This window comes from Abramis brama, assembly GCF_963993115.1.
Source record: "Abramis brama genome assembly, chromosome: 25".
Lineage (NCBI taxonomy): Eukaryota > Metazoa > Chordata > Actinopteri > Cypriniformes > Leuciscidae > Abramis > Abramis brama.
The window spans coordinates 11,504,445-11,559,477 of NC_139987.1; the positions used below are offsets into that span (position 1 = coordinate 11,504,445).

The 55,033-nt window shown below is 39.1% G+C and overlaps 1 protein-coding gene across 2 annotated transcripts; it reads right to left on the reverse strand.

Annotated features, from left to right (window-relative positions):
* Positions 1-653: 653 nt before the first annotated feature.
* fgf11b (fibroblast growth factor 11b) lies at positions 654-54,370 on the reverse strand. Of its 2 annotated transcripts, none has more exons than XM_084104144.1 (5): positions 53,375-54,370; positions 25,748-25,858; positions 19,266-19,369; positions 6,560-6,758; positions 654-5,290 (listed from the first exon to the last, which is right to left on the reverse strand). In XM_084104144.1, exons 1-5 carry the CDS (start codon positions 53,565-53,567, stop codon positions 5,157-5,159), a joined length of 741 nt encoding a protein of 246 aa, XP_083960270.1. In that variant the 5' UTR covers positions 53,568-54,370; the 3' UTR covers positions 654-5,156. The 2 variants fall into 2 exon arrangements, with proteins under 2 accessions (XP_083960270.1, XP_083960271.1); XM_084104145.1 differs by having other exon boundaries at positions 6,560-6,755; positions 53,375-54,340.
* Between the last annotated feature and the right edge of the window lie 663 nt (positions 54,371-55,033).

Here is a 55,033-nt window from a genome sequence, read left to right on the forward strand (position 1 = left end):
CAGGAGTCCTGATCTAGAATTAGTTTCTTGGATTACTTTTAGTTAAACAGCAGAGGGATCTGAATTACGTTTCGTCCTCCCACGCTGAAATGCAGACCCTGTTCTGCATGTAATTTCCTCATATTAATCCATCAACTGCCAGCTAATCCTCAAATGAAGAAGCTTGTTTTAAGAGTTTGTTGGGTCTGTAAAGGCGTACAAGACAATTATCTCAGCTTGCTTGAAGGGTCTGGAAGATTGAATAACGAGTCTGCATGCAAGAGCAAGAGTGGGCTGTGGTTTATATATCACCCTGCGGTATTAATTCTGTTCCTCATCTGATTAGCGAGATTCCTGTAATGCAGTGACATAATGCAGATGTTCGTGGGTGGTTAGTGAGACGATTAGTCAAGGTCTGGTGACATAGAAAAGGGGAAAGTTTAAAAAAATACTGCGCAGAGCGAGTGTTTCATGTGAGTTTTGTCCGTGTGCAGTGTGCCAATTCTAAGTGAAGGGAGCAGAGGTTGTCTGTCACCTGTCACCTGACTGCTCACCTGTGAGTACCTGCAGCTGTCTGTGCCATCTGTTTCCGACATGCCTGAGATGTTATGCATGGTAATGTTCTAAAACCAGGGGCACATATTTTACACAACATCACAAGTCCATCACACATCTTACAATAATACAAATATAACTGTTTATTCAATAATATGTAGTAATAAGACACACCTCTCCCTCCTCCCAGCCCAGAGATGTATAATTGCTCTAGAAACGTACACAGGATGGCAAGTTGGAGGTCAGGAGAGGGTGCTAAGGAGATCCTGTGCTCTGTAACAGGGAGTCCTTTCCTAGTATTTCCGAAGTGGGATGCATGCAATAGAGTCTTAGTTCTCTCCCAGGTGTGTCGGCTTTCAAGAGCAGCACGTCCGCCATGCTGGTTAGGGACGCAGGGGATGGCCAGCTGACCCCGGCTGTTAGTCTATGGTCAGCTTTCTTCGAGTCTCCGCGTAGCTCTCCATGCTGTTTCATAGGGCAGGTGTGTGTAGCTCCGCCTCCATTGGCTGACAGCCAATCAGCCTGTTCCTGCATTCACTGCGTAAGATCGAGGGCGGGGCTTATGCAGGAAGCCATGTTCCGTTTGGCAGTTACTGCCACACTCAGGCAAACCCTGGCTAGTGGAAGACTTTGCTTTTTGGAAGACGAGAAGATAGGGGAGAAAAGGATTGGCTTGTTTTCTTCTGCATTTCATTTGGAAGACCTGATTAGAAAAGGTGCGTTGGCTTTCAGGTTTCAGGTTTTTTTTTTTTTTTTTTTTTTTGCTTATGTGTGGGTGAAGAGGTCTCGAAAAGTCCAATTAATTAGTCTGTTAACAACACAGCTTTAAAATTAAAAAGGAGAAAATAATAAATAAAAACAAGTTTGCACAAGGGAAAATATGTCAGAAAAAGCAAAACAAGGTTCATACATAGTTTCCACTAAATTTAAAAGCAAATTTCAAGGAAGTACCCATCAGTTCTTCAAAATTACATTTTTCACTGTGGGTGAAATGACCGTTAGTTGCTTCAGTCAATATCACAATTTAATAAAAAACAAATACAAAAAGAAACTCAAATCTGTACATGTCCACAGTCCATATGGCTCAGCAATTTTGGCAAGACCAGGCAGTCCATCTTCCCAAAAGCACCCATTTTACAGTACTGTCATTATTTTTTGATTGCATTTAATATTACTTTTTAATCACTCTTTGATTTATATACACATATTTTTCTCCTTTACTCCCTCTGAGATAGATAGTATGAAATCAATTATTCGTCACAAAAATACAGCATGAAAACTTTAGAAGTGTTCCCTTGATCGTCTCACTGTCTTTGCATGCTTTAATTGAGGGCAAATGAAACAGAGGGTGGACTCAATGCGTCCTTGAGAACTTGCCCTGATTTAAAAGAGAGAGCGAGAGTCAGGAGAGATCCGAGACCATAATACTAGCTGCTTCACAGCAAAACCAGGTCTGGACAGAAGAACGAGAGTGAGATCAAGCGGGCAAGGCCCATTTGACAAAACCAAAATTGGGTTTACGATCTGAATGTCACTTTATCTCCATGTTGTATCCTCCTCCGCTGCTTTCTCGCCAACTGGAAGTCCCAAACACAAGCGCAAAAAAACCCCTCTCAGTTCATCATCTGCTAATGTCCTCGGGTTCCTCGGTTGCACAGGGAAATTATTGCTCACAGCTCTGGGCTATTGCTCTCCAGTTTGGGTTTTATTGAGTCAATCGATCGTTACTTTGCTCTATCTCTCTCTCTCTCTCTCTCTCTCTCACACACACACAGAGCTGGAGGGAAGGTTAATAGCCACTGGACACACAGGAGAGGGTTTGGGGAGATTGCTCAGGAAATGGAGCATGACTTTGGAGCACACATGAGGGGGCGTGTGTGCGCCGCATTCGTCCTTGTGTTCTCAACATCTCCGTCGGGCCAGGTAACTACATCACACGCGCGAGCATAAATGTTCCCTTCCCCCAATCCTCAAAGGACCCTGTTCCTCACCTTCTGCTCAATCAGCAAGAATTCATTCAGTGTCTAATTCACAGAACAGGAATTGCCCTCATCATTAGCACCAAAGCACAAGCTCTCCTCCAAGAATCCAACTTAATAATCTTCTGGTTTTTCTCCTCATAATCTAATGCCTCTAAAGTGTCTTCCTCTTCCTCTCTAACTTCAATCACTGATCCGCCCTCAGGACTTTCACTCTCTCGTAGCCAGCGAATCGTCTTCATCCCAAACCTCATCTCGCATAACCAAACTTTCTTCAGACTTTCTCATGCTACACATTACAATTCCTTTTAAAGGAATGTTCCAGGTTCAATACAAGTTAAACACAATCTACTGTACTTGTGGCATAATGTTGATCAACACAAACATTTATTTTCTTTTGTCCCTCCTTGGGACAAACTGGGTTACAGCGAGGCACTTACAATGAAAGTGAACGAACGTAAATGCTAACATGCTCACTGATTTAATAGAATGGCCACAAGACATAAAAATTTGCATGTTAACATGATTTCATCATCATAAAAAAATGCCACTTAAATGCTTTTGATATAAAAGTATATGACAATAAAACAGATATAAATCCTTTAAAAATTAGCCCTATTCACTTCCAGTAAGTGCATCATTGTAACCCAATTTTATGCCTTTTTTTTTTTTTTTAAGAAAATTAGTTTAAATACACTTTGGTTGTAATCAACACAATGTCCAAATGCTGTTAATTAAGCTTAACTTGTATTGAACCTGGAATATTCCTTTAACTTGGCCAACTTTTATTGAGACACATACGCGTACCATGCTTCAACATGCTAAAACGTTCTGCAACATGCACAAACCCTCACTGACATCCGCTATACATTCTTCTGACTTCCTGTTTCATTTCCCTAAATATTTTATCTTCGATTTAATATTATTACTCATAGTTTCATTCATTGTATTTTAACTACTTTCTTTGCTGGCCAGTTGTTCAGGACACAGCTCATTTGTGTTTGAATGGTCATCTCAATTCAAACACAAATACGAATCAACAAATTACCTTTTTTTTCACATGGAACAACAGCAAAACCAAACTTGTGAACCTGTCACATCTGTAGCCACTCAGGTCGCACATTCGCACCAGTTACTGTTGGCCCACAAATGATTGATGTCATAATCACAGAGCTGGTCTCTTCCCTTCTGAAGGACAAAAGGGCACCATCTGTAAGATGGTTGACCAACTCTTTATTCAAACACACACATTGCAAACAATTTACGGAGTGTGGTGTGTGTGGACTGGGAAGATGCCTGTGGAATTACAAAGAGGTCCTGGATGTCGCAGCACTTCCTCTTGGTTATGTGTCAATTATGAAACCTGGAGAAGGTCATCAGTCAACATCTCCAGGCAGATTAAAATTCCCAGACACGACCGAACCATTAAAATGATCAACTGTGTGAGCCAATGTGTTTACACATGTGTGCCCAGACTGCCACACACACAAATAAACAATGGAAGCAGATGTTCATTTCGCATCATTCTGTCTCTTTCACACTCTAATAGACACGTCTAACCGCACACAATCACTGCGTCAGTGATCAGCTCGCCACAATTTAAATTTGCATATTACAATTTCTCATCCGAACTGCTTGAACGAGCCGAACGTTCTCAGAAAAAGGAGTAAATAATTCAAGCAATCATGGCTGGACTCCATGTAATCCCCCGTACGAATCCCATCAAAGAGCTATCAAACAACTGCCCCGAATAATCTGCACTCGTTTGCCAATGATATGGATGCTGATCCGAGCTCACTGGCCATTAAACATTAATAGAGTCGTCACAAGAGAATTTACTTGTTTTTTCTTTTTTTGGATCTTACAAGGTGTAGCCACAATTAAACCAAAAACACATGCGTTTGGGTTGTGGATTCAATATTAGCTCATTATCATCGGCATCAGGTTGTGTTTGAGAATATCAGTGGAAGGAATTGGAACTACAGGGTTGTGTTTCATTTTAAAAGCTGCCCGATCACATATTCCAGACGATACCATTGGTTTCCCTGGCAGCGGCCCATAAGAAATCAATCTACACCTGCAGACCAATAGAACTGGATCCTCCTTGAATGGTCCAATAAAACAAATTTTACTGCATTCCTTCCTATAGTTCTGATTGGCACAGAGCAGCCGTTGGCAAAGTGATGGGAGGAAAAAATTAACCAGCGAGGGTCTCATCTGCTGGAATCATTATGATGATATTACATAATAACCTCTCTCCCTCGCGCTCTCGTTCTCACACCCAAACTCTTCGTTCAAACAAAAAGAAACCGCAGGGAAAGAAGTCAATTGAATTCTTCAGTTAGAATATGTATTGTTAGCATTTTTTTGTCAGCATGTGGGGGCACAGAAACATGTTTTTCAGGGGATTATAGAATCATATGGTGGGTCAGGTGTCATGCCGGGTCAGTGGAAATATATACGAGCTGGTTCGACCGAGAGAGGCAAGGATTCTCCTCTCATTGCCAGGGACTGCTGTCTGATCTCGCCCCATTCAAAATCAAGCAGCCGCTCATACAGCTCTTCCTGCCCCTATTGCATGAAGGAAAATGGAGTTCTCAGTGTCACTGAAGTCCTTCACCCTCCCTGTGTGCGCCCCCTGTGCTATGAAGCATCAGCTCTGGGCGCCTCTTTCCTGCCGTTCTTGTGGGAGGGGGAGTCTGAAGTCTTTACGGTTTTGCGAGGAGGACTCTGCTCTGCTACAAGCTCATGCAGTGAAGGTTCCTTGTACATGGCCACTGAGGGAACGAGAAGAACAAAGACACACTGATGTTATTTAAAGCAACAACAGAGGAACTAAAATAACTGTCATAAATAGTTGCACTATTCATGAAACTGTGGAAAATGTAAAGCTTCAAGAGTCTGCAACTGAAAAACCCATACTGATTGACCAATAATCTGAATATTGGGAGGGCCGTTAGCTGGTGCAAGCTAGTAATTATCTGGTCTAAACTAGTACAAAATGGATATTAGCTGGTCTATGCTGATGCAAGCTGGTTATTAACTGGTCCAAGCAGGTTATTAACTGATTTAAGATGGTTATTGGCTGGTTTAATCTGGTGCAAATTGGTTATTAAATGGCGTAAGGTGGATATTATCTGGTCTAAACATGCAAGCTGGTTATTATCTGGTCTAAGCTAGTATAAACTGGATATAAGCTGCTATGCTGGTGTAAACTATTAGATGGTCCAAACAGGTTATTAACTCATCTAAACTGGTTGTTAATCTGGTGCAAGATGGCTATTAGCTGATCTAAGATATCCATTAACTGTTGCAAGCTGCTTACTAGTTGGTCTGTGCTGGTTATTATCTGGTCTAAGCTAGTGCAAACTGATTATTAGCTGATCTACGCTAGTGAAAGCTGGTTATTAGCTGGTCCAAGCAGGTTATTGGCTGGTTTAAGATGGTGCAAGCTGGTTATAAGCTCATCCAAAATGGTCATTAGCTGGTGCATTCTGGGAAAGTGGTCTATTTGGTCTAAGCTGGTGTAAGCTGGTGTATCTGTATTAGCTGGTCGTAGCTGGTTATTAGCTGGTTCAATCAGGTTACTGCTGTAAAATTGTTAGTGGCTGGTTTAATCTGATGCAAGCTGGTTATAACCTGCATTTATGCTAGTGCAAACTTGTCCAAGCAGGTCATTAAGTGCTCTAAGATGTTTACTTGCTGGTTTAATCTGGTGCAAGATGGTTATTAGCTGGTGTAAAGTGTTTTTTAGCTAGTCCAAGGTGGTCATTATCTGATAGAGCAAGCTGGATATTAGTGTCAGTGCAAGCAGGTTATTAGCTTGTCCAGGTTGATTATTGGCTGTTTGAACAGCCACCATGTTTAACCACCTTAGCTGGTTAAGCCACCTTGCTGGTCCAAAATGGTCTAAAATGGTCTACTAGCATATAAACCCGCTTGGACCAAGTTTAAACCCCTAGTAGAATGTTCTAAAACACAGTTACCACTTTAGGCTAGATTTACCATCATAAAATGTCTCAAGTTTATTTAAAACCTGATCTGACCTTCAATGACTTTAGGTAGGAAGTGCGCAGCCGCTTTGGTCTTCTTCACGCGGTTGCCCTTCATTACTTGGCCGTCCCGGTTGATGCCGATGTACCACGAGCGTCCCGACTGGCTTTGGCGGTACAGCATGGAGGAGTACGTCACATAGTAGTTCTCAAACACACTTTCTTTGAATTTGCACTCTGGGTTGAAATGCTCCTGCCAAAGAATGAAAAACACAAATATGCTAATAAGCACATAGTTCTGAAATGCATGCACAGATGTGTGTGAACACAAAAAGATGACAAAGTTAGCATGTTGAGAACAGAAATAACAATGCCATATTTTTGTTTGGTCAGGCTGCATCTATATAGGGGTAGGGGAAATCTCATCATGGTGTTTTTCTGAAAGCAATGTTCTCCAGAGAGTAGGACGTAGATTATACTACTCAACAACTGCATTCATTTGCATGACTGATGAACTTTACACTGTCCCCAAAGGTACTCTGAGAGTGGAAAAGCGGTGAGCTCCACTCAACATACGTACCGGAATGCTAATGTAAACATACAAACTTGAAAGCAGAACCCACAAATCTACAGATACTCAAAATGTCACGGCCTGAGATGAAGAAAAACACACTCCGCTTTCAACCTAAAACTTTAATTTAGCACGTTCCGAGCATAACCTTGCTGTTCCCATTCATCTCCCTTTCGCTAAGAGCCCTTCCCACCAATACAAGCTGCTGTAGCCGGGTGAATGTAACTAGGAGCGACATGTATACATCTCTCTTAGTCTTCGTCAGGGTCCTTGCCCTGTCAGAGAGCAGACCCAATCAGCAGGATTGATTTACTGAGGGTAGCCAAGCAGAAACAGCTGACTGAAGACTTTCGGCAAGCCACTGGAGACTGAGAGATTTGGACCGGGTGAGGGAAAGAGAAACAGAGAAGATGCTGGGGTCTGGAAGGGGATGAAATGGTTACAGGGAGTTTTTCTTCCCCAATATTAAGCAGCCTGAGTGAAAACTAGCGAATACAACCAAATTTCTGCCTGTCTGCTTTTAGTCTATGCAACGCTCAGGATTTTTTTTCTTAGACTTGTCTTCATCAGCTCTCTCGTTCTTTTTCTTTCACTCATTTTATCCAACCCACCCTCCCTCCCTCCCTTCCTCCTGGCCAATGCATCAAACTAAGCAGCTTTTGCCTCACGTATTTGTTGTCCTCCGAATCTCACAGACGGAGGAGATCAATAGATGATCAGCCTTATGGAATACTAATTACAATCTAATCGTGTGAATCGAGTTACCATGGCCACCGTGAAGGACATCAACACCCCCCACCTCACATTTCAAGTTCAGGCTTCCAATATATGACCCTGAAAGTTGACCTTTGACCTATTACACAACATGAATCACAGCATAGCTTGTGGTGGAACAATCTTAAGACATTAAGAACTTGATCTCTATCCTCCGACTCCATCTACCAGGAGTTGACCTAAAGTCAACCTAAGTTAGTTTTAGTTAAAAAATATTTATAAAATATAAATTCAGCTCCACATTTTCACAAATAAACATTCATTAACACAGTATGAGAAATGAATTGTGATATTATAAAGACAACTAAATTTTCATTTTATATTTTCATTGATTAAGCAAAATGTTATTATTAATATTCTCTAAAAATAGTTACTTTTTATTTAGCATATCTGAGATGAACATTATACGCACAGTATATAAATATAATAATTCTATAATAAAAAATAATTAAAATCTATATGAAATCTAAATGATTACAAATATGACTAAAATCTAACTACTAAAAACTAGTGCTGTCAATGCATATTCATCACGACTAATCTCATGATTTCTGAGCACTCTTTGGAAAGGAATGGCATTAAATCGTAATATTATCAGATTTAGAATAGAAATAATTTATTCAATGTTTCATTGATATCTTAAGTGCACATTTTGTCATAGACAACCCTAGATCCATTTTGTAAAATCTTATTTTCTCAAACTTTTCATAGTCTCCCTAGCACCCCTTGCGCCCCCTGGACCCCAGGTTTAAATCCCCTGACCTAGATGACCAGCTCCTATCTGTGCGTGGGAGAGTTTTCATTGAGTAGCCATGATTACGGGATTAAATAAAAAGCTAATCCTTTCGCTCTGACTCTTGAACGAGTTAGACATGCTCCTTCAGCTTGCGTGTCCTGGTGGAATGGGTTGGAATGACATGTGGAGAAAAAGGTAATATCCAGCGTGCGTGTGGAGAATCCCGATGACGATGGCGAGATCTTTATTATGCAGAGCAGCACTCTGACCTTCCCCTCGCCCCACCCTCTCTCCTCACCCTCTCTCCTCCCCTTCTCCTCCTCCTTTGCTGCCTCCCCCCATTTCTCTCCTTTTGTATGCAAGTGTCTGATTGAATCTGTTCTACTTGGTCATAATAAAAAAAGATTCAACATCTGAAAGTATGCTTCCCCCTCTGTAAATTCTCTGATGCCGTCAGTTTGACAGCTTGGGCGGAACATCCTTAACCACTTCAAGCTAGAGATTGTGAGGCGGTGCCCTAAAAATCAAGCTCCACCCTTAATTTTTTCCTCATTTTACTATTCTATTTTACAATAAGTCACAATACTAAAGTAAAGTCGGTCACAACTTCCAGTTCACACGGACTTTAACAATGAGAAGTTTGTACCACTCTTGGCTACAAAGAAATTAATATGATATGGAATTTTCTAGGCATACACAGACACTGTCATATGTTGTGACAATTTATTCTATTATGAAAATATGAAATCGCATTTATAAATCTCTGAAGAATTTCTTAACTTTTCAAATACGTGTACTTTAAGCTTATGACAAAGCAAACTATAAAAAATGAAATGCTGATGGTGACAGATTTGTAATACAAATATGTAATTTACATTTTTTTTGTCCAAAATATATTTAAATAATATTATAAATTATTATGAATGTCAAACAAAAGGATTTTGCATCACACCATTGGATCATAATAAAACCAATAGCATCCTTGATATATGTATTAAATGCCTAATATCTAAAATGACAAATATATTAAAGTCCCCGTGAACCGAAAGTTGCAAACGACTTTCCATTGTGACGTATTTCCAAGTGAAACAGAATACTGAACAGAGGGCAGGGTTTTACTTTAGCACTCCTCCTCTCCATCTCTGTTCATAGCAGACTAACGGTTTGAGGGGAGTGGTTAAGCATCTTTTCGAATTAAGATTGGTAAATCTATGGACAATTTTATGCTGACACATGGCAAAGTATTTGTGTATGAATGACAATTAAACGGGCTTAAATCAAGAAGGCTTTGTATGACTTACACCATATGACATCAAAATTGACCATGAGCTTGTAAAAAAAAAAAAAAAAAAAAAAAAAAATCACCTTATAATGTCCTTCAGACTCAGCAATATTGTGTGTGTGTGTGTGTGTGTGTGTGTGTGTAAAATGCACCAATATGAAGCATTTGGCCGATACTGATAATTCTTTATGTTTGGAAGCCAATAACCGATATAATGGCTGATAAATCTAAATCCAATCATTTTTGAGAGCCTGGTTACAAAAACAAAAAAGTTTCACCATTTAAAGCTGTCCCAAGCACACAATTATAATGTTCTCATTATAATTTTCATGTGACAGACTTGCGCTGCACATGTTGCACTTATCTGTATTTTTCTATTTGAAATGATTCCAATCATATTTCAAAGAATTCAAAGCCATGGTGAACGGTGCGCATCTGTGTCTCAGCTGAAGGAAATAATCTATTATTTATCGGATTTAATGGTGGGGTATGTGATTCTCTTTTTTGTCCATTTTTTCAAAATCACTTGAAATCCTATTCCTAACCGACTTACAGCCACTGAGTTAGAAGCACTGAAATGAAAATTAAGCAATTTAATCATCTGTGGAACGGGACTCGAAAAACTCCAGCCAATCATTTACAAAACCACCTAGAATCATTGAACAGAAAGTTCGGCAATCAAACGGTCATACCATACCCCCCTCCCCCCATCCCCCTCACGCGCGTGACCCCTTCGTGCGCATGCGTCAGGCAAAAACTCCAACCTACGCTAGCCTGGCTCGCTCTCGCGCATCTGAGTTTTCGCTCGTGCATGATTGCGCGTCCATGTTCTTCGAATGGGTGGAGTCAGGGCCAGTGTTGGAGGAAAGAAGGTAGGACCATTTGAGTTGTGTATTTTCAAAATCTGCCGGCCGTTTTGCAAATCACATACCCTACCTTTAATATATCGGCCAAATTTTCTTATCAGGTCGATAACATTAAAAATGAACATATATCGGCTGATACGTGCATATATTTGACTACAGATTGCTATGGTACTGACTTAGAAATGTACTGCAGGCCTATAATGTTGCTTGAATTTTTTATTTATTATTATGAATAATTAAAATTTTAAAGTGTGAACTACCCATACTAGCAAACATGCAGACTCAACAAAACATGCACCCACACACTCCGCCACACAGCCACCACGGGACCTGAGCTAAGACGTCCCAATCCAAGACGTTCTGCAAGCTTCTTCTCACAGCTCTTGGTTCAGAGAGCATGAAATTGACAGACGGAGGATGTGGGATCCGACTGCTGTGCTGTTATCTCTCATCGAAGTGGAGTTAATGACCTTGTTACTGCCACATGGCAAACTCAGAAACGCTTTACTTGGAGGGCAGTTTACAGCGCCCGCTCAAGTGCTACAAAGAGCAATCTGCAATGTTCCACAAGGCCTGTTGCACCTTTAACGCCAAACACAACAATAACTAAATGAAAAATTTAACAGTGACGTAAAACTGCCAATGACAAGAAACACATACATTACAGCACTTTTTAAAATCACTTTAATGCCCGTAAGAGACAATCTTACAAGCTTTAAAAGTTTTGCAACAGAGCAGCCTTGAAATTTTCTTGGATTTTTGAGACCAACGTGACCTCTGTGTCCATTAGATTCTCGGCAGGAAGTTCTGGAAACGTAACACAATGCTGGAGACATGGTTGAATAATTGATATCAATTATGCTATTTCAAAGACACATGCATTATTCAGTGAAACTTTGTATTAGTCCCAAATCCATGACTACAGCTAAAGGCGTTACACTGAGACAGGAAGTAGACAGAGAAATATGCCCTTCATCTCAAGATCATGCGAAACACACAAAACAAGCGTCTCGGCCACAAAGGAACACTGGGAAACCAAAGTTACAACTCAAGCTATAAATGAGCGCTATACTTCCTGAGAGTGGAGAAGGCCTATGGCACTGGCAGAACGGAAAAAGAAAGAGAGGAACTGGATGAATTGTATGCACGCTGTGAAAAAAAAAAAGTGTTGTATTTGCAAAATATTTGCTTTTAGTCTTATTTAGTCTGAAAATACAGGAACTCTTAAATGGCCTTCAATAGAGTGCTGCAGTGATGATGTAATTTTGTAGGCCAACCCGTAAGTTAGCATCACCCCGATTCCCTTGAGAAAAAGCCAATAGGATTTTTCCATCGGCTTTTGGAATATTGCATAAAATAAGCTCTCTGACCAACAAAAAGTTAATGATCCTTACACATTTTGTTTACTTTTATGAACAAAAGTAAAAAGCTAATTGTAGGCTATAAACTACACCACTGTCGCAACTATTTCAGTTTTTATTTTAAAACATTTTCCCTGAAAGTTGTAGTTATGGTAGCTTGCTAGAGCATGATTATAAACACAACGAGGCTGTGAAAGCGGACTAGTGAGTAGATGAGTTTACCTGTTCAGCTGATGACGTTTAATGTCCACGACAATCTCTGTAGTCCCATTTAGCCACTTGTTAGCAACCGCCTTTTACAAGACGAGTAAACGCTTTAAAAAACAAAATCACAATTAAGGGGGGTATTACTATGTATATTATGTTGTAGAATAAAACACGAAAATATCTTGAGCTTGTGTTAACAACGGACCTAATTTCAAGCATTTAACCAAAAACCCATTGACTGGGATGGTGGAACCGGAAGTGCTCAAATGAAAACCCATTTCCAGGTTTTGGTTAACAAAACTACATCATCCCTGCAGCACTCTATAGAGAAAGATGTAGGCTGCGTCTCAATCAGCGCCCTAATTCAGGAGTCAGGGCACTGATCAGGGAGTCGGCCATTTTAAGGGTTGTCGCAAAATCCTTCCAGTTCACCGAAACGTTCATTCCCTAAAAGTCCCACAATGCACCGTGGAAACCAGGGAGCATCGATGTGCACTATGTTCTCTTAACGGAAGTTGTTCTTAAAAATACAAAACATGTTTTAATCATAATGTAAAACAGGTAATGAACATAATCTAGCTAACATTTATAATTTATTTACGGTTGAAATGTTGCACGTATATGTAACATGCAAAGTATTTATCATAATGTAAAAAATAATGAAATAAAGATATCAGTTCTGTTGTTATTCATAAATACCCGTAGGGATGTTGGGTTAGGGTGGGTTAAGGTTAGGGTGAGCCAGGGTCCAGTGTCTGAGTTTATATACACGATTTACTGGTTCATGGCCTAGGAAGTGTGGGAGTTGATTGAGACGCACCCGTAGATAGGTGTAGTAACGGTATTCACCAGCAGGGGCTACGGCAGACACTTTAGTTTCCACACCGGATATGATGATGCTGTCTGACCGAAAGTGGCCCCTACAGTGCAGTAATCTCTGTCTGTATGTCATTTGGGGCCAGTCTCGTCCGTGATCATCTCTCAACATAAATCTCCTTAATGGGGCTTACATTTCATGAGCGAGTGTGTGTTTTTTTCTTCTACCCAGTATGTTTATGCATCAGTTGATCCTTGCGCTTGAATGCATGTGTGTACATATGTGTAATGTGTCTTCCCACAGCATTCACTGTAGTTAGTTTGTGTGTTCGGCAGATGTTCAGTGACATACAACATTACATAAGTCTATAAAGCATGCAGAGCTACATTAGGAAACATCAATGGATGGGTGAAACGAATGCAGGCGAGGCCACAATCAATTTACGCTCTTGGCATTTATCTTTGTTTTGTGTGATGAATTGAGGGTCCCTGTCAATAAGAATTATGTTATGGAATGCAAGATGGCATCTCCTGTTTTAATGAACGATCTGGAACAGTGCTGTCGTTGGGGGGACAACCAGGAAGTATTACTAATGAGCATGTGGCAAAGAAAATGGATCTCTTTTTTTATTCGTATGCAAAGTGTGGAGCACACGTACGTTTACAATATCAGAGTACAGACAGCATCTAAAATATAAACACTTCAAATGTTTACAAATCTATTAAGGTTCAACGATTAATCGAATAGGTTGTTTATATTGTATTTGTGATAAATTAGGTTAATTAAATATGTTTAACACCACCACATTGACTTGTTAACCCATTTGCCTAATTTGACTTTGAGTTTTCATTTTGTTGTGTGACGTCGAAAGATCAATCAGAACTGTTGTGACACCAATGACATACGTGAATATGTAATGAGTGAAACGCATTCGCTTTCCTGAATATTTAGAATAGAAATACTATTCTTTCTGCAGTATGCATGCACATATTGCTAGGATGAACTATATTTTCCAAAATGTGCAGTATAAAACACAGCATGAGATTGCAGTGCACTCGACTTGACCCTTTAATTTCCAGTGTGATGAATGAACTTTTAGACAAATCAGCTGTTAGTGACTCATTATTTGACTGCCACGAGTACAGGCTGAGTAAAAATACAAAATATGCATTTTTAACACAGGACATGTTTTGAACTACAGTTGATTACTATGGATTGAAAGTGTTCATGCTCAGCATTTTGAAGTCTTTAAGTGGCCTCCTCAGTCCCCTGACCTTAAAGCCATTGAAACCCTTTGGGAAATTATAAACCTGATTTGTGATAAGTCAAGCAGGTCTTCCAATGAAGCTCAACTTTTAAGGACGATTTTAAATAAGTTTAGCATGGCGCATACGCAATGAGTCAATACCCAGAAGAATGTCTGCTGTAATAAATAAATAAAGGGAGAACCAACAAAATATTAATAAGGGATTACATTGTAGTCAATGTATGCTTTAATTCCACATTCACTCAGCTTCAGCTCCAACCAGTTGTCAGAGGATATGGAAAGCTTAGTGTGTCTCTATGTACATACATGAAATATAGTATATTAGTGTCTATCAACACATTCTAATATACCTACGAATACTGAGATCACCTTGTGCAAAGACAAAGGCCACAGAGTAATAAGATACTCAATTGAAGCTAGGGTTCATAAGGGGGCTTATGGGAAATGGAGGCAGCTTAAAATGCCGCAGAGGGTTTATGGGGATGAACAGCTACAATCTGCAGTTCATTACCTGCAAGGGGGAAGGAGAAGATTACTGAATCACTTACACTTCTGTCTCTCTCTCTCTTTCTCCGTCCCTCGTCAACTTGTGAGGGAACGCTGGGAATGAGGTGTGTTTGAAAGCAATTGCATGTGTTCTAGTTTGGATTCATATCGGTATGTCTCTGGCTTTTCATTTACCTTTACAAACCACATGTCTCTCTTTTGAGTCTGCGGTGTGATGGGTGTGATTGCATCGCAGTGACGGAAGCATTCAGAATCTCAATACCATCTGTAGAGGAGAGAGTCTATAGAAACCATTTATCAAACCTGAGATGAAGGCACCACAACAGACACTATACACATCTTGTCTGAGGTCACACAAATCACACACCCACCCACACATGCACCTATTGTGCTCAGACAATGCCATTATACTGCAAGTTATCTGGTAGAAACTTAGTTTGAAGCAAGTAGTTTTAAATCGAAGCCCGTGTCGTCTGAATAATGGCTGATCGTGGCAACAGGCCCATAACTATTTCTGTCAGGAACCTTACAACTGTGTCAGCGCCTCCCACTCCTCATATCTTTCTCATGTTCTCTTTCTCACCCTCTCTCGCTCAGCCCAGGAGGGTTTTTCCAGAGCATACTGTCTATAAAATGGGTCAGGACGGGACAAGGCTCTATTTTTATCAGAAAATCATTTTCGTAACTCCACAACAGGTATCTCACAGACCTTGATGCCCATATAACCGTAGACCAATAGCGCGGAGGTTCCCTCAGTAGTCCATTCCCCATCGCTCTCCAGGGCTACACAGCTGCTGCCTGCATAGTTAAAGACGCAGAACAATGAAGGCTGCTGGAAAGCTTTCAGCTCAGTGTTGGAAGTTGATGAAATAGTTTAACCAGAAATGCATATTCGGTCATATTTTACTCATCCTCATGTTATTCCAATATAGATTAATATATCATCATATGGGTTGGATTATGCTTCTTTTTCTTTTTGGAGGTTGACAGTTACCATCCACATTAGTCTATAAGAGAAGCTCACATTCTGTAAAATATCCTCTTTTGTGTTCAGTGGAAGAAAGAAAATATAATATGTGTAATGATGATGACAGAATATTGGGGTTCCCTGTGCTTGACCAATGAATTTCCACTCTTAAAATGAAAGGTTGGGATCTATGGTTCCAGAAAGACCTTTATCATCCATGGAAACTTTTCATTGCACAAGTTCTTTAAAATGGAAAAAGACTGTTTAGATAATTTATTGAAATGTTCTTCACACTAAGAAAAAACGATTCTTTAAGAACTTTTGAAAGGTTCTTTGGGGAATGCAAAATGGTTCTTCTTTGGCAGCTTTGCGAAAACTCACTTTTGCAACCTTTATTCACTTTATGAGTGTAGGATTCTAAAAAGAATTTTTATTTAGACTGTTATGGCTAATTAATTATTAATACTATTTTTAAATTTTTGCTCAGCACAAAGCCGGAATGTTTCTTTTTCATTAAACAGAACAAATTGAACAAATTAAAGTTAAATCTATTCTAATTACATCAGGGGAAGAAAATAACCATCATAGACAATTTTCATCAGTCTTCCAAAATGTTTTTTTGCCAGTTAAGAGTAGAATTAATTTAAAGTAAGGTTACATTATTTACCATAAAACATCTGTTCCTTACATATGCCGTCAAAAGACAACTGTAAAAGGAGAGTACTTTGAGATAGCCATGAAAAATCATTTTAAACCTTAATGGTCATTACAGGCTTTGCACCAAATGCTGCATGAGTACATGAAGAATGTCTGCCCAAATGGATGTATGAAATCCATTATGTGGCAGAAGAGCACAATCCCTGAGGCAGCTCGTCTAATTTACGTGGGCTTATTACAATGAGATACTTATAGAGCTTGACAATATAGTGGCATATTATGAATGACCTTCTCTTTAGCTGCAGTGAGGAGAGGAGGGGAGGGGAGGGGAGGGGAGGGGAGGGGAATGGGAGCATGCGGAAGAGAAAAATGCTCCGGGGACTGAGGTGTTTCCCCATTGGCTGTGTCCTCCGAGTTTCTGTGCCTCTCTCACACATTTGTCTGTTCCGTTACACGCGCTTTCTCCAAGTCAATGGTTATCAAACACACACTTGCACTCGCATTTAAACCCTCACATATGCTTAAAAAGAATCTTATGCACACACAGACGCAATGGTGATATAACAAAACCCAGTATGATTTCCTGCATCCAGATGCCATTTAAGCAGCATGCATTGTAAACATTCCCAAATTAATCTGCTTACGTAACCCCTTTGACACTGATTAAAATACACAGAATTCAATGTAATGATCTCTGATTCGACTGCAAGCAAAAATAAGGTTTGTTTGACTGCCAAAGACTGGAATAGGGCAACTACAGGACAAATTCAGATGGTTACAGTAGCACGGAAAGGACAAATCTGTTAAGGATGAGTCCAAATGAAAGGAGTCGGTGAAAAGGACAGTGACAGCATAGACAGACCAGACCTAAGACATAAAAAAGGGGAGGAGGGACAGTCTTAGGATAGCAACACAGGGCAGAATGTCCCAAGGCTTGCAGCGCATCGGTAAGCTACACAGGCTCTGAATTAGAGTCAGTTGCCTTTGAACCAAATGCAGCTCTCCACTTCTGAGAAGAAAATCCCCTCATTTCTCAGTTCACAGAGAGGCAGGAGACAAAAGCTCTCTCATCCCCGCATTCTAATCGGCAGCTCTGGGATGCACACTCACACACTCATATACACAGCTTAACAAACACACACTCAATGTCTCTCTCTCTCTCTGAGAGCCGTCTCATCACGCTCTCTGTTCTCTTTATCCTGCTCTGGCCGTGACAGTCTAAATATCTGCTCCACCTTGCTGCTAATGCTGCTGCTTTCCATTCTACTCCACCTCAAGCACAATTTGGGTAATTGGACACACTGCATGGGCTAATCCTTTGTTATTGTTTTTATTTTTATGGGAAAGATTGACCTTTGAGAGCAGTGACAGCACATATCCAATCTGACTATAGGGTATCTTTAAAACAGGATTTGAAATGTTTCCAGAACCACAAGAGATTTCAGATATCCTGTTGTTGCTTTTCAAGTGAGATTAATCTTTTTAAAATGTATTGTGGCTAAATGCACTACCGTTCAAAAAAAATTTGGGCTAAGTTTTTTTTTTTTGAAAGCAAATTAACCATTTAATTCAGCAAAGATGCGTTAATAAACGTTTAAAAAGTGACGGTAAAGACATTTATAATGTTACAAAAGATGTCCATTATAAATATATGCTGTTCTTTTTATTTACCTTCTAATTTGTGAATTTTAGATTTATCAAAGAACCCTGAAATATTTTATTTTATATTGATATCATTTTAAATTGATTTTATATTATATTTAATATAAAAATATTCATATTTTATCATGTTTTCCACAGAAATACTTAGCAGCAGCTGTTTTTTCAACATTGATAATAATAAGAAATGCTTCTTGAGCCCCAAATCAGCATTTTATAATGATTTCTGAAGGGTCATGTGACACTGAAGACTGGAGTAATGATGCTGAAAATTCAACTTTGCCATCACAACAATTAATTATAAAATATATTAAATATTAATATATATTATTAATATATTTCACAATATTTTTGTTTTTACTGTTGGTGTGCATAAGAGACTTCTTTTAAAAACATTTAAAAAAACAATACAGACCTTAGGCTTTTGAACGGTAGTCTATCTATACAGAACTGCATATTGAACCATTTTATTTGGTGTTGTGACATTAGAGCTCCTAAATAAAAAAAATAAAAAATTAAAATAATTGGTTCAGTCATAAAGATTCTGGTGCCCTGGGGTGCCCAATTCGGCCACTGGAAGGCTGCCTCAAACCTAATCCAACACACCAACCTGACCCTTCTAGTCTTCCTGAAGACCTTGATTACCTTAGGTGTGTTTCATTAGTATTAGATGTATACTCTGTAGGATGGTGGTCCTGGAGGAACAGGATTGGACCCCAATGATATAACCAGAGAAGTTCAGCACCACGGAGAGCAACATGGAAATTCAGCACCATGGAGAGAGTCCAAAATCTTCAACACAAGGCCCAGAATTTATACTTTCACGCCATAAACTAAGCCTGACGTTTTCAGCACCAAGAAAAGTGTCCACATCATCCTAATTACGCCATCTTTCACATCAGTTTATTTGGCCAAACTCTTTAATATGAGGAGAGTAATTAAAATGTCTGCATAATTATTTACCTCTCTAAAAAGCTGCATGTCGTCAATTATCTGTGAATCATTATTGTGGAGACACACGGAGGGCACCTGCATAATTATTCTAATTATGATAATCATCAATCCTTAAAAGAGCATTCAGTCACTTACAGAGGTGTAGAGATATCCCTCGCTGTTCATGCCCAGGTAGAAACCAGTCTTCGCTCCCTGAATCGCCACTATCCGCAGACCCACAGGAATCAAGTTGAACTGTGCTGTGGGACGAAATAAAGAAGAATTCATACTCCGAAAAATAGATAAAATACTTGATGAAGAATAGCAAACAGTGTCAGAGAGAATGGAATACTCAGGTTGAAAACTGTATGGTTGTCAATCAAACTGTCTTTTCCTGTCTAAGTGGGCTGTTCTTGGGAAGAATAAGCTGCAATGACAACCAGACCTTTTCCTTGAGTCAAATGTCTGGCTTTGCAAGACTAGAGACAACGTAACATAGGATGAAACAGGATAACAGAGATGAAGACGAGAAAGACACAGAAGAGAGGATGTAAAACTGTCAGGGATGGCAAAGATAATGGCATGAAGTGGGGGAAGGTATCCAGTAGGGACTATCTGTCCTGCGTCTGTTGTCCTTGATAGAAAGATGGATTGTATTTGATATGGATGATTCAAGGAACATCACTGCTTCTGAGAGATATAGCAGAAGATAAAAAACATGCTAAATAAATGGCAATGAGAGGGAGGGAAAGACAGAGAGATATTCCCTCACAGACTAAGGTCAATATTTCTGCAATTAGTCTTCAGTGAGATTTTCCTGCCAGAGTTTGACATATGTATGACAGTATGTAATTGCTGTCGGACATTATTGTAACGATTTAGCACCATCAAATTCACCTCATAGGGCGTGAAGTCTTTAGGATTCATGTCAGACCGCCCTGTCACAACGTTCATGGGATGCTGCAGTAGTATGGTTATTTAATATGTGCGACAGTCATTTCAATAGACAAGCGTGACATGTAAGCTAGTCCTTGACAACCCAGACAGGAATGTGCTACACTAGCGCACCCTGACAACTGCCATCCCAATAAAATACTTCTCAATCCGTTACACACACACACACACACAAAACTCACATAGAGCTACATAAGGCACAAGAGCTCATGACACATCACATTCTCTCTCCTTACTGTCTATTTCCCTTCTAGAACAGCATGTTATGATGACTCAACATAAAAAAAAAAGATTGTGCCATTGAGACCTCAGGTTGAACCTGTACAGAAGAATTAAAAGGATAGTTTACCAAAAACCAGAAAATTCTGTCATTTATTACTCACCCTCATGCCGTTCCAAACCCATAAGTCTTTCGTTCTTCTTCGGAACACAAATGAAGTTCTTTTTGATGAAATCTGAGAGCTTTCTTTCCCTCCATTGACAGCTACGCAACTACCACTTTGACGCTTCAAAAAGTTCATAAAGAGATCGTAAAAATAATCCATATAAATTGAGCAGACTTAATTTAGGCTTTTATTCACATTTAAACTAACATCTGCATCCGCCATCCATTCCTCCAACCGCCAGAGGGAGCCTGAGTACTGACTACTGCCTGTTCTTCTTGCATCACTTCCTTTTCTTATCTGTTATAAGCCATGATGTTTGTTCATCATGTTGTGAAGTATTGCCAGGTTACCCTGGCTTTACTGAGCATTTCTGTTATCTTGTTTTTTTGTCACGTGTATGTTTCTCTGCCTGTTCTTGACTACGGTTTTTGGATTATGGACTTTGATCAGTTTACTGTTTGGACTGCCGCTACTGTTAATCGAATCTGTGCATGCTCACTGACCACGCTTCCGGTCTTGAACCTTGTATTGTTTGTGTCACGGTGTTTAATAAACACAGCATATGGATTCAACTACTCAACCGAGTCAGACATCGTAACATAAACATTGATCAGTGGACATAAACAGAAGCTCAACCGAACCTTCTTGACACACAAGAACAAACCTCTTTGGTTCCTGCTGAAGCTCAAACATGATGTGTAAGACACGAGAATGAACCTCATTGGTACTTGTGGAAGCTCAAACTTGCTGCGTAACTCTCGAGAATGAGCCTTATTGTTCTTGCGGAAGCTCAAACGTGCAGCGTAACACAAGAATGAACCTCATTAGTTCTTGCTGAAGCTCAAATGTGCTGCGTAACACGAGAATGAACCTCATTGGTTCTTGCAGAAGCTCAGACGTGCAGCGTAACACGAGAATGAACCTCATTGGTTCTTGCTGAAGCTCAAACGTGCTGCGTAACGAGAATGAACCCCATTGGTTCTCGCACATCAAGCAAACATGCTTGAGTTTCTGTTTATCATAACTGATGTATGAGTTGATGAATGTTTATATGTCAATAAAAGCCTAAATTCAATCTGTTCATCATATAAAGCGACCGTGTCTCTTCAGAAAATTTGGACTAAACCCCTCAATTCATATGGATGACTTTTCGATCTCTTTATGAACTTTTTTGCAGCATCAAAGTGGTAGTTGCGAAGCTGTCTATGGAGAATACAGAGAGCTCTCAGATTTCATCAAAAAGATTCATTTGTGTTCTGAAGATGAACAAAAGACTTACGGGTATGGAACGACATGAGGGTGAGTACTTAATTACAGAATAATTTTGGGTGAACTATCCCTTTAACTTCCAGAAATGTAATACTAAGATCTTAGGTTAATAAATATTATTTAGTGGTTCTATGCAAAAAACTTAAGGTGTTTCCGCGTCCATACTGAATTAATTGCTGGAGTTGCTGAACTACAGGGTAAATCACCTGACTTCCTCTGTCTGCACTCCCACTGGTAGCCATTGCATTGCATAACTGCTCATTTACATAAAATAAAACTCAGCTCAACTTGCACAAGCCAATACTTGTGAGCCTCAAAAAGGCAACACTAATTAAAAATGAACGACTTCTGAGCAACCATTTAACCATTAATTTAAACCAAAATTAAAATTCTATTTTACTTTATTCTAAATTAATGACAAATAAAACATTAAAAACTAAATCTAATTTTTAAAATGCTACAAGTAAATGTGGGCATCCCAAAGTGTACAGTATGAAAAATAGGTATTCATTTTGAAATTTTCTAAAGATTATACACGCTTGGGAAAAATAAGTTCTACAACAGGGGTGTCCAAATGGGCCACTGTCCTGCAGAGTTTAGCTCCAACTTGCCTCAACACACCAACCTGGAAGTTTCTAGTATGCCTAGTAAGACCTTGATTAGCTGGTTCAGGTGTGTTTAATTGGGGTTAGAGCTCAACTCTGCAGGACAGTGGCCCTCCAGGAGCAGGATTGGACACCCCTGTTCTAGAACCTTAGAGGGTTCTGTCAGACCCTTCATATATAGAACCTTTCCCATCATGGGATCATTTTAAGACTATGAATTAAACAGCTCATAAACATACTGTATCGCTAGAAAATATGGAAATAACCTGTTAAAAATTGAAGTGTAGTGTAATCATTTATGGGAATAACCTGTTAAAAATTTAAGTATTGTGTAATCATTTAAGGCATTTCTTCTTATATAGAACACTTTGGCATAATGGATTCTTTAAAAGTGAAACAACAACCCTACCGTTGTATATATAGAACCCCATTGAACCTTTTTTTTCTAAGATTGCATTCAACAATGTTATTTAATTATTAGTGTTTATAAAGAATAAGTGAGCATTAGACAGGTGAAGGTATAGCCAATATAAGCGGATTCTGATAAATGGGGAAAAAAAATTATATTAGCTGATAATCAATATGAGATATATATATTGTACATCCCTAGACAGAACATATACACTGTTATGTTTAAGGTGTGTGATATTGACAAAAATTATAAATTGTTTTATTTTTATTTTGTTAATAATCATAATTAGACAATATATTGCTGCATGTTTTTGTGAAGTTGCATCTGATGGTATTTAGATGTATTTACACAGACTTTAATGCAGAGGTGGCATAAGCCTATTTACACTGAAATTACAATTGCATTAATAGTACTATGATATATATATTTTTTTTTTTACAAATATTGAATATTACATATTGAAATATGTAAAAAAGAAAAAGAAAAATAACTTTTTCCCTGGCATTGACGGAAATTTCCATAATTTGTAACGCTTGCACACCATTGATGGAATTTTCTGGCTTTCCGTGTTTTCACTGTTAAATGGTAGGGGGTGCTATTACACATCTTCTGATATGCGAAGAAGATGCAGAAACGAGCGATATATGTAATCATATGCATATGTAAAATAACGCGATCACCAGCATTAAACAGCAAATAAATCAAAACTGCCTAATGTTACCGAATAAAATGTCGACCCAGGATGAGCTATAGGAATGTGCAAGCATTAGGGGTATTGATGGACTCGATCTGCTCCATCCATTTTTTGATCATTGTTCTGAATCCAGTCTGGATGTAGTCTTTGACAAAAATGTGATTTTCTCAGCTTTTTGTTCAAAATGTTGCTTTTTTTTATGAAACCTACCCACATTCAAGTGTTGGGGAAAAGAGAATGCACGAAGCTAGAATAAAATGTTTTTGTTGTTGTTGTTTAAAAGCAGAGCGTCTGTTCTTTCTTTTGATATATTGCATGTTCAGATATTCATACAACAAAATATTCTGGGGGCCATGACATTTTTGTGAAAATTGTCAACAACAAAAAAACCCCGCTGGCAGTGGCTGGCAAGTACCTGTCTTAATGAGTCATTGAATAATTTTTTCAAACGATTAGTTCAAAACAGCTTATTCATTCAGAAAGGAAGCAAGTGACTTGCTGCATCCGAATTCGATTACTTTAGTAAGGAAAAAGAGTAGCATGTCTGAATACATAATATTTGAAAAACAGTAGGCGAAAAAAACCTGGATGACCTACTTGAGATTCTGAATTTGATGTAAACTACTTTACTATCCTGTGAGGCCATGGGAGAGGATTTATAGCTGTGTCCTAATTCAGAGGCTGCATCCTTCAAAGGCCGAATGCATCACAGCGGTGCGAAGAAGCGGCCAACAAATGCGTCCTTTTCCTGTGCCGCGAAGGATAGTGGATCCTTCGCACTCAAGCCTATCCCAAGATTCATAGTGGCCAATGACTGGATTTTTTTTGAGAAAATGCCAGATTACACTTTTAAATGTAAGTAAGTATTGCTGGGATTCAACTTGAATATTCAAAACACACTTTAAATCTGTTCAAATATTGACACATCTTACCAATTATGTGATTTTATAGATAGTTTATACTCTTTATTATGTACATAAATGGACCATAAATGGAAAATATTTAGACAGGTTGTGAACCCTCTTTTCTTTTCAGGCAGTTGAATATAACTTTCAAAAAAGTCAATGGCATCTGTCACAGTTGTTAGGACACAAGAACAATCCTATAGGCTAAACCGTCCCATTTAACAGTTAGCTCGGTCCGACCTTCGTGGACTTCAAAGGCGTGGCCTTCGACGTCCGCATCCTTCGAAGGATGCAGCCTCTGAATAGCTTATGAATGGCAGTGAAGCGACGCAACTGACACTGGTAGGTCACGTGACAGTAACAACATGGCGATGTAGTACATCCAAATTTCATTCATACTATCCATATTCACACTATATACACAACATACTTTTTTTAACGGTCACAAAGTAAATGCAAATTCAAATGTAGTACCTGCTCAGACATGTACTGAATGTGATTTTGGACGCAGCCCATGTTTTTATGAATGGGTTATTGAATCAATCACTCGATTAGTTCAAAATGCAGATCCATTTAGTACCGAAGCACCGCTGTGTGTTGCACAGAGGTGCGCAATGGTTTTGTTGCGGTTTTGTTTAGAACAATTTGCATTGGCATTCTAACTGAGTTCTTAGAGGCCATACACACAGAACTAGTTTTTGTGCGTAACAACACAAGAAGCAGGGCAGTGGAACGGAAAAAAACGGCAAAGTATAGAAATGTGTTTTCCAAAAGTTTAACTTATTTTAACTTAAGCGCTGTGTCAATCATGACACGCTTCAAATGATGCAAGCACAACGGTCAAACATGTCCGTCTAATGCATAGAAAAACAATGGAAAAGTAGCACAGTGGAATTTTGCAATGTGAGTGACATACTAACTAATTAATGTCAACTCAGACATTGTTAAAACAACAATTACCATATTATCATAAAAACTGAATCAATTACAGACATCTGATTAAAATACACAACAAGGCCAAGGATAAGTGAAAATCCTCTTCTAATTATCAGGTTTGGCCTTAATTCCAGACAAGACAAATATTCATACCACGGCATGTGATCTTCATTTCAGCTGAGTGTGAATCCCCAGAGTTGTACCAGTGACCATGGGTTATACACCTTAGGCCTAACATAAGGGACATATGCCAACACAGGCTTTCAAATTAATTACAACAGACAGAACATGTACGTGAGGAGACTGTAAGACAGAGGAAATGAATGACATGAACAACAAAAGTTCATTTTATGTCTGTCTAGAAGTCGCAGGAACGGACACACACAGACACAACTCAATAGTTTCCACAACTGACCAACCAAAGTCACACTGCGCTTGTCAGGTGTGAATTACAAGAAAGAAAGAACACGTGCTTACAGAAGCAGCTGTTCTCGTCCCTTGTGCCGTCCATGGTGCCATCCGGCAGCATCTGCAGGTAGTAGCCGTGCTGGCTGTACAGACGGGTGACGATGCCTTTTAGCTGTGGCTCTGCAGAGAAAAAACACAATCACAGACATACAATATTAGTGAGAAAACGCTTACACACCATTGATGGAATTTTCTGGCTTTCCGTGTTTTCACTGTTAAATGGTAGGGGGTGCTATTACACATCTTCTGATGGAGTACTGAATCTCCTGATCAAAAGATATGCGAAGAAGATGCAGAAACGAGCGATATATGCATATGTAAAATAACGCGATCACCAGCATTAAACAGCAAATAAATCAAAACTGCCTAATGTTACCGAATAAAATGTCGACCCAGGATGAGCTATAGGAATGTGCAAGCATTAGGGGTATTTATGGACTCGATCTGCTCCATCCATTTTTTGATCATTGTTCTGAATCCAATCTGGATGTAGTCTTTGACAAAAACGTGATTTTCTCAGCTTTTTGTTCAAAATGTTGCTTTTTTTTATGAAACCTACCCACATTCAAGTGTTGGGGAAAAAAGAATGCATGAAGCTAGAATAAAATGTTTTTGTTGTTGTTGTTTAAAAGCAGAGCGTCTGTTCTTTCTTTTGATATATTGCATGTTCAGATATTCATACAACAAAATATTCTGGGGGCCATGACATTTTTCTGAAAATTATCAAGAGAAAAAACACAATCACAGACACACAATATTAGTCCGGGGAGAAAACATCACAGTTTGCGGATTGCGACTTCATTAACGCTTCATTAAATCTTACACAGAGTATATTCATTAACAGTGCCTCAAGATGTACTTATACTGCAATGCTGTGCACATATTTAGTATGACACTCTCTCAGAAAAAAAAAAGGTACAAAAGCCGTCACTGGGGCGGTACTGTCACGTTGTGTTTCAGGCAGGAAGACGAAGACAGATCCAGTTAAGAACACTCAAAGTTTAATCTTAATACCTCAGGCAGGCAGAGAGATGGGCGATAGCAAACACAACTTAGCGTAACGGGGATCAGACAGGGAATGAAGGCAAGGGCACAACTTAAGTAACAAACACAAATGAGATCATTAACAGAACACAGCATGTACAAATTAACTAATAATGACGGTGACCAGTAAACAGTGGTTACTTGTACTTAGTAAACAGTAAAAATCCTGTATTTCTATTTCAAATAAATGCTGTTCTTTTGAACCTTATATTCATCAAAGAATCCTGAAAAACAATGTACTGTATCATGGTTGAGAAAAAAATATTAAGCAGCACAACTGTTTTCAACACTGATTATAATATCAAATGTTTAGTGAGGACCAAATCAGCATATTAAAATGATTTCTGAAGGATCGTGAGACACTGAAGACTGGAGACAGTGTTTTGAACAGTTGTATACATAGATAATGTGTCAAATAAACTGCATTTAAGTCACACTTACAAATGTATGAATGCCATTGTGTTAAACCAAAGCATTTATTTTTATAGAAACTTAGCACAACACTTTTCATGAAAAACATTTCACAACATAAGGTGAAATGGGTTTATAATTATACAATATATAATACTCTGCTAAGACTCCTTGAGGGGAACATGGTTTTCAAAGATGAAGAGTTGTGTCAAGCAACCTGTGAATTTCTGCCAAAATCCTTAAGAATTTGATTGGATGCTTATGCTCCCTTTTTAATAGGTCACATGTCTATTTATTTTGCTATGCTAATCATTAAGCACTGATGATACAGTTAGGGCTTTTGCATGTGGCATTGTTTCTTCCACTGCTGTCCACGATACCAGCAGACCTGCAACCCATTTTTGGGCCACAACCCAACAGTTAAGAACCACTGGCCTAATTTAGCATCAATATCTAGAGCACAGCTGTTTCTTATGCACATGAAGATGCCTCCAAATGACCTGTAGGGTCAGATCAGAATAGGCCACCTTTCGCAGGCCTCACATATAGTGCAGATAATGCATTAGTCATGAACATTTAGTATGCATAACTCACTTGACATTTTCTCATGTATAACTGCTTGAAGACAATGTTTGCTCCCTCATTCCCATGTGGCCATTTTACCATGAACACTTCACAGTCCATCCTATAGCATTGTAGCACCATCTTTATTTTTAGACAAGCTTTGGTCACTTCAGGACTTTCGGAAATAAAATGCGCATGCAACTCTATTAAAGATTTATACGCATTGCACGTTTATTTATGAGACTTGAGGAGAAAAACAAAAGCTGAATGTTTTATTAGTACAGTCCCTCCGGCCAGGTTTGTTCATTTTAGAAACAAGCAAAAGGAAAGCTAAATAGAAAATTGCTAGTAAACAGACTACCAATAGTTCCAAAAAAAGGTGTAGTTGTAGTAAATGTAGTGACCACATTAAGCACAGTTTCTTAGGACCTGCTGATTCATTCCCCACAGTGAAATTCAAATGAAAGAAATCTCTCAAGGAAGAAAAGCGATTATCTGGAGGGATAGGCTGGCTAGTTTCTACTGCGAAGGACATTAAAGGTTTGTATTGTATAAATGTCGAGCCGGTGGGTTAAAAAGACAATAAGTCTCAAATTCATCATGCTTCATTATGTCAAACTTGAAATGAACTGAAAACTGCTTTGTTGTAATTAATGGTTAATCGGGCGATCCAATCACAAGTTAATGAAGATCTTTTTCCGCTACACGTCCTGCACAGTGAGTGTGTGTTCTTGAATGTGTCCTTCCACTTTTCTTTGCTGTCATGACACCTTTAGCAATGCGGAGGACTGAGGTGGAATCTGCTGAACTTTTCCCAAGACCCGGTAAAAGCCCGTATTGATTTCACCCACGCAAATCCTGATAAAAATTCCACTGACACAAAGAGGTTGCAAAGCTCAGGTTTGTGTGTGTCTGATTGTGTGTATGTGTTAGTTTTTTTATCTCTAGCCTGAGTTCAGCAAGAAGTGAGTGTTGGTAGGAATAGGAAATTTTTCTGTTTCTTCAACTAGAAGCACTTTGGACCCTGTGGACTACAACATAAACTCTCTTAAAACACGCTTTTAACCTTTTCATTGTTTTAACTGTCAAGCAAAATGTCCAATAATCTAAATACATGAGAAATTCTGTCATGCATGTTATAAACATTTCCACCAGAGTGTCATTGAGACATTTTGTGGTAGAAATGGCCATATTTTTTGCATGACTTGATTGTAATGGCACACAATAAAAATACTCTGCTAAGTGATATTTACCTCGATTTTACTTGTCTCATATTGCATCTCAAGGTGCTCTTCACTGACACTGTCCGAGAGTCCACAGCTCCGTATGTTTTCGAACTGCTCTCGCGGTACTTTGATGTCATACACTGATCGCTCTGCGGAGCACCGCTTCAAGTCGAACACACCTTTTCTGTTGTACCAGTGGATAAGCATAAGGGAATACACCTGCATCACTTTTACACAATCTAAGTTATTTATGCATGTTACCTAGCAGATAATTCCTTTGTATAAAGCAAGTCCTTAACTTTACATTATCAGACAATAAGCTCAGTCACAACAAATATTCCTGAAATACACTGCAATGAAATTACTTTGCAATGTGCAAAACCATTTGCTACAAAATACTGCAGAGCTGCTTTCCACCCTCTTTCAGCATCACAATTTTGAGTTAGCTTGGTCATTTACACGGACAAAATGACTACAATATTTCCAACTCATTTCTTTTACTCTTTCCCCCTCTCCTTCAATTTCTAATAATTACCTATGTGGTGTAATAATATGATGCATTATGCAACCTAAAAAAGAGGAAGCATGTGATTATTTGCCAGGCGAGGTGGGGGAAGGGATGCATTTGACATAATTTCATTAGAGAAAATGGCTCTATGTATTGGACAGGCATAAAGTGTAAACTTACAGCCTCATTTGACAGCTGAAGCATGACAGGGCTAATCAGAATCTCAGCTGCCCTCCACTGGAACGGTGACACTGATGATTCACTTTAGAGTATCAGCATAAACCGATGGGTTGCGAACAGCATCCCACGCTACTGTTAAACAGCAGGAAACTGCGGCTATCATGGCTCTTCATCATCACATCCAAAAATTTCAGCAGTCATATCACCCTGTAGCCCAAGACTGGTTGCCCACTGAAGCTAGGTTAGCTGGTTAGTACCTGGATGGGAGACTCCTGGGAAAACCAGGTTGCTGCTGGAAGAGGTGTTAGTGAGGCCAGTAGGAGGTGCTAACCCTGTGGTCTGTGTGGGTCCTAATGCCCCAGTATAGTTTATGGGGACACTATACTGTCAAAAGAGCACCGTCCTTCGGATGAGACGTTAAACTGAGGTCCTGACTCTCTGTGGTCATTAAAAATCCCAGGATGTCTTTCGAAACAAGTAGGGGTGTAACCCCGGCATCCTGGCCAAATTTGCCCAGTGGCCTATGTCCATTATGGCCTCATCACTCTGTCTCCTCTCCACCAATAAGCTGGTGTGTGGTGGGCGTTCTGGCGCAATATGGCTGCCGTCGCATCATCCAGGTGGATGCTGCACATTGGTGGTGGTTGAAGGAGATTCCCCCTACCATGTAAAGCGCTTTGAGTGCTGAGAAAAGCGCTATATAAATGTAATTATTTATTATTATTAAAAACCAGCATGACACAGCACAAGTGACAGAACAGAGACACACACAAACAAACACATATGGTGTTTAACATTTAATGAAGCATGCCATTTTTTTACTAATTTAGTTCTGCATAGGAACATGAGTAAGTGGTAGGTTGCTCTCAGTATATTTAGTAATACTAGTGTTTGGACTTGTGCAGTCATATCCCGGCTAACAAGAATGTTCTCAGAACTTTGGCTAACGAATGAACAGACATTATTCCAGTAACGTTAATAGAACATTCGTTCACAGTTATCTGGTCTTTAATAATGTTCTAAAAACATTAGCACAAAAACATTATTTAAATACGCTGTTCATGGAAGTTGTTTTCTGAAACATTTTCCCTCGGGTCATTTTGACCCGGAAAATATTTTTTTTTTAAATTGAGTGTTCATCGGAGGGGTCCAAGACCACAGGACTTTTCTCGCACTTGAACCATGAATACACACAAAAAAATTAATGGATTCGAGGAATTTTGTGGTTAAAATTTAAAAATTAAACAAATCCTTCCCTTGCGGGTCAATTTGACCCCCATAAGAATGAATGGAATGCAAGAAATGCTTCAGTACACATAGAAAAATCAAAAAATGCTCAAAATTCTAACTGAAAATGCTAAAACTTTACCAAAAAAATATTTTATAATGTCTTCATGTGTATCTGAATGTATACTGAAGTTAACTGACTTTAGTTATTTTTATTTTGTGAGTTGAAATTGTATTATTTATTGATCAAATGTAGTAATTTAAAGGTAAATAAAATAAAAGAATAACAAAAAATCTCCCAAAAAAATTGCATTAAAAAATAGATACATTTTTATAAAAAGAAAAAAAAAGCTTTCGGGACAATTTTTTTTTTTTTTTTTTAATTAAGTATCATTTTAGGGCTTCGGGTCATTATGACCCGCGAGGGAAGGATTTGTTACAAAACGCGAGGGAAGTAACGTTCACGTAATGTTTGCAAAATTATAAAATGGAATGTCCCCTAATGTTCATATAATCAAGAAAGAACATTTTTAAAATATTTAAAAAACTAATTCATAGAACATTAAGAAATAACAGGAACACCAGCAAAACATTTATTAGAACATATTTTTGTTAGCTGGGATGGCATTTACGGCTCATATGATTGGCTAACAAGGTAGACCTCCTATGTGTATACAGAGAATCGTTTGTGTGAATTTCTTTTAAAAATGAGGTTGAAAATGAGTGATACTTATAACAAATGGAAAAAAAGAAGAGAAAGAGAATTGAAAGATGTTATTCTGGGAGCTGGATTATAGAGAACTGTATGAAAAAAAGATCCATCTCTGTGTAAAAATCTTAAAAGAGAGAGAAAATGAGGAAAGAAAGAAAGTGACCGCTCTGGTTTCCCCCCTGGGTGCTGTTTATTCGGCGGAGGTGAGGTGTGTGTGGGGAGTGGTAGTGTGCAGTGTCCATTTCCAGGCTGTTACAGATGGTAATTTTGTCAGAAATCACTGAGCTGCTGCCAACTCCAGGCTGGAGATACAGCAAGTGACGGTTGGTGTGCTGTGCCGAATCCTGCCTGTGAGGACCAGCTTTTATTCTCTCTCACTCATTCAGACTCACATGCACTGGATCAAATACTGTTTGCAAGGATTTAGCAAACCAACTGTAAGCTGCTATTGGAGAAATAAATGCTTGAATTCTGTTTATGTTGGATTTATTTTATCTGTCATTATTTGTCTTTCAGCTTCTAATCTCTACAGTTATTTCACAGTTCCAAAACCATTTCCTTTTTTTTCCGTGGAACAAAAAGAAGAAATTTGGAAGAATTGTTCTGGCAGCTCTTTTCCATTACAATCAAAGTGTGTTGATGCTTCCAGGGATGCAAACAAATCCTAAAGGGGGCTATAAGTCTTTCATTTTCCAAGTCTTCTGAAGCTAGTCGTTCTGAAGCAATGATTCGTTGAAAAATTGCAATAGGACTGATCCAAACTGCAACAGTTAACAGATCACTTAAGGGGAAAAGTATCAGTGAATAAAATACTTAAATTGTGGTCTAATCCTCACAAAACTGTTTATTGAATTTATCAAAGGAGGTCAGGAGTATTGGAATATAGCACACAAGTCAATGTTTTATACATGATTAATGGTGTCTTTTTTGAAGCTTGAAATTCGGATTTGGAACAACATGAGGGTGAGTAAATGATGACAACATTTTTATTTTTAAGTAAACCATTCCATTAAGTAGAAGCAGGCAGTAAGTTTAAGTGTGTGTTCCATATGCCAGGCATTATATTGTAAAATAATGCACTTTATCCTGTTACACAACGCTGTGGTAATCTATTGCATTAGTGCATACATGTTCCCTATCAGGGGCAGGGCTCTATCTCTGTTTATCCCTCAATGGAATATATGTTACACATTATACTGCTTTTAAACTTTAGTTCAAACTACCTCTTTGCTTAGTGTTTTTTAGGTACTAAAGTCTTTGGCGTAACTGGCCAATCCCACTTTAGCAACTGTTGTCATTTACCAAACTTTTGCTCTTTTTAATGTGATCTTTTGTACTGTATGGCCAATGTTTTGGATAGATAAACAGTATTTTAAACGGTAAGAAACTTTTGAGTATAGCTCCTGTTCTGTGCCCAAAAACATGCACGCAAACACTGTTCGACTTGACTCGGCGCTGTGAACAGCCATCACTGTGTGCCATCAAAGTATCGCGAGAGCGATTATTAGAGAGCAGACGGTGAGGTATGCTTTCGAATTGCTCTCGCGGTACTTTGATGGCATACACCGATCGGTCACACCTCTTAAGAGCCAGTTCTTTTAGGGTACGTTTACGTTTACGGAGTAGTTTTTCATTTTAATTTTCCGCGTACAGACTTTATTATATTGTCCAAACTATCCCAATTCACACTTGGAATCGACTAAAAACCCTGTATTCTGCTGCCAGACCATTAGATGGCGATAAAACACTATAGACTGAAGCACGTGGTAATACGCATGTGCATGACGTCATCGTCTTCAGAGATTCGCGTTTTTGTTGTTTACACGGAGACCGTTTTCAAAAACTTGCACTTTGAACCTCATTTTCAAAAGTTTGCGTTTCCAGACACCCAAAATTCCGTTTTCATGTAAACGAACGACCAAAACGCATACAAAGTTTTACGTTTTTAGTTGAAAACGGTGTCGTCACTGTCGTGTAAACAGCCCCTTGTGAATAGTTCAAAGAATCATTCAGGGGTGTGTTTCCCGAAAGCATCGTTGGCCAACTATGGTCGCAAGTTCATCGCAATGTCCATTGAACTCTATTGGTAACGAGGGAACTTGCGACCATAGTTGGCTAACGATGCTTTCGGGAAACGCACCCCAGAGCGGTTACTGGATCAACACCTGACTCACTGAACTGCTACAGAATCATCACTAATGTATGTGGAAATAAAGTAAGTTCCGTGTACTTACAGTTTTGTATTTCCGAAGTTCAGTAGTTAAACGTTTTAAAATTAAGAACCGAATCAAATTAATTAACATTAGGAGTGTCAAGTGGTGTCATTTTCGAGAATCAAACCACGCCTCCACGTAGGCTACGTCACTACGCCAGTTAGCTATATCGTTTGCACGAAACACGATTGTTTTTATGTAAGGAATTAAGAAATTGTCTGAAAATTGAATGAAATATAACATTTTGGTATAACACATCAACCTATGTATGCGCTCCCGTATCATTTAGCTATAATATATTTTACAGGTTTTTTTTTTTTTTTTAAGAGCCAGTCAGGAAAATAGGCGGGATTGTATCTCAGGCAACGAGTTAATTTGACACCGTGCAATATCATATTTCTAATTATACCATGGTCTGGGTGAATACTCGATTCTGATTGGCTGCAGGGTGTCCGTTAAAAAGTGATAATGTACACCTAGGAAAGGCGTCCCGTCAATTTGCCTGATGACAGTTCTAAATGATTGCGCTGGCTCAAACGCTAAATGGTAACCATGGCAACGGAGACTTAACGTTATTTCAGTTGACTCATCGCAACAGCAAAACAGACAAAACATGAGTGATTTTATCATTTCTTTTAATATATTTGGTGAGTTTGACAACTTTGAAGACTGGGATGCAGCATTAGAAAAAGAGAGAATAGAATATGAACAGAAAAAGGAGAAGCGACACAAGGAGGTGACACCGGAAGAATTGAACGAATTAGAGGATGACAAGGACGAGATGAACACAAAGAAAATCACGAAATGGGCAGTTAAAACGTTAAGAGACTTCCTGGCTGACAAAAACATGGACATCAACTTTAAAAGCTACACTGCCGCTACTCTCAACGACGTTTTGCGACTGTTTTATGCGTCTGTCCAGTCGACCAAAGACACACACAAGCGGTAAATGGTGCACTGCAGAGCCATAGAGAGAAAGAGTTGCGACACTCCCATAGACCTCCGTTGTAAAAAATGGCGGCGCTTTTAACCGCCTACTTCCGGGATTTGAAGATCGGATTAGTTCCAAACACTGTCATTTGGGCGTTGGACACCATTCACTTACATTGCTGCGCGTCGAGTTGTTCCAGAGTTAAGTTGCTGAAATATCGACCTCTTTTGAATTGTCAACTGTCTATATTGTATCAGAGGCCCTTTGCGATGCTTATACTGGTCTTCATTTGTACATGCACAGCGTAATTATTTATATTTTATGTTGGTTGTTTCAACCAATTTTCAAGCACTGCCTGCTAGCTAGTTAGCTAGCGCGACTTCGTCAGCTGTGACAGTAAGAGTTCGGTAATGAATCGCTAGCAACTTTTATTTAATTTATTTTTTTGGGATATACTAACTTTTAATTGTTTTATTGTCTTGAGTGAAGCGGCTTGTGAGAACAATGCTGGACCTCTAGGATTGTTATGGCCATCACCAGTCCTGTCTGTTTCATGGATCACCTGCCCCTGGTTTTTGTTTTTCTTGTTCACACACACTCACACAAGCAAACATTTTTGTTGTCTGTCATTGTTTAATAAAAAATATTTTATTTGAAAATCTTCATTTGTATCAGCCATGCTTAAATTCGTTTTTAATCTGTTATAGTTTTGATAATGTGTATGGCTTAATCTTAAAATAATATTCTTAGTCTTAACATGATCATGTTTCACGTTGTGGTCCTGGGGGTGGCCACTTTCATCAGAAGAAGTGAGCTAGCTTCTAAGCAAATTCTGAACGGACCGCCACGGCAGACCTCTTTGCGTGATCACGAAGGTAGGCTAATGGCTGAATCAAAATTTATAAGCAAAATCACGGGAATCAATAGCCTAATACAGCCCAGTTGTGCTAAAATAAATATCATGAGACGTCCATCATCAGATGAATGACATGGAAAAGTTAAGTTAGAGCCGCTAAAGCCAGTGCTACTACCCATGCGAACATGAACACTAAGCTTTTCCCTCCAAAAATATAGCCTAAAACTTACCTCCAAATGCAAAACTGACATTAACAAAATGCAATAACAGCTGAAAAAGTACTTGGGTGTGTGTTTTATTTTATATTTACCGTTCAATAATGCAATCGCTGCTGTCTGTCCCATAGAAGAACATGACAGCCAGCGTATGTTTTGGAACTATTGGGGCTTACATGAACCACGTGACAGCCATAGCAGCGACATCAAAGAGTGTCGCAACTCTTTCTCTCTATGGCTCTGGTGCACTGGCCTTCTGAAATGATACTTTTGTATCACGTAACGTAAGGTAGAGCCATCAGGCTTGTTCGACTTCATGCAGCTCTGCACAGACCGATCGGCGGCTGACTTGAAGCAGTGCATGCCCGTTAGAAATTTTGTCCGACTTGATACAGCGCCGACGCCACGTGACTGTGACGTATGCCATCAAAGTACCGCGAGAGCAATTCGAGAGTAGCCGGAGAACTCAGCCAGCCAGAGCCCGTCTACGGAGAGCCTTGGCACTTCCTATTAGCCCCATTGTATCGATCTTGGTTGCAGTTCCATTAGAATTCCACTGGAGGTGATCGCGGGCGAGTGCAGACTGAATGGGAGTCTATGGGGCTATACAGCTAAATGTGTCTCTTTCACCCGATTGCCGTTGAGAAATCTCAGATTTTATTGTAGGTTTTGCAAGTTCAACATGTGTTATAGGTCGAAAGTTGAATGAACGAGTACTTATTTCTTTTCGATTTCTTACAGGTTGAGTTGTTGTTGCCCATAACACGCTAGCATTCTGCTAATGACGTCAGCATTCTGACGTCATTGACATTTTAAAAGACTTTTTAAACCAAATAAGTGACTCTAAAAAATCTAACACCCAGCAATGTGTAATTTCTTTGCATCTCCTTTCGAATACAACATTCAAATTACTAGACAAAAAATCATATCCTGAGAAAAGTGGATTTTGAGGGTTTTTCGCCATAGACCTCCATTCATTCTGCACTCGCCTGCGAGCGCCCCCGCATGGACAGAGACGTGTTACTGCAGCCAGTCCAGAAACCGGAAGTAAGCAGAGAGTGCCAATTCTCTTCCTATTATGGCGCTTTTCCATTACCAGTACCGGCTCGACTCGACTCGCCTCGCCTCGACTCAGCTCGGCTCGGCTCGCTTTTCGCTCCGTTTTCCATTGCAGATAGTACCTCCACAATAGTACCTGGTCGTCATAGCGACGCGGCAGGAAACTGCAGTGACTTAATCTTTTACGCGAGACTCGCGAGACACACCCGCTACCACACACACAGGACAATGGAGGAAATCGAGTGTATGCTGTTTTTGGATGTTTTTGCTGTTTTTTTATTCGGGATACTCCGTCTGGCGCGTGCAATGATGACGCAGTGAATAGTGACGATTCTCTCTGACCAATCAGCAGTCTGCCTTGTTTTCACGTCACATTTTAGTATGCCTCAGCTCGCTTAGAACCTCGCCGGAGGTGGTACGAAAAAAAGTACCTGGAAGCCGGTACAGGTACAACTTTTACACAGTGGAAAACCAAACAGAGCCGAGTCGAGCCGAGCCGAGGCGAGCTGGTACTGTGTAGTGGAAAAGCGCCATTAGACATTCTCTGGCCAGCGCAGCTTCTCGAGAGCGGCTGCACTGGGCTGCAGGAGGGCTGATGACGACACAGCTGTTCCACGATTGGCCGGATTCACCGCATGACAACGATCACGTGTGTTTCGTGTTTATTCGAACACCTTTAGTTCCTCTAAAGCTCTCAAATCAGTTTATTATAACAGTGAAAACTCTTTTCGTGTCGTTGTCATGTTATATTGTGTCATGTTTATCAAATTAAAACTGCTTAAAAAACGTAGACTCCACTTCATTGATAGTAGCTTATGTTGAACTTTATTCTTGTTCAAACAGACGCTGTGTGAAGCAGTACATAAAAGTATTTAATGAAAATGTCTCTGAAACATCTGTGTATTATTTGGCAAATATTGCATTTATTTCACTGCAGTAAAGTATGCAAAGTATGGTAAAGTATTCAAACACCACGTGAGCGGTCACTACGGGAACCAGAAAGTGTCCGACTTCACGTCTCCGTTTGCAGCTCCTCCCCGCCTGCACGCGGCTACTCTCGCCGATCGGTTGCATCCAGCCGCAGCCGATGTCGAACACACCTATCATCTCACTTCCCATCACTGATCAACTGCTGCGCTCGGGTCGCTGTGGCCACGTTGCTTGGCAACGTCTGTATACGGGAGATATTAAATAGTGCGCTCGACTTAATAAATAAAAACCCTCACGATTTTTACTCTAAAACACATTAAAGTATTATTAATTTATTAAATATTTCTTTCTTTCGTAAGTGACCATGGTATAAGCGGTGGAAGTGGACTCCGCTGCGCGTCGGACGGTTCACGCCTCGCCGTCGTCCATTAATACCTGATAATGGACACCTCGTCGGGCATTAACCCTTACTTAACGTCCCAGTTTTCTACAATACCTTGTTATTACTTGTCAAAGAACAGATTCATTTCGGTTGTCTTTGCATTCAAGTTTTCTTTGCATTCAAACAAACACTTCTAGAACATTCAGGTGAGTACCGGTAATCCATAACAGTTACCTCACATTATACTACAGGGCCGTTGAATGCTTGAATCTGATTGGTTGACGAACGTTCTAAGGTGTGCATTATTTTCAGGGAAACGCACGGCTAAAGTAGTTCCAGGCAGGTCTTGACCGCATTACAGTTCCATATCACTTCGCGTAGTTAACTGTAATAACGGAAAATAGGATACAATTCATAACAAGAAAAAAACATGCAGCCCCATGCGCTTGATCTGCAATTTTCAATGTCTAGCTTCACAATCAATAGAAACATGCAGTTTAATTTTAATAAATAAAGTATATAGTCCTATCTATATTATAATAAATAGAAAATTAAACTGAATATAGGCTAAATAAATGGATAGTCCTGCAGTACGGATTTTTATTGCAGATAATAACAAATAAATAATTATTGATAGGCCCACTTGGGCTTTGTGTTTCATTTATTTGGCTATAGTCTACTGCCATCTGTCAATGAAAAAAAAGAAGAATGAACGAATTAATTAAAACGAATTAAATTAATAAATAAATAATAATATTGACGCAAATGCTTTTCTGTCTCATTATTGCAACATCTCTCTCTATAACTGCTGCATTAATAACTGCATAAAGCCGGGGACACACTAAGGCCGGTTATGTAATTTGATACTTATGACTGATCATGTCCAAACGCGTGTTCAGCGCGTTCAGTCTGTGTTCAAAGTCGTGTTTAAAATCTGCTGCTGCGATGAAAACAGTCAGAGAATGTGTCAGCTAGTCGTGTGTCCCCAGCTTTAGTCTGCTATCAGTGGCTCAAACCTCCGTTACTAACTCTAAAATGACGTTTTGGAATTAGCAACGGAGGCATTGGACTAGATGCGTAAGAAATTAGTCCTACATACAAGAGCGTTTTAATGACAAAACTTTACAAACGTCTTGAAATACATAATCTGAACAATGTTTCGAGGTGTGGTAACTGTAGTATAAGCGGAATAATTGACTTCAGGCCGTTGAATTATTAGAAAAATAATGCACACCGAGGTGTAACGGCCACTCCGCTTCGCGTCGTGACCGCATTACCACCTCGGGTGTGCATTATTTTTCTAATAATTCAACGGCCTGTCGTCAATTATTCCTTACTTAACCTCATTAAAATCACGTCACTAACAACAAACCTTTAAAGCCACAATATGTATCAATATCACTATATCTATGTTATATATATTTTTTAGTTGTGTACTTAGATTATCCCGACTGTTTCCAACAACTTTCAAACCAGGAGAAATTTGTAATTTAATTCGAGAAACGTCCCGTTTCTTTATTTCCGTTTTGTCGCCGCCAATGCCGTCATATCCGCGTTGTCCCTGGTTTCCGCTCGTGCTGCCATAGCAACCAGAGCTATGAACCAGAGCCGTCTGATAGTAACCAAAGCAACTATTTGCACGCTGTTGTTGTTTCGTTCAAACATTATGGACCATGGCAAGCAGACTTTGGATAAAAAAAGGAGAACTAAAACGAGAATCAATATCAGCGCGGTGTTTTCGAGATGCCGAGAGCTCCCATAGACAGTACATAAACGAGAGCTCCACGTCCGAGACTTCGACCGCTCCTACATGTACTTTATTAAACAGGTGAGCACATTTACATAAAACTAATCAATGTTTTATAGTTCAACAATGATAAAATGTCAGAATATGATCTGTATGTTATTCTAATGTTGATCTAGTTTACTGCTAGTCTCATACAGACAAACTAACACATACATTTCAACACATTCAAATGCAGTTTAGTGTGCTAGTGTAATGTTAGACCAAGTGAAACAGCGCTGCATTACCTCACAAGTTTAATTTGTCTAATAAACTGACCTGTGAGTAGTAATTCTGCGTGTAGTTCGGTAGAATGAAATGTCCATAGCTGCTATTCCTTTTATATCCGCGGGACTCGCGTCGCGTTTGGAGCTGATAGCTGTCTCTTAGTCACAGTCATGATAAAAGCATTGATGTATTCAGTCATCCATAAACATTATTAGATCGGTCGGCTTGACGTTGACGACAAGATCCATAATTCTTAGCAAATGTTGTCATCAATCTACGCCTTTGTTATTGTAAATAGGTTAGCGACCCCTAGCGGCGAAAAATGCCATACTGTACGTTTAACGCGGTATTTGCTCTGAAGAGTCCAGAGACATTCTTACATTTTATGTGAATAATGAACGATCATTAATGTTATTACTTGAGCTGTAAAATAAAACTGGCTGAAGCAGCCACAGATGTCCATGAAATTAAAGTCTAACGTTAAGTTACTTTGGACTTTTACAAACTGCATCTGCAGCTCACAAGCTACGTCTTTCAGTTCATATTTTTTATTTTTTATTTTTTTTTTTGTATACTGAATGCTATTCTTATCAAAGGGTTTGTCTGGCTAATTCCTCTCACTTTCTGCAGTTTTAGAAATATTTGGTTTGCCACCTGACACAGAAGTTGCCTACAAGGAATCTTTGGTGACCTGCTGCAGCTCTGTCCGTAAGCTTTTTTTTAAAGACTAATTTCCCAATCCTGGTCTTGGAGCACCCTAGCACTGCACATTTTTCATAAGCTTATGATTAGAGATTATTTATTTATAAAGGTATCATAACTTCATATGTAACCTATAGATTTTACACTTGTATTATGTATTGATTCAGTACTTTATCTTATATGCAAGATTGAACAGAATATATTGATGCTCTTTGGAGGTTTCCAGGACACTTGTGAAAAAAATGGAAGTTACTTGAGACTGCAAGATACCAAGGATATGACTACTATTGATGAGGTCTTTAGGCGTGTGTGTGAGGTTTTTCATGTTTTGTTTTTTTAACTTTCATGTTCATTTTATCTGTTTAGGTTGAAACTTAAAGGTCACAATAGGACAGCAAAAAATGGTTCTCCTCAGGCATTTGTTGACGTTTCTGAAGGTATTTTTCAATTGTCTGCAGTGTGCCTTTTTTATTGTAAATGAAAGTGCAGATTGAGTCTTGCTTTATTTGTTCATCTTGCAAGAATGTTTTTTTGACAATGCTGTTTTACCTTTCATTACAGGTTGGCACAAACATGCAGACCTTTGTGTCTAGCGTTAACACTTTCCAGCCTTTCCTACTCCGCATTAGGGAGCACAAATCGAGTGTCCAGAAACTCTACATCATCGTGGACAAGAAGGCAATTAAAAGGAATATGCAAGTGTCTTTGACATTGATGAACTCCTAACTCCTCAAAGCTCACTTTGTATTCAGCACATCATACAGTGAGAAACTTCATAGTTGCACCACAGCAGACATCAAGAATAAAGGAACTGAGGTACGTTTATGATGGTTATTGATTGGTCGGGAATGATCGTTAAATGTTAAACGGTTTAAAACTTAAACATTTTCATCTAGTCCTCTTTGAAAACATGAGGAGAGTTTTTTACTCTCCATTATTGGCAATTTAAATATTTAAATAGCTTTTTTTGCTTGTTAAAACATGTGCTTTTGTTTTTTTTGTTTTTTCTTGGAACTTAAATTTTGAGGTTACCATACAGGCTGTGTGGAATATGACTATAGTTTTACTTCTAGCTCATTATACTACATTGAATAGCTATTCCCTCTTATGTACATTTTGATCATGAAGACATCCTTTTTTTTTATAACATGCAGATTGTGCACAGGAGTAAGAATGTGTATTTAAAAAGTAAATAGTTACATTTGATTTTGTTTGCTTTCTTTAAGCAAGTTTTCCACTTAATTAATATCCTACCAGAGCAGTGTTGCAGATGTCACATTATCAATATTGTTTGTGCCATTTTTCTGACCTGCAAAAAAACAACAGTATAATTTTTCTCATTCTCTCTCTTTCTATCTCGACACCCAGCTTACAGTGATGCCCCTTTCACCCCTAGCTCTGTCTAATTTAATCTCACGCATCGATGACTTTTAATTAATATGATTGGCTGAGGCGTTCTCGTACTGTTACATGTTATTTTTCTGACTTTCTGAGGGTCACAGACGCTAGGGAAATAAACAGCAAACATACAAACCAACAATCCTCTCTAAACCAGCAATCCTCTCTATACAACCAACCCCTACTGGGAGAAGAATGAAGCAATGTTGGCATCATTAGTGAAGCATTGATATTCCCTACACTAGCTACAGTGATACAAATGCAGCAATGCTAATCATGTTCCTGCTGGTGCTTTCCGGCTTTGTCTCTTGCTTATCTTCTGCCCACTTGCAATATCACACACACACTATAATGTGGACTTTTTTTGTAAGGAGGGGGATGTCCTCTTCAGCCTGCTTGCTATATTGATATTGCTGTTTACTTAAAATGTGGCAGCTCTTCAAGTCAGACAGAAATTGCAATAACCAAGATGAAGCCTCCATGTGTTCATTCAATTGTGTGTGTGGTTTGATCAGTCACACAGTAGCAGAGTCAGAAGTCGCACCCTATTTTCCTTCTGGTGTTCAGTGGATCGATAGAGGTTAACTGTCAAGCAACCTTTCGTGTATGTGCATGGAATGTGTATTTGTGTGTGTTTATTGTGTGTATGTAGGAAAGAGTGTCTGGTACACTGTGGTGTGCTGCCTTATAGCTGTGAGATGCCGACTTACCCCATAATGATAAGAGAGTGCAGAGTAATTACAGGCGTTGCTTCAGTGAGCAGCCAAGGGCATCTGTGACTCCCCTCCCTGACTAAGGCCAAACTACCAGGGCTTCCCTCAACCTTTATTAGGACTCCCCACCAGTCCTCTCTCTCTCTCTCTCTCTCTCTCTCTCTCTCTCTCTCTCTCTCTCTCTCTCTCTCTCTCTCTCTCTCTCTCTCTCTCTCTCTGCTGTCTCTCAGCTGTCTCTCAGTCTGCATCTCTCAGCAGTTTTTCCCCTCTTATCTTTCTCACGTTACTCATTCCTCTTTTCTCTCTCTCTATTTATTCCTCCTTCATCAGATCTTCCCTCTTGGTTTGTTCTCTTTCTTATCTTACCCTATTTCTTATACTTTCTATCTTCTACTGCAGGGGTTTTCAATGTCTTAAACAGTAGGCTCCCCCACAAACACCCGTTCAGTTTCCACAGTGCATCATATACGTATGAGGATGGACAACAATTGCAGTAGACCAAATTTACTTCGTATTTAGTTTAACTGTAATAAAAAAAGTGAGCTCTTAGGTTCCTCTAATCATGTTATTTGAAATGCTTGTATGCAATGCAGTTTTCTATTTGCTTCTTTAATTCAGTTGGCTGCTTTATTTTTAAGTGCACAAAACCTAACAACTTTTTGGCATGTTTTTTCTTTCCAAAAATACCCAAATATTTACAAGATATTAATTTCTTTTTCTCCATAGAAATGAAAGCTTTATTAGTTTTTCCCTTTTGAATGGGGTAAAGATGACTGAAACAGAATTTGCACATTTAAAAAAGTTAATTTAGCTGAAAACCAAAAATAAAGGTTACATATTGCTATTCTAGCATTATTCGGTCATGGTGAAGCGAGTCCACTTTGCTGACATGTTTTTCTATTGTAGCTTGTCCATGTTGTTTGCACAAAATAGACACTGACACAGTCAAAACGTGTCATCGGAGAAGCGCTAATTAAACATTGCTGCTTTTTTTTTAATTAAAAATTTTAAGTTCTCTTTAAAAACATTTTAGAATCCTTATACTCAACCCTAAACATTAACTACCCAATCAAATCAGATTGAAATAATAATTCACAAACCTTAATACTAAAATCTGATTGGTTGATCATAGTGTTGTTCCAGGTCCATCAAGATTTTTTTTACTTTTTGAAATCTATGTGAAAATATATCCTTATGTTCTTCCTATCTTCATCATCTCTTTTCTTTCTTTAGTTCTTAACCATTGCTCTCTACTGAATCAGGTCTTTTTATTTCCATCTGTATGTTAGATTCACTGTGTGAAGTATCAGCAAAAGTAGAAAATGGAAGGAATAAGTAAACTAGGCACCAATGTGACTTGCTCTAGCACACATCCTCTAAGGATGCAGTATTTCTAATGCCATGTCTCACAAGACCCAACTGGATGAACATTACTGAGTGTTTATGGGTATTAATCTTTTGCAGGTCAATAATCCAGTCAGACTTTTCAATATTTCTGTCTTGTATGTTTGACATGACCTTGTCAGCATCATTGTGTGACCTCAAGGGACCATCCCCTGAGATGACAGCTGTGTCAGATTCAATCATCGTTTATTGTGAATTGACAAAATGAGAGATTGAAAGTATAGATAAATGCTGACCAGCGAGCTGTAGAGCAAGCTGCTGAATGTTAAAAATCTGAATGAAAGGTGGTTTTACATGCTGGTTTGGTTCTGGTACTTGTGGTGGATGTTAAAGCAATCTGACTCTCTGGGATGACAGCCCAAGAGTAATGGAGCCTTGCCTGATCATGACGTCAACACCAGGCACTTAAGTGCTCAGAAATTACTGAGGTAAATGTCTAACTTTTCTGTCTGCTCCTCCTTATCCTCTGCCCCTTCTAACTAACACACACACACACACATACTTCTTTTGTGTGTCTCCCTCTTGTTAGAGGTCAAACTCAATCTGTCCTTGTCAGGTTTAATCAAAGTATCCACAAATTCAATTTCAGCTGCTGTGTGAGAGAGGCTATTAAGGCATTCTTTGTCATTCACAATGTCATTAGGCTGTGAGAAGAGAGGGCATGGGGGTGTTTCCGATTCTGATGCATTTACTCATCGTTTTAGGGTAAATAAAGCCCAAGTGCTCTCTGTCAGTACCTAAAGGTGACAGAATTCCATTACTCTCTGAGATATGATATGTGAGACATGAATGGCAACATTAAGAAGACTCTAACAAATAGTGTTCAACAGTCGGGTTCCGGAAGTAAAAACGTAATTTTTAAAGATAACTTACAAACCTTTAAAGCCTACCTTATTGTGAGCTACGAGGTTGTTAATCAATAGTATTTGCTTCTATTGAAGCCGTCAGCCTGCATTATTTCATCTTTGCTTTAAATAATCGTAATTTAACAGTGGAACTTTACCCATGATGTTGTACAGAAAATTCCACCAATCAGAGAGTCGAAACAAGCAAAACACACAAAAAGATTTCTTTAGGTCCACTCCCATGAAGCATAGCAAATGACGTAATCAAATTAGTCTCCCTACGCTCTCAAAATAAATAAATATTTGGACATGTGCATATTCTGCAATAAACTTAAATGAGTAGTTTTATATTTCTCGATTGTTTTTTAATTCAGTTATGCTGTTGGCAATGCTTCATGAGATTGTATTTTTTTCCCTCACTAAAGCCATTAAAGAGATAGTTTACCCAAAAATGTTAATTTACTCACCCTCAAGTTGTTCCAAACCTGTATAAATTTCTTTCTTCTGCTGAACACAAAATAATATATTTTGAAGAATATGGGTAACCAAACAGTTAATGGGCCCCATTGACTTTCATAGTATAGAAAAAAAAAAACTATGGAAGTCAGTGGGGCCCATCAACTGTTTGGTTATTGACTTTCTTCAAAACATCTTCAGCAGAAGATAGAAATTCAGTTTTGGAACAACTTGAGGGTGAGTAAATGATGACAAAATTTTTATTTTTGGGTGAACTATCTCTTTAAGGACACAGTCTTGTACCTTTAGTATTTTTGTCCGATTTTCATATTTCTTTTTGCTTCAAATGAAAGTTTGTGATGTTATGATTCACCTCGTAGCTGGTTGGCTTGGTCCATGGCTTAAAACGCTTTAACAAAGACTTTTCTTAGAATCCCTATGGGAGAAATGAATGGAAAAAATACTTCTGGAACCAACTGCTGAAAAAGTGGGCGGCCACTATTCCATAGTGTTGGGGAGTCGACTCCAAAAAAAGATCATGCAAAATGTATCATGCTTTAAGGATGTTTAGTTATTTTTACTGGAACACAAGAGATAAGTACTTATTTAAAGTCCCCCTGTGGTGAAATTCAAGCTTTTTATGTTGTTTATGTCCATGTGGTGTTTGTAATCTGCTTTAAGACAAACCATGTGCAAATTCATAAGTCAACACCATTGCTGAGTATTTTCTCCTTAAAACTGAACCAAAGACAGTCTAAAAATCGCGGTTTGAAATCGTTGGTCTTTCTGAGGTCACAAACTACCTTGTAACTAATCACGTTAACTAGTGGATCTCTGAGCAGGTGTGAGTGAGTGGAGGCGGGGCTAATTTGCAGATTGATAGAACTGTGTATACTAAATGAGGCAAGGGTGTAGAGTTACATTCAAGCTATTTTAAGGCATGGAGAAAAAAAAATTAAAGGAAAAAATGTTTAAATGTAATTTTGGTGATGAGTTTTAAGGGATACAATCATGGACTACAGGGGGACTTTTAAAAAAAAAATGCAGATGTGTTCTTGTTCCTCAATTTGGAGGATTTTCTTAGTTTCTCTTATCTCCAGGCCTTTTTAGGATTATGCTTTTATATAACCATTCCTTACTACTTGTGTGTGTTGCATTATGTATATTGTCATTCTACAATCAGACTAAGTTATATAATATGTAGTGTAATTAATATGCTGGGATATATCATATCACAAATGTACCAACTTTTGTTTTCTGCATCACTCAAACAAATAGAACCTGAAGACTGTAGAGACTTTTCCTCTAAAATGAGGAAAAAACATAGCTTACATTTTGTTCGTATGCACATAATGTTTCTACAGTGTTGTTTCCTTCTTGAAACTGCTACATATACACTTGCATTGTCTGACTTGAAAAGTTACTTTTCCCCCCACAAAGCTCAGCAGGCTTTACCGTAACCTTCTTGTATATTACTAAGCTCTGCTGCCCCCACAAATTTTAGGTTTTTGCCCCAAATACCAAATTCAGCTTTGCAAAGGTAATTTTTTTTTCTATTTCATTAGAATTTTTTAGCCTCGTTTCCATTTATAGTGATTTTTAAAAAAAAAAATTATCAATGATGTTTAATGAACATGATATGTGAATTTGCTCCAGCATGAATTCACTCATACTAATCACAGGCTAGTGGCATTTATCTCAGTGCTGCCTTCTCTCAGATCTCTTTCAGGCAAATTTAGTCCTAATCTGATCTCTTCCAGACTGATGGAACTTTTCTTCAGTCTGTTAAGTCCAGCACTCCAACCCAGAGGCGGCACATCCACAGCACTGAAATAAACCTTCAAAACAAAAACATCAATCCCCTCAGCTTTAATTATCTTTTCATCTGGAATTAAGTTCTTGATAGATTATGAAACCCTTCCCAATCTTTGGTTGTGTAACGGCATAAGCTGATGTTTGTATGTTTGGCGTCCTCAATATCAACAAAAGAGTCTGGGAAACTCTCTTGGCTGCTGTTGCAGCCGCAAAACTAATCGGATATTCATTTCATACAGATGGTAGTGAGCAGTGATTGCTGCAGCTGAGATTTGTCAGGATTGGTGCTCTCAGGACAGCCAAATGGGAAGACGTTTTGAAGTTCCTGTGTTAGTGGTCGGTCGTTGTATATCTTACACTCTACAAAAAGTCAGTAAAAAATAAAGCACAATGTAAATGTAAATGTAAATGAAATTTCCTTATTGATTTTTTCACAGATGTGTTAACCATGTTTTGAATTACACATTGCATTGTGTTGTGTTGTAGGGTTAAAGGATATGTCTGTAAACTTTAAAATTACCAGTGCCTTCTATTTTTCTATGGATTATTTTCCTACATGTCAAGTATTTTTTTGTTTTTTTTACAGTGCATCCACTCAGAAACTAAAATATGAGTTACTAGATATGACCCATCTTAAACCTGTCACACACAGAATGTGCTAATTATTCAATTAATAGAGCTTGTAAGGGAAACCCAGACCTTTTAATTCACTTTGGAAGGCCACTAGCTGAGAATAGAATAGATCAATGCTGTTAGAATGGAGAATGCCTCAGTTAATATTAGCACCAATAAAATGTGTGCAGTAGAGGCCATATTCAGGTGTTATTACATTTGGGTTCTCTTTCCTGACACATTATTAGACTCTTTCAAATGGTCAATCACACATCGTCCCACCGGCCCTGACACATGGATCAATAGTGTTAACCGTCTAGTATTATGATGACTTGATGTCTTTCATTTCTGTCATATTTACTTTCCAACATCTTTATTCACTTTTGCCTCTAGGATCGTCTAGAGGGAGCAGCCACCACACACTCACAGTAGATCTTTTTTTAATTTGTTGACTAACAAACTCAGTAGAGAACTACATCTTAATTCATTAATTATTTGAACAAGTGCTGTGTGTGAGCTCAGAGCGAGAACAAGCAAAATTCTGTTTAATCGACTGTACCAGCAGTTTAATAATCAATACTGTTTCTACTGGTTACATCCCTTATTAGGTTACTTGTACTTTATTTCTAAGAATATTATTTCAGATTTACACAGAATACAATTAAAACTTGAATTATATTAATATATTATGTAAAAAAAAAAAAAAAGATGGAAGATTATGAAGCAAGACATTTCAGATATAAATGCAGAAATGTGCTACATTTTAAAGAAATGTTACAGCGCTTGTATATATATTTTCTATACAAAAGTGTGTTGCTAACCTAAATCTCAAGTTTAAAATATAACATTTAGCTGTTGGTCTGAACTAGCACAATTACAGTTACATTTTTCTTTAGGTATAAACAGCCTTTGTCAAGTAATGTTGCATCCATTCTGCGAACATTTCTGAGTTTACCCTCTTCATGATCATGACAGAAGTTAGATAAATTTAATATAGCTTAGAAAAGTTTAGTATGCAATTTTGTTACATAATGTGTAAGTCTTGTGGCTGTACGTTGTGTTTATCCCTATGCAATGTCTTGCCCCATAGACTTTTATTGTAAGTGTGTTAGTGTAAACACAATATTTGTTGTGACAAACTGAGGAATGAAAAATTGTTTTCTGTAGTAATCAAAAGCATGTTCATAGAGCATATGTGAGCTTGAACTCTGAATGTTCCTTTAAGTTAGTTAATATACCTTTTTTATTATATAGTGTATTTGTATGAGTGTTTTATTTTAACAAACAAAAATGAACACAACCTTCATGCAGTGAACGTACATGCTGCCCATTTTAATTGAACAAACTCTGTCAGAACTTTTGCTTAATCAGTGATTTTTTTTATTTATTTTTTTCCTCTGAATTCCCTCTGCATGCCCTTCTGTCATTTGCAGTGACTCACTTTTTGTCTTTCCAACTATCTCTCCTCTTTCTTCTTCCCTCCCTCTCCTCATCGTCTTCCATCTCTACTTCCTTCCTCTCCGCATTACTATCTCTTCCCCTCTCTCTTCCTCTCTCTCTCCCTCTTTCTTTCTGACCCCTGGCACTCTCAGTACTCGGATGAGAGGCTACCTAACACTGTGCAGTGTGATCAGGTGTTGTTGAGTAAGCAAGATTGACAGCCCATCTTCAGCGGTCAGCTTAATGCTGTCCTCCTCCAGTGCCACGTCCTCGTGCCCTGAGCGACTCCTTTAGACTGAACCCTGCTGCATTCTCCTTACTACACATCTGCAGACCTCATCTCTCTTCTTTTTCTTTTGTAATTTTGAAGGTGAAAGGTGAACTTTTCTTTCAGCTACAATAGCCTGTTACTAGCCACTCTGATCCTTTACCATCTCATTTTAATTCTAATAAGGCATCCAGTATTTAGAACAAATCACTAAATCCTGGCAGCTGAAATCTTACATTAGCACCATGAACATTTCCTGATATGGTCGAAGATCTAATCAGAATGTATACATAAACAAGTGAACTACATTACGACAGCTTTTTTTTTTTTTTTTTTTTTTAAGCCACTCTTAAATGTTTATCACTAGAGTGACAAGCTAAAATCACCCACTACTGTGGAAGTAGTACAGTACTACCCCCCCCCCCCCCCCCCCCCCCCCCCACACACACACACACCCAAAAAAAACATCTCAGTTGGCTGGTTGCGGGTGTTAATTTCCCACCTTAATGTTGCGAGAGCACTGGAACTGTACGGCAATGTTTACACAGCAGCAGAAAATGGCTATCTGTCAAATTTGTCACTTTTAGAGTGATTCAATACGGTTACATTCACAGTTTGTTTATTAATGCCAGTGACAGCCACATTCTGTATAGCATTCAGAACTCGCAACTGAATTTTGAGAGTGAGTTTGATTAGTCTGTGCTGTGATCTGAACCGTATTGGGCATCTAGTTGGCCGTCACGCCGTAGACTGCGATAGTCACTCTGCAGTGCACATATGCTTGTTATGTGAGGTTCTGGTAACTCACAGTGACGGAGATATGAGCAGAATCTCATCCAAAGGTTTTGCTCCAGGCGCTGTTTTTCACCATTGTCTTATTAAAAATAAAGCATTGTAAGCTGCTGTCAGATAATTAGTATTTGTGCCTTATTTTAACTTATTAATTTATTAAATAAAGTCATGAAAATAATTTCTGTTGTTAGGGAAGTTGCCATCTTTGATATTTTCTTTAGACACTGCAGTATCACCATGATTTCAGGTGTTACTCACAGCTATCGAGAATAGAAAATTGGCTTGACTGATGTTATTCACTCATATACCATATTCAATCCACTCCTGTAAGCTGTTTTATGTTAAAGGAAAATTGTGTACCCTTTGTGAGGGGTTTTCTCGCTCCTTTACTGATAATAATTGGTTCTCTCATGCTGTCTCTCTCCTCCTCTATAGGAGATTTGTTGTTGAATAAAGCCAAACACTCCGCAGAAGCCAAGTGCTCCATAAAACTGTAAAGGTGTAAAACAGCCACTGCTATTAAGAGAATGGTTTTTGTGTCTGTCTGTGTGTGTGTGTGTGTGTGTGTGTGTGTGGTTTACGTTTCTATACCATCTCCACTTTGCGTGAAATTGGGCACTGGGCAAACGGAGAGGGTGATCATTGATTAATCGGTATACGTTAATGAGCTGCATCGATCGAGAGACCAGTAGACTCAGCGCCAACCACAGATTGTGTGAGACCGCGACGCCATTTTAGAGCAGCAAGGGAACCCATCCAAAGCAAGTGACTCAGAGAGACAGGTGTGCGTGAGACAGATGTGTGAAGGGTGTTGCGGGTACAGCAGAGGCGTGACATTGTTATGATGGATGTATATGGATCACTGACCTGACAATGCAGCAGTGATCCAATGATCCCACACTGCTGTGACTAGGTGATGCCCACTAATTTGTCAATTGTTGGCTGCTTCAGTTCACCCAAAGTGCTATGGGTTGAATTTTGAAGCACTACTCTGAAACGTCACAGCTTAAGGCATGTAGAGGGACTTCCTGCTGAAAAGACCAGTACATTTTGTGTTTTGGATGTTGATGTGCTGCTTAGTAAGCTAATTAATTAGCTTAACCAACAGGATATCATTTGTTAATCAGATTCACCAGCTATTTGCTTTTTTCTGCCAGCTGGTTTTAGATTCAACATTTACCAGCAGGGGCTAACAAGGCCATATTAACCATCCAAACCTTGACCTCTGGGGGTAGACCAGCACTAAATCTGCACTAACAATGACAAACTTGTCTAGACCAACAGGGTTAGACAAGGAAAGACCTGCAGTAGTAATTTCACCTATCCTAGCAATGCAATATTATATGTAGTTCCCTGAGCCAGTTTTTGTGTGTTTGCATGTGCGAAAATATATTTGCACTTCAGTATGTCCCTAAACCACATTATGCTAACGGTGCTGGACCGTAATGTGATAATGTGTTCAGTAGATCAAAGGAATGTAAATATTACAGAACACAGTCCCAGGAGTAGGACTGGATATCAGCGTTAATTCAGTATTATAGAAGTACACGCACATACACTCTTTCAAACTCATTTCTGTTCATACCCATATTTTTTCTGATGATTGCAGTGTGGAGCATTTCATGCTCATTGGTGAGAGAGGCGGATAAAGAGGCAGATTAATATCCCTGACTATAATCATTTTCGTTTATGTACAAAACACCCACTCTCTCTCACACACTCTCAAACACTCACACTCTCACTCACTGTCTTATCTCTTTATCCTTTCTCTCTTTTATCTTGTTTTTACATTGACAGTTCTTTTATTCAGTATTTAGTTATTCAGTCTTGGGCTATGGCATCAATTTCAAAATGTCATAAGCATTTGGTCCCCATTACAAAACTCACAACCAATGGCAGGGATTCAGAACGGAGATGTTTTTGTTTCAATAAAACTGCTAGTCAGAGTTGTGGACATTGGTTGTTTTTATTTTTTGCCCTGTAGGTTGACATAACAATCGCAGAGATTCTGTCTCAGTATCAGTGCTGTAATCAGAGAGCGTGCTGTTTTTTTCTTTTTGGCCAGTGGCAAGGTTACTGGAACTAAAACATGGCCGGAGTCCAACTTCCAATCTCATAGCCCTACTGAGAAACAATATTTTATGGAACACAATTGAAATTAGGTATTAATATGCAGACATGCTTGCCCATGTGTGAACATAGAAGATATGAGGTAATAATTAGCATCCTAAGGGCAGGTCTTAACGCAACCCAGAATAGCCTGTGCATGTGGGACGCTTTGAAAGACTGTAAATCACACCTTATAAAGGGCTTGCCTCTTCCAGCTCTGTTTATGTCATAAAATAGTAGTCAATCCCCTTCTTCCCTTATAAAAGTCTGAATAAATTCCATGATGCTACAACTTCATGAGCTTAGTGATTTCTCCTTTATGTGACCTGTGAAACATTACTTCACAGAGATGACTGTATTTCAGACCAGACTGTATTTCAGCGCTGTATCCCTACATTTGTACCACAGCCAGTTTGAACTTGAGTGTGATTCTGAAGTGGCATTAGAGAAGCCAAGAAGAATGACATCAGTTTGCAACTTTAGTTCAAAACTTTTTTCATTCGGCTCTTTTGGTATTTCAAGAAAGCAGTTGCCTTTCTTTCTTTTTTTAGATGGTGGATTTGGTTCTAGAAGTGAAAAGTGGTTAAAATAGAAAGTTACAGATTAAACCTACCTGGTCTTTTCTCCGTTCTTCCTCTTCGACCGCCACATAACCGTACTTTTGATATGAGAACGAGAATTTGTTTCTGGCAAAGAGACTTGTTGCTCTTGGGGCACGGCTTGCGTTTGTTGGCTATCGGCCGGTTGGCCTGGTCTTCCTTGACTGCCCGTTTTTGTCTGATGAGAGAACTGGCAAGTGCTGCCATCTTCCCCCCCCCTCTCACCTATAGGAGGGGGGTCTCTGTTTGCTTAAGAGACCCTCTCTGGATGCACTCGTCTTTTTACCAGCAGCACAAAAAGATAAAAGTCAGGGGTCAAACCTTGCGTGGAGAGCCAAGAATTCAGGTAGGTTCCTCACGTGGCTGTGTGTTTCCCTCCAGTAAGGGAAGAGGTTAAGTTCTTGTCCACTCACAACCTGTCCATGGTTTGTCCTTCATTATGTTTGTTTCTCTAAATACATATTGACACCACAACAAATCCTTAAAACGTAAATCGACGTCGTCACATTTCCACAAAAAGATACAGAAAGCGGCCGACAAAGTCATTGTTGCGACATTGCCGACATATTTGCCCCCCCTCTTTCACTCCTCTCCCTTCCCCTCCCCTTGTGTCTTGTTCCTGAAGACGAAAACACTGACAAAGCTAAAGTTTAGCACACAGGAACGATGAGCTTTCTCACCCACACACGGTTGGTCCTTGCAAAAAAGTTCTTTGCTCACCAGCAGCAAAATGATTTGGCTCAAATCAGGAACAGATCCTGTCAGAAACTGCCAGATGGTCAGCCTGCAGTCCCTATGGCTAACTTTAGTTGTGCTGGCAAAAAAAAAGAGAATAATCTCAAGCGGTAATCCAGTGCTCCCACGTCCAGAGGCACTTCTGCTTCAGCTGCTGGGACGGACAAAGCCCTGAGTCGCAGGACGGTAGCCGGCAAAAGAAGAATGGACTCTGAGAAATTTCCCTTCTGCCTCTTCTGGCACGCGCTATCTCTCCCCACACCCCTACATTACCCCCACCCCCCCCACCCCAAAGCCAGCGAGCGTGTGGGTGTGTGTGTGCAAATCCAGCGGCTACCACCAGTAAAGGTGACATTCATAAGAGAACAAGTGAGGGAGGGAGAGCGGGAGCGAGAGCGATCGAGTGAGGGAAGGAGAGCGAGTGAATGTAAAAGAGAGTGAGAGAAGAACAAGAATGATGAATGAGAACAATGGAGGATAGAAAACAGAAAGATGAAGGGAGAGAAAAAGAGGAGGGTGAGAGAGAGTTAACACTACTGTTCTTTCTTCAGTCTGCCGTGTCTGTCCTTGATGGGTTGAGTGGAGGAGAGAGAGAGAGAGAGAGAGCGAGAGAGAGAGAGAGCTTCAGGTGCCAATGGTGACAGTTTTCAGTCACCTCAGGAAAAACATCGCAGTCGTGCGTTCCGAGTCAGTTATCACTGCCAAATTCACACACTCGCACACACATTTATCCCCCTCACGCATCTCTCTCTCTCTCTCTCTCTCTCTAATACACACATCCTCGTGTACACAATCACTTTTAGGGGATTAGGATTGTACCACTTTTATTGGTTTAGCGTTCAGTTTCTTGCCGTCCTTGTGCTGGGAGTGCTTCACGTCTGCTGAAGGTGTAAAACTAACGCAAACAGAAAGACTTTCACTGTCTTATCTTTTTCTCT

Bases quoted from the DNA above. Each gene is read 5' to 3' on its own strand.
- fgf11b (XM_084104144.1), bottom strand. From the start codon at position 53,567: ATGGCAGCACTTGCCAGTTCTCTCATCAGACAAAAACGGGCAGTCAAG. The intron at 25,859-53,374 runs GTAGGTTTAATC...TTTTCTCTGCAG, and splicing joins AAGAACGGAGAAAAGACCAG to AGCCACAGCTAAAAGGCATC. The intron at 6,759-19,265 runs GTAAGTGACTGA...ATTCTTTGGCAG, and splicing joins AGGGATATCTCTACACCTCT to GAGCATTTCAACCCAGAGTG.